Source organism: Helobdella robusta (assembly GCF_000326865.2).
Source record: "Helobdella robusta unplaced genomic scaffold HELROscaffold_79, whole genome shotgun sequence".
Lineage (NCBI taxonomy): Eukaryota > Metazoa > Annelida > Clitellata > Rhynchobdellida > Glossiphoniidae > Helobdella > Helobdella robusta.
In genome coordinates this window covers 69245-122831 of record NW_008705453.1, presented here as the reverse complement: position 1 = coordinate 122831, position 53587 = coordinate 69245, and the positions used below count along the sequence as shown (strand labels likewise).

The 53587-nt window shown below is 34.0% G+C and overlaps 4 protein-coding genes across 4 annotated transcripts; 3 read left to right on the top strand and 1 right to left on the bottom strand.

Moving 5' to 3' along the window:
* Positions 1-4414: 4414 nt before the first annotated feature.
* HELRODRAFT_182010 (hypothetical protein) lies at positions 4415-11308 on the top strand (the record flags this gene model as incomplete). Its single annotated transcript, XM_009031775.1, has 8 exons — positions 4415-4451; positions 5303-5367; positions 7018-7099; positions 7240-7554; positions 7647-7870; positions 8421-8501; positions 8599-10665; positions 11249-11308. The coding sequence occupies 8 exons, from the start codon at positions 4415-4417 to the stop codon at positions 11306-11308; spliced, it is 2931 nt and encodes a 976-aa protein (XP_009030023.1).
* Positions 11309-13534: 2226 nt separating this feature from the next.
* Positions 13535-17081, bottom strand: HELRODRAFT_90241 (hypothetical protein; the record flags this gene model as incomplete). Its single annotated transcript, XM_009031767.1, has 8 exons — positions 13535-13749; positions 13950-14102; positions 14270-14404; positions 14773-14855; positions 15492-15637; positions 15692-15766; positions 16770-16837; positions 17015-17081. Coding segments are annotated over 8 exons (942 nt in total), but the record flags the coding sequence as incomplete, so codon positions are not given.
* Positions 17082-24272: 7191 nt separating this feature from the next.
* On the top strand, positions 24273-26783 carry HELRODRAFT_182008 (hypothetical protein; the record flags this gene model as incomplete). Its single annotated transcript, XM_009031774.1, has 4 exons — positions 24273-24968; positions 25246-25387; positions 25486-25589; positions 25758-26783. 4 exons carry the CDS (start codon positions 24273-24275, stop codon positions 26781-26783), a joined length of 1968 nt encoding a protein of 655 aa, XP_009030022.1.
* Positions 26784-29524: 2741 nt separating this feature from the next.
* Positions 29525-34544, top strand: HELRODRAFT_90253 (hypothetical protein; the record flags this gene model as incomplete). Its single annotated transcript, XM_009031771.1, has 12 exons — positions 29525-29788; positions 29986-30177; positions 30340-30493; positions 30724-30826; positions 31039-31135; positions 32140-32239; positions 32505-32620; positions 32882-33037; positions 33195-33296; positions 33519-33641; positions 34124-34210; positions 34392-34544. The coding sequence occupies 12 exons, from the start codon at positions 29525-29527 to the stop codon at positions 34542-34544; spliced, it is 1647 nt and encodes a 548-aa protein (XP_009030019.1).
* Between the last annotated feature and the right edge of the window lie 19043 nt (positions 34545-53587).

Sequence of the window (53587 nt, the reverse complement as noted above, 5' to 3'; positions counted from 1 at the left end):
GAATGAATGAATGAATGAATGAATGAATGAATGAATGAATGAATGAATGAATGAATGAATGAATGAATGAATGAATGAATGAATGAATGAATGAATGAATGAATGAATGAATGAATGAATGAATGAATGAATGAATGAATGAATGAATGAATGAATGAATGAATGAATGAATGAATGAATGAATGAATGAATGAATGAATGAATGAATGAATGAATGAATGAATGAATGAATGAATTAATGAATGAATGAATTAATGAATGAATGAATGAATGAATGAATGAATGAATGAATGAATGAATGAATGAATACACGATTGAGTAAATGAGTAATTGAATGAATGGAGGAACGATCGAGCCAGTCGTAAGACGTATCAGTTAAAGCCCCTCGTAACATGTAAATAATCAACTAAAAAGTATACAGCCCTACCTATTCGTGTCAACTGCTTGGTCCTTTCACGACGGCATAATTCGCTTCAGGATACAATTTTCACCAAGAACCTATTATTGTTGCTTAACATTACTATGAAATAATAAAATGAAATGATGTTTTATATAACAATGTAAACGATGGTGTAAATTAAAACTGCACACCGTATGGCCTCTAACTATTGCTAAAAAGAATTTCTACCACACACACACACACACACACACAAGCACACACACACACACACGGTAATTAATTATGCCTATAACAAAAGTGCGAAACCACAACCATCATCATAGCCATACAGACCTCACAAGAATCAAGTAGTCGAAACGAATGTACGTTAATTTTTGGCTTCTTGCACAGACATGATTTTAATTCAAGATAATTTATGTTAATTTTTTTAAACTTGCTGCCTTTGGTTCCAGCCTTTTCAGTTTATTGAAAAATACGGCTCTGTAAATGAATGACTGCTTAGTAGAATGAATGAATGAACGAGTGAATGAGTGATTAAACAAGTTATAAAGAGAGAAAGAGAGAGAAAAAGAAAGAGAGAGAGAGAGAAAGAAAGAGAGAGAGATTATTGCGACAATAAATAAGAAAAGTTTGTTTTAGTGCATAGTTTTTTTGGCTGTTACGTATGTTTGGAAGTGTTGAGATGGATATGTGGCCATTCTCTCTCTCTCTCTCTCTCTCTCTCTCTCTCTCTCTTTCTCTCTCTCTCTTTTTCTTTTCTTTCTCTCTCCTTTTCATCATCATCAACATCAACAGAGTCACCATCAGCCCAGCAATTATCACATCGTTATCACCATCAATCATAATAATTGTCATCATTGGTGACTTCATCTTCTGCCGACAAATTCGCTTGCATGTTTGTATGTATGTATGTTTGTTTGTATGTAGGTTTGTATGTTTGCATGTTTGTATATTTGTATGTATGTATGTATGCTTGTTTGAATGTTTTTATTAAAAATAGCATGCACTGTGTATGGAAGGGATTTTAAAAAATTATCTTTCTTGTATACTTTGTAACGCTTGAATGTTGTGGCTTGTATGTTGCTTTGCATGCATTTGTATATGTATGTGTGTGTGTGTGTGGGTGTGTGTGGGTGTGTGTGTGTGAGTGGGTGAGTGATTGTGTGTGTGTGTGGGTGGGTGTGTGTGTGTGGGGGCAAGTTGTGTGACACGCTTATGACATTGTTTCTCATTTAAACGTCACATCATTGTCATGTGCACTGCATAGCTGCTGCTGCTGCTGCTGCTGTTGTCGTTGCTGTTGTGGTTGTTGTTGTGGCTGTTATTGCTGTTGCTGTTGTTGTTGTTGTTGTTGTTGTTGCTGTTGTTGTTGATGATGGATGTTTTTGTTATCTTTCTTAGAATATAACACATACGTAAAAAAATTAAGCTTCTAACTTAACGATGCCGAAATAAATAACAAATAAAATATAATTTATCTCTTCGCAAATAGATTAGCATGCCATCATATGAACGTTTCACTCACTTCCAGCAATTAGAAGGATTGATACTACATGGAAGTTGAAAATCTTGACAGCTCCTCTCAACATTTGTCTTGTTGTTGTAGTTGTAGTAGTTGTTGTTGCTTTTGTTGTTGATGTTGTTGTTGATGTTGATGGTGTTGTAGTTTGACTTTCATGTCTTTCCAGTTGATAATGATGATTTCTTGATGTTACCTTATTTCCAAACCAAATTCGTTTGTCGTTGTTTTCATTGCCAACGAGTGATATTATTCGTGAAACAGCAAACGAACAAACGAACAAACATATAAACAAAAGAACAAACAAACGAACGAACGAACTTATTTATCTCGAGTTATCACCGTCCTTCTCATTACTTGACTCCATGATATTTATAAATTTGCATCAAACTATCCTTGCGTTAATTTACTTTTTAACAACCTTCACTGCTATTTGAAACTTCCAAAAAAAATTTCGCAAAATTTAAAAAATAATTAATTTCACACTTTACTTTCAGGAAATTTAAAATTTAAACTGTAATAAGCACGATTAGTTGGAATATAAATGAAAAATTAATTAACATAATAAATGTACGTTAAATTAATTTAACTAAATATTTAATAAATTTGTTAGTTAATTAAATATCTCATTGGGCTGAAGGACAATGCGATGGAAATAATTAAACGACCTAAGTCATACAATCACAATGTATGTATGTTTGTGCATATGTATGTACGTACGTACGTACGTATGTATGTATGTATGTTTGTATGTATGTATGTATGTATGTATGTACGTAGCATAACATAGTTTATTCATAAAGAGGACCCCAAAAAAATTTCCAAGAAAACCTCCGGCGATACCAACCAACCGCAAGTAAATTTTACAAGAACTGTACACAAGAAATAGATTGTAATAACAATATAAATACAGCATTGTATTTGACGAATTAAAATTGAAAAGTTCTCGTTAAATCGAAATTACCTCACTTAATTGAAATTCAATATGATCAAATTACAACCAGTTCCACAATTAACTCGAACTGAATTAAAAAAAATACACAATCAGATATACAATTAGATTCACAGTTAGATACACAGATACGCAGTTAGATACACAGTTAGATACACAATTAGATAGTTGTATCGGGAGGAAGTTATGATAGCCGAGATTTCAGCTTATTTTTGAATAGATGCAGTTCTGTCATATTATTAATGTTTCTTAGTTCAAAAGCACTGCCAAATTTTATCACTTGTTAAGATTTTAATATTAGTTCTTAGTTAGTTTTAGACGTGTTTTATAAAAGTTAATGAGAGATGTTTCTTCCGTTTGTATCTTGAAGGGATTCAATGTAAATATGATAGTTAGAGGAAGAAAGTGGGAGTAAATTCTTTAAAAATTTGTACGTGCATAAATCTTCTAGGTGCAGTCCTTCTTTGACAATTTGCAACCAAACAGAACAACTAAGTTGGAAGCTGCAATCATAAGTGATATGTCAACACTTTCTATTTTAACAGAGCTAAATCAATCTCCGACAACTGCTGCCATGTTCCAACTGTCGAGGCAACTGAGTTTTTCATTCGTTTAGCTTTAGCGAGGACCCACTTCTGATGAACACTTAATAAATATCTCAACCTCAAATTTGAAAGAACTCGGAGAACTAGTGGCCAGTATTCGAACATGCAAAGGCACGGCAGAGGATTATTTAAGAGTTAAGAGTTGATTATTTTGGTCATGTCCGAGGTATACTGCCAGAAGAGGGCGGGTCCTAAAGCTGAAACCTGAGGTAGCCCTGATGCATTAATTGAAATTTCAGATAGTGAAATGTATGTACGTACGTATGTATGCATGTATGTGTGTGTGTATGTATGTATGTATGTATGTACGTACGTATGTTCAGTTATATTCATGTATGTGTTAGTATTTGTTTTGTTGAAGTAAGTCTTTATAAATTGTTTCATCATTCTTTAGCATTATTATTATTTATATTACTATTATTATTATTCCTATTTTTATTCTTTTATTTATGTGGTCATTTTTGTTCGATCATTCATTCACGCTGCAGGTGTTGCATGTATATTTTGCACCAAGAGAATTACTACCACTGCTGCTACTACTACTACTGTTGTGGCGGCTGTGGCTGCTGTGGCTGCTGTGGCTGCTTCTACTGTTCGTGATATTACTTGCCGGTAATTGCTGTTTATAATGGCTGTGGTAGGATTGTTACGCCATCGTAAAAAATTTTTTCGTGTTAATATCTCTAATTAGCTGTCAAAATGATAATCATGATGATGATTACAATGATGATGATGATGGTTGTGGTGATGGCGGTGAAGACGACACGTTATGGCGCTCTTCTTAATTAAATAAAAATTTTGAAAACGTTGTCTTAAATTTAATAAAAAAATGTTTAAAAGCAAATTTTAATTTTTAAAAGCCCATCTTTTTTCTGCTTCCCGATTACAAAAGATGCATTTTTAAGAATGGTGCATTTTTTAACTTCATAAATAACCAGATGGTTAGTTGTCGTGTTTTAGCTGGAGTTGATGATGGTATATGTATGCATGCATTTATGCACGTGTGTATGTATTATGTATGTGTGTATGTATGTATGTATGTATGCTCATTTTGTTTTGTTCAGACCAAGCATGTTTAGATCACAATCTCATAAGAATTAAAAGATTCCAACGAAGAAAATAATTAAAAATTCGTTCGGTGGAATTGAACGGGAACAAGCCGTTTAGAACAAAAAATTTTCTTTCACGGCAGATGTCTATAAACAGCCTCCCATAAAAATCTTTTCTTTGGTTTTTTTTAAATTTCAAAATTTTTAAAAGATACGCAACATTTCGAAATGTTTTGAAACTTTCAAACTCTAACAGTTAATAAATAATATTCTAAAGAGTTTCTTAGCACGAGTTGTGCGAGTCTTGTAGGTTTATTTCATGAAGACGAACTTGAAAATTTGTCTCAATTATCTGAGGAAACTTTTTCAGAGTAGATGATGTCATGATGATGACGTCATGATGGAGAAGTTTGGTGAAAGAAGTAGAAAGATGATAGGCTGATAAAAGCAATTTTTAAAAAGAAGCTGTTTGCCAACGTGAATAATTTATTAGGACTTTCTGACGCAACAAAAAATATTAAAAAATACTAAACTAGTTTTTTCTCTTTTAATAAGCTCTGTTTTTTCGTCTTATGAAAATATTCTGCACCAGCACAACGAAGCGTTCGACTCATGTTTGCCTTCTTTGTGTTCATACGATGTGTAGAATTTTCTTCATTTGAGATAACAAATATATGCTGGAAGCAATGAAAATTTAACAACTTTAAGCAAATTTTTCCTTATTCAATTATTTGTAATTTTTAAAATTTTCTCATCTCCTCTAATTCACCACATCAGATAATTCAGCTCCCAAAAAATCAGTAAAAATGTTATCAACGGAGCGAGTTTCCAATGGTCTCAAGGTGAGTTCTGTGAAAAAGAAATATTAATTAAATTTTTAATGATCTGAAACTTATTTGGCTAAATGTTCCTTAAACTGTTTCTTACTGAATGATGTAACTCAACTGATGAAATGGTGAAACAAGATAAGATGAATGAAGCATAATCGATGACACGAGCTTCAGGGTCCAGATGTTCCCAGCAGAAAATGTACACACAAATTCTAAACGGCATAAAGAAGGGAGAAAAAAAGGTTTATTTATATTTGAAATTATCTCAGATAAAATATAAAATTCATTTTAAAACAAAATATAATAAAAATTACATTTAAATTGGTGTTCGATGAAAGTTGTCCTCTAGTAGCAACAATCATTCAATCGCCCGCCTCTCAAATCTTCAAATAATTTCACAACATAGCCCTCCAGTTAAGTTTTTTAAACTTTCAAATTTGTTCTCCATCGAATGATCGGTAGGTAGGATGCACGTGCCTGCCTGCGTTACCTTCAACTTGAACACCATCATTCGCAAGCCTAGCAAGATAAAATTTGGAACTCTGCTTGCGTTTGAACCTGGTCAATTGTGGACTTACTTTTGAGAAGCTGAATAACAAGCAGCAGGACACTCTTCACCAAGCCTTATCTCAGCGCCAACAAATCCAACAAATCGTGCAGTTAATAATTCGGTCAGTAATAATTTTTTTACCTTCAACTATAATTTATTAATATTTCCATTAATGAGAGTCCAGAACACAAATTACGCCAACAATTGCGAGCAACAAGAAGCGTTAAATTAATTTTTTTAATGTTTATTTCGTTGGCTTTCCATAAATATTATGTCCATGTTGACGCAACTTCCGATGTTTATGGCTGACCATGTCGGCTCTGTGACTGTGTGATAAAATGGCTTCAATAAAAGACGATTTCCGCTTTCCATTCATTCATTTATTCATTTCATTCCTTTTTTCACTCATCTCTTCTTTCCCTCCTTGTTTCATCTTTCTCTCTTTCCGTCTTATCTTTGTTCTTTCAAGGTTTTTTTTCATCTTTTGCCCTCTTTTTTCTTTTTTCGAACATCTTTTTATCTCTCCTCTCTCTCCTCTCTCTCTTCTCTCTCTATCTCTCTATCTTCCTCTCTCATTCTTGAAACAATGCATCTCCAAATTTAATTTTAACGTTCCACTACATTATGCTCCTCTGATCTTCTTAATCATATTTCCATTTTAATCATCATACTTCTGGGGCAGGCGGCGGAAATAAATTGCGTTAAAAGTAAAAAAACAAGGAGACAAAGAAATTCTTTGAGGAAACAATTTGTTTAATTTGTTTTAAATTTGTTTAATTAATTAATTAATTATTTTTTGAAATTAATTAATGTATTAAGGTCAATTAAGGCAAAAAACCAACGTTCATTTGTAAACATTGATCAGTAGATTTCTATATCTCAAATTTCTAAACTAAATTCACTTTTAATCATGATGTCGATATGAATAGATTGTAAACAAATAAGGAGTTTATTATTATGTAAATGTTAACAAGGACTATCGATATATATATATATATATATATATATATAGATATAGATATAGATTTATATATATTTATATATATATATTTTATTTATATATGTACCTATGTATATTAGTTTATATAATTATCGAAAGTAAAAAATACCAGGAATTAATTCTTAATAAAGAGATGTACACAAAGAAATTATTATTGCTGTGCTCAGATGTTGAAGCCGACGACGATGACGACGGTTTAAGTGTCCGTAAAACTATTTATTACTTCAAAAAGTAATTTAATAATTGTATGGAATCAAACAGAAATAATGAATTTATTATCATTCGTCGTCATGTCATCATCATCCTCATTTTCATCGTCGTCATCATCACTTAGGAACAATCTCCTACCAGAAACATTGCAGGGGATTGCCACAACTGCCGTTACATTGCAACAGCAACAACATGATCAACAACAACATCAGCAACAACAACAACATCAAGAACAACAACAACAGCATCAACAAGAACAACAGCAACATCAGCAACAGCAACAACATCAAGAACAACAACAACAACAGCATCAACAAGAACAACAGCAACATCAGCAACAGCAACAACATCAAGAACAACAACAACAACAGCATCAACAAGAACAGCAACATCAGCAACAGCAACAACAAAGGAATAACCGTTTTCTTGTCGTCCCCGTGTTTAATGATGTTTTTGTTCCATCTACATCTTCTCCACTACTAAAAATGTCTCCACCACCACCAGCAACAACAACAACAACAATCTCTTCAGCAACAATGACGACACCGACAACAACAAATACTCTCTTGTTGACATCATTGGCCTCAACAACTACAACCCCACTTCCGAACCCCCCACCAACCTACCCCCCTTTAGCCTACCCTCCACTAACCCCCATAAAATCCATCTTGAAGAAGACATTGAAGAACAAAAATTTGAACTGCCAGCATCCAATCAGCAGTTGCAGCACTGACTCCTACTTGCTGAGACCGAAAGTTAGTTGGTTACACTGCACCTCAGACAAGAGAGCAGCTTCACACTGCTCTCGCCAACTCTCATTTGATGAATGATTCTTAATAAATCTTAGTGATTTCAATCACACGCGCACACACGCACAATATCACACACACACACTCGAACTCGATCCCCCTGGCAGCATGCGTAGGACCAGCCAGGTAACTTCATCGCCATCAGCCTAACAATGAAACCGTTAGTTATATTAATGCGAGTCTGAATGCAGAGGACCCATAGATGTGATGGAGACTATGGAGACGAATCAGACCCCTGTGACGATGAACTTGCATATTAATTGCATCATCGTCTGTCAATCTTTGAGACCATTAAAATTGAGTAAACCGATAATGATGAGCATCTACGTCTCGTTATAAACGTTGATACGAGACGATGTTGAGATTTTTATCTGAATGAAACGAGACGTGCGCCGAAGATAACGAAATTAAACGAGGCGAGACGCAGATGCATAGTTAATAACATATAGTGATAAATTTTTTTAAATTGGAACAAATGACATGAACGACCCAACAGACATCGAGGGGGACTCGGTGTGAGAAGGGGCTTGGCAAGAAGGTTTCCTTCGATGAGAAGATCTGCTGGCTCAATGAACAGGTTGTACTTCCTTGTATTTTTAAGATGGTACTTTTTTTATTACAATCCTACCTTTTAAGATTGTACTTATGCATCACCAATAGAATGTTTTTCACAGAACTCAACAAGCCTGTATCTGAACAGTCTGTGGGAGAACGAGCGAGAAAGCATCCAGCAAACCGCCCGCAACTACGTCAACCCAGCAAACTGTCAAACGAACACACAAAATTTGTGGCGTCCAAACCTCACAAATTCAGATTCAATAAAAGAAACAGTGGCAACATCCAGTGAAAAGAAAGATTCAAACCTTCTGCCAAATGTTTGCGGAAAAGAAAATAGCATCTTCAGCAAAGTATCGAACGCAGTTGCCTGCTTGAACGGGCTCAACAACTCCGAACCTTCCAACAAAATTGCGAGCCAACTTTATAAGGATGATGAAGACGATTACGAGAAGAGTTATCTACAGCTAGAAACCTCTTTTTGGCGGAAACAACATCTGCAACACTCTCAACAACATCTTCAGCAACAAATTTTGAACCATAGCCAAACAGACTCAAACAGCATTCAAGAAGAAAATATTCATTGCACACTCGCATCCAACCTCAAACAGGACCAGGTGAAGGAAAAGTTTTTATATTTGCCAGACCTGGCACAAGAACAGCAACAACATTTTCATCAGAAAATAAAACACGATCCTCAACAGAGTCAGCGAGAGAAGAAGTCCATTCTCGAAATGAATGAAAATAGGAGGTACAGACAGGCTTTGAATGAAAAGCTGAAGATTCAACTGGATAGGATTGCCCAACGCAAGCAAGCAGAACAACATCGGCAACAACAACATCGACAACAATATCAGTATCGACAACAACAACAACAACAACAACAACATCATTTTCAACAACATTCATTTCTGCCCAACATACCACATTACAATCAACAGCAGAAAACAAAACCCATCGCGAGCAAATCCACCAGGCTGCCAAGGCTTTCTCGAGCAACCAACGAAACAAATTTTATCCAAACTTCAACAAATACGGCAGCAAGCAGGTTGATGCAAGTAAAAAATCAACATTCACTGACAACAACAACAACTAACAAAGCCAACTCTGCTATAACATTAGTGAGTTCATCAACATCGACAACGAACCTCTTCCATGATGAACAACTCCAGCATGTCCTGCAGCACAAAACCCACCAACCATCCCAGCAGACTTCATCATTCCAGCAACGACAACTGCAACTGCAACCTTTCCAAAGTTACGACAACCATCACCAACCAGCATCATCATCAACACGTCACACGTCGTCATCTTCATCTTCGTCATTTTCACCGTTGTCAAACTCATCTCCATCATTCGCTATCACAAACAACCAACGCCAGCAACAACAGCGAACGAGACAATTATTGCAAAGTGAACTTCAGAACCGACACCGACCTCCACAACAGCACCAGCGCCATCAACGTTCAAGACAAATTACTTTCTTTGCCGATTTCATCCAGCCGGTCATCAAAAACTCGAAACTAATCGACAAAATTAAAAGACAGCACATCGCTCTCGAATACTGCAATGTAATCGAATCTCACAGCAAACAAACCTGGATCCTCTTCGGTATAATACTCGTTCAAAACTTAATATGCGACCGAAAAGTATTCGTGAGATATTCGACCGACAGCTGGACCACATACCGAGATCTGACCGCCGTCCTCGCCGAGCAGCTGACGCCTCTCATAGACGCCTACACGTTTGGAGTGGGCGTTACGCTAGGAGAGTTGGTGGGCGGCAACAAAATATTGAGGAATGAATCCGTCGGTGCTGATGACGATGACGATGATGATGAAAAACATGTCGGTGGTAATGATGATGATGATGATGTGAGTTATGCAAGTGAGGACATCAAGGGAAATGTTGTTGAAGACATTAATAATCACAACAACAACAACGACAACAACAACGACAACGACGCATCTGGCAAATACGCTGGGAACGTTGGAATCGAAGGCGAAACCCCAAATGCGAGTAACATTGCTCACATAAGTTTCAAAAACAACAACAACAACAACAATGATGATGATGGTTTTAGTCATTTTGACAGTAAGAGTAGCGAACCGGGGAACGATGAAGACGCTTCAGACAATGGATCCAACGCTCGAATTGAGCTGGCTCTGTGCGTGCGGTCCAATGGTGTCAGTGAGTGCTGGGACAATAACGAAGGAGACAACTACCGCTTTGTTGGTATGATGAGTGATTGATTGGCTGGTTGGTTGGCTGGCTGGTTCGTTGATTGATCGATTGATTGGTGGTTGGTTGATGATTAGTTATTCAAAAATTACAAAACGCGCAATACTACTCAGAAATTATTTTTAAAATATTTCAATGTTTTTTTTTATTTCGTCTGTGCCATCAAAAATTTAATTTCAATTTTATTTGGTGAAAAAAAATTTCAATAGAAGTTTTGTTGAAATTTTTAACCTTATTTTCATTTTTTATTAATTAAATAATCAATTAATTTGAAAGATTAATTGAAAACACTGGATAAATAATTTACGACATAAAATCAAAAAGCAATCATTAAACCAACGAAACAACTATTGAACAATTCAGCCGAAACAACTCAATCAACCAACCAATCAATCATTCGTTCAACCAATCATCCAACTAATCAATCAACCAATCGATCGATCGATCAATCAATCATCATGGTTCTCGTTCTACTCTGTGAGGTGGATGAAATCTGAATATTTGTATGTCGGTCTGATGTTAATGTAGGCCAGCCAGTATGTGAGGCTGAGTGTGAGGAAGGCCAGAGGAAAGATGATCCGCGAGTAGCTGTCAATCGTGTCTGCATACATTGCGTTGTTGTTGTTGATGTTGTTGTTGTTTGGGTTCTTGTTGTTGTTGTTGATGTTGTTGTTGATGTTGTTGTTGTTTGGGTTCTTGTTGTTGTTGTTGTTGATGTTGTTGTTGTTGGTACTAACTATGTTGTTTATTCTTCTATATTTTTTACTGGAATCATTTAATGAATGTTTACAAACGCTGCAAAAGTAAATAGCAGTGTTATCATCATTTTGTTGTTGTTGTTGTTGTTGTTGTTTAATAGACTTTGTTCCCTTTCTGTTTGACCGTAGAATGTGCTGTTTATGACGGGAATGAGGTTGTTGTTGATGATGTTGTTGTTTATAGTGCGAACGTTCAAGATGAAAATGCTTAATATTCCCACCATCTTCTTCAACGTCGTCCTCAATTTGGTATACAAAATGTTTGCCTGTCGAGGCAGGCTGATTTGGGAGGGAGCCGAATTTATTTTTCAGCAGAGCGGAAACGTGCTGACAGCTGGTTGCAGGATGCTGGCAGCTGGTTGCAGGATGCTGGCAGCTGGTTGCAGGATGCTGGTAGCTGGTTGCAGGGTGTTCCGCAACTTTTTCAATTGTTGGAATAACGTTGGAACTGTTTCCAGAGATTTCATTCCAACCCTCCGAGGTAGCAGGTTTCAACGCTTTCGAAGCACTCTCACGTTCCGAATGTTCGACATACGTGCTGGCAACAGTAATAGCAGTGGTTGTAGTAACAACAGCATTCTTATTATTTGTAGTAGTAATCGTTGTTGCGCTTGTAGTTGTTGTGGCAGCAGCAGAAGTGAAGTTAGCGATGAAATCGTATTTGGATGGTTGCCGAAAGCGATGGTCCGCCAGTTTGGCTCCCTGTGTTGCATTTCAAAGTGTTCATCATTCAACTAATAAGCTTCATCATATTTAGCTGATGATATTAATAATGATTATTGCTATTCTTAATTTTCAAAAGTTAACTTCAAGAAAATGTTTGTAAGTCATATTTTCAGACATATGTTAATCTTCACGTTATTAGTGGCAATAAATGAATGAATGGATGAACAAACGAACGAATGAACGAACGAACGAATGAATGAACGAATGAAATCATAACAACCATGGCTTCCATGTCCCGATATATTTCGTTGTACTCTGGCTGGCAGAGCATTTTGACGCAGGTTAAAATTGGATGAGGTAATGATGATGATTGCGTTTGGTGGTGATGATAATGATCTTGGTGAGGAAGATAAAGATGATTCAGATTGCTTTGAGAGGACCATTGTTGTTGTTGATGATGATGTTGTGCAAATGCTGATGACGTTGTTGTTGCTGTCATGTCACTTAGAATGTTTTCTAATGGTAGTTGTTGTTGTTGATATGTTTGCTGTTGTTGATATGTTTGCTGTTGAATGAGCAGTTCATAGAGCTGATATGTGGATGCTTCAAGCTCGTAGACACTTAGATCGCCGAGACTCGGGTGGCCCTCGCAATCGTCGACGCTGCAAAAACAATTGAACGCTGCTGAGGCTACAGCTGCTAGTTTTGTTGGTAGTGTTGCTGCTACTGCTGCTGCTGCTGTTGTTGTTGTTGATAGTGTTGCAGTAACTGCCATTGACGACGATTTTGTAGTCGCTGTCGTCGTTGCTGTTATTTTGTTGACATCGTTCGATTGTTCCCCGCTGGAATGCAAGTTTCCAGACCTGGCGCCGGGGACACCACGGCGACAGTCGTCGCAATTGTTATAAACGCCAGCCCGGCCATCGTCGCCTTCATCCATCCCGTCGGTCCCACCATCACGGCATCCGTTGCAAGTTCTCGCGCAAAAGAGACACAATGACGCGTCGGTGCTGCTCTTGTTGTTGGTATTATTATTCCTGAACTGTCTGCCGAAATAATTGTCTACCCCACAAATGTTCGGCCATCCAACCCCCGCAGCCTCCCCCCCATCACCACCACCCCCATCCTCCTCTTCCTCCCCGTATCTCATCCTCATTTTTTTCTTCCTCCTCTTTTTTCTGTTTCTGATTTTCAAATTTGGAGCGGTTCGACCTGTTTTAATGTGAGTGAGTGACCGTGCAAACATCATCATCACCATCATCATCATCACTTTGAATTTTAATGATCATTATCATCACCATCAATATCGTCATCATCATCATCCCTTTGTATTTTAATGTTTACTTTGTTTGTATTATCATTATCATTATTTTTGCTGTCGTAGTTATTGTTATATAGCGAGAGAGAGAGAGAGAGAGAGAGAAAGAGAGAGACGAACGAACGAACCGAGATAACTGACGCAGGTATACTCGAGGATGGCGGCGAAGACCATGACGAAGCAGCTGATGAGGTAGACGTCCACGCTTTTCAGGTAGCTGATCTTCGGCAGGGAGGCGTTCGTACTCGAAATCAGTGTGGCCATCGTCAGGACTGTCGTTATGCCTGCTGGGCGTGTGGTGTGGTTGTTTGTCGCGCGGTGTGGTTGTTTGTCGCGTGGTTGCTTGTTTGTCTTGTGGTGTGCTCCAATCCTCATCATTCTTACCATCACAACAATTTACATTATTCGTCATGTTGTTATTATCGTTGTGTTTATTTAAAATCAAAACGATTATCATTATCGTCGTCATCGTCATGAAATACTGAACCCAAAGTGGTCCTGGCGGGGGCAGAGTCCCTGTGAATCCAGAAGGAGATCCATGAGAGGACGACGATGAGGCTGGCGGGGATGTAGATGTGGATGACGTAGTAGCCCAGGCTTCGCTCCAGCAGTATGTCGCACGCTAGTCTGGAATATTCCCCTGCAGACCATGTTGATGATGACGATGATGACGATGATGGTGATGATGATGATGGTGTCTACGGTGTTACAAGTACAAACATACAAACACAAACAGAAAACAATACAAATGAAACAAACATACAAACAAACAAACATATGAACGTACAAACAAACAAACCGACCAACCAGTGCTTGTGTTGACGATTTTATCTTTGGTTCGATAAGCGGAAAGTCTGTATTGCGGAAGTTGGATGTCGTTGGAGATGTTGATAGGAGAGGAGGGGTGCCATCTATATATGATGTGCCTCATCGAGTAGGCGTCTGATCGTGATGATGACGATGATGGTGGTGGCGGTGATTATGACGATAAATCGTTAAAACAACAAACTAAAGCTTATTTTGAGCAAACCAGCAAACTTAAAAATACATTTCATTGTACAAATGAATGAATGATTGAATGAATGATTATATATGTATAAATAAAGTTTTAGATAAAGTTGAATCTACCAATCTACGACCTGTTGAATTATTATTCAAAAAAGTAATAACAACAAATTGGGGAATTATTTTTAGTAAAACCTGCATATATAAATAAATAAATGAATGAATAAATGAAAGAAAGAATGAATGAAAGTGTGAATGAAAGAGTGAATGAAAGAATGAATGAAAGAATGAATGAAAGTACTCACAACTTTCCACTTCCAGAGAGCAGATTTGTGAGTCGAGTGGGAAGTAAGAGAGGTCCATCTTGCATATGGCTGTAACTGTTAATCTGCGGATGCATGGATGAATGCATGGATGAATGCACGGATGCATGGATGAATGCATGGATGAATGAATAGATAGAAAATAGATACTCGACCTAACACAAACCAATGCACCAACCCAGCAAACCTCTGAGCAAGCGGATCACAGACGACAAACCGACCTGCTCACATAAACATACATCAGCAACCAAACCGGAGAGATGCCCAAATGCATGATTCGATACGAAACGAAATTTTATTCCCCTCTAGTGAATTCATACATGTGCACATAACACACAGATTTCAATATGTTTTTCCATTTATAAAAATTTGAAAATTTATTTTTACACTGCATTCAAAAACGAGGGTAGGTACTTACATTCATTCACAAACACACACACATACACAAACAAACACACATACATACATACACAAACACACACACACAACAGCACGCAAACAAAGACACAAACACAGACACATCTGATCATATGTAAACATGCTTATGCACACTTGAACGAGCTCAGACCCATTTGCACCGTGGAGGCACGTCTTATTAGGAATGAATGATCTCACAATCAGTCAATCAATCATGCAACCAAACAATCAACCAGCCAACCAACTAACTAACCAACCAATCAATCGACCAGCCAGTAACCAACCTCAAACTCAAGGTGACCCATCCTGTATGCTTGATCCTCAGGAAGGCATTCTTCGTAGTTACGGCGTGGAAGTTGGCAGATTTTGCATTTGCGAAGAATGTGTCGGGCCACCAAATTGTTTCTAACATCTCGTTGCTGATGCACAACTCATCTTCAATTTTTCCATCGTCGTCATCATCTTCTTCCCCATCATCTTCCACCTCTTCCTTCAACTTCTCAAACTCCAGTCGCTTATCTTGCCACAACTGACGAAAGTAAAACTCCAACGTAAAGTCCTGGGGTTGGTTCAACATCGCACGTCTTAAAATCATTTGAGAACATTCCAAAATCGAATAAAATTTGAAAAATATAACCACATAGAAATGGCAACAACAGAAACATGGATGGGATTTGTTTGCAGATGTGGATGGATGGATGGAAGATTGTTTGGAGAGGTGAGTGCAGATTATAATGATGTAGTGAGGAGTGCGTGAGAAATAAAATAAACAAAGGAATGAAAGAATGGAAAAGAAACAAATAAATGACAAAATGGATGAATAATGAAATGAAGGGGCGGATGAATGAAATCCTAACTTATCATGGAAAGTCACATCTTTCAGATTAAAAGCAGGCAGTGATTTATGGAGAATTAATGCATTGTTGGTCCTCCCCTACACTCGTCTTTTTATCATTCGTTCATTCGTTCATTTATTAACTATATCATTCATTCATTCATTCATTCGTTCATTTCTTTATTTACCGGTTACTTAATTCAGTTATTCAGACAGTTATTAATTTGTATTTTATTATTTTAAATGTGTATTCACTTGTTAATTTTGCATTCAATTAGGATTTTTTGATTACTTGAGCATTCGCAGAGCGTCCTTTATAAAACCGACATTTTCTGAAAGGTGCATTTCAGAATGTACAAAATAATCGCCTGCTGCCAGTCTGGATTCACCGCCATGCCGCAGACCAATGAACATTTTTGTCTTTAAAAATTTGTCTTCATTAAACAAAATTTGTTTCTAACTTTTTTTCATGTGAATCTAACGATATTTTTCGTCTCTACATTTTTTGGTTTATTTTAACACGGAATCATTTTTTAATGACTTCATTTAATCAACCAACCAACCGACCAGCCAACCAACCAACCAACCAACCAGCCAACCAACCAACCAACCAACCAACCAGCCAACCAACCAACCAACCAACCAACTAACCAACCAACCAATCAACCAGCCAACCAACCAACCAACCAGCCAACCAACCAGCCAGCCAACCAACCAACCAACCAACCATATTAGCTTCGGAAACAGAACTGACACTCAAAATCGTCAAAGTTATGCTCACTTCAACTGGATCCCCTGCAGAAACAACAACATTAATAATAATGTAATGTAACGAATCATTTCCTGGGGACGATGATGATGATAATTTTAATAATAATGATAACAATTTTGTTGGCGTGAATGATGACATCAATCATTCCCAAGCAATCAGCAGAACAAGCAAGCAAAGAAGCAAGCAGCAGAACAACTGACCGTGGTAGTTTGGTCTCAGCCTCTTATCGTAGCCCCACGTCAGCCTCTCCAGCAATCTGTTTGCGTTGTTGTTGTTGTTTTTATTACTTTTATTCCTCGTTCGAATTTTTCATCATTTTTACGAATTAATATTAATTTTTATCACCAGCAAATTTACCGCAGCTGCTGATGAGCAAACGTTTGAAAACTTGTTCTAGTTCCGATATTTTGAAGTTTAAAAATTTACTATTCGAAGATTGCAACAAATGAATTGAAGATACGGCGTAGCTAATTGATTGATTGATTGGTTGATTGATCCATAAAAGAAAAAAACTTAATGGAGAAGATGTCAATTTCCCAGCCATAACAGCTGAGGCTTTCAGTTCGGATGTGAACGATGAACATGAAGATTTAACGAAGTTCTCGAAATCGTTGAACACTTATTTCAACAAAGAATTTGGATCAAATTTCAACAATGCATTAGCGAACCAGCCGGTGATGTTTCCATTATGAAGGGACAGTTGAAGACACGTCGTCTTGCAAAATATCCGATCGTCATCAAATGGCATTAAAACCGTCCAATGCAAAAATAATTTTAACAGACAGCCTTCCAAGCTAACATCTTCAACATATTTTCACGATACGCCTTCTCTTAAATCATCATCACTACCAACATCATCATTATCATCACCACCACCAACAACAACATCATCATCATCACCGCAGAATATTTAATTGAATTCAAACCTGGAGACGCCGGCACTTGCTCCTCGGAAATATTTATGGTGATGATTATGATGGTGATGATGATGTTGGTGATCACGTGGTGATGATGGTGATGATGGTGGTGGTGGTGGTAGCAATGATGATGATGATGATGATGATGGCAAAGAATGTTTGAAAGTTTTGATTTTAAATACATTAGTCCCTTTGGGAAACAAGAAGGGTGGGAAGAGAACATATGGAGGTGATGATGATGATGAAGATGATGATGATGAAGAAGAAGATGGTGGTGATGATGATGATGATGATGATGATGACGATGGTGATGGGGCATATAATAATGCAACGCTTGGTTTTACTGAGATAATCTCCTGGTTGTTGAGATTGTTGTTGATGATGTTGTTGATGTTGATGATGTTGTTGTGGTTGTTGTGGTTGTTTGGAATGTTCAATGAATTATTAACTAGATCTATTGCAGAGTAATTTATTAATTCATGTTGCTGTTGTTGTTGTTGTTGTTGGCGATGAACTAACTCAAGTGGGATAAGATAAAAGTAAAGTTGTTGCTGATGATGTTGTTGTTGATGATGTTGTTGTTGTTGATGTTGTTGTTGATGCTGATGTTGTTGATGTTGTTGTTGTGGTTGAAATTGATGTTGATGATGAATACTTTCCACAGGGTACCATGTTGTAGATGGTGGCACGATAACAATTGCTTCATCTAATATGGAAATATGATCTGCTGATGATGATGACGACGACGAAGATGATATTGGTGATGATGACGATGATGATGATGATAGTTGCAACAACGGATTGATTTGGGGTGGCTTCTTCATGACAATGAACTTGTTCGGCCCATCAGTGAATCCTGTGTGCCAGTTCTTTGATGTGTTGTTGTGGTTGTTGTTGTTGTTGTTGATGTTTGTATTCTTATGAAGATGATGTTGTTGCTGATGTTGTTGTTGTTGTTGTTGTTGATTAAACTTCGACATGCGCACATCTCTTTGGACTATCTGTCGGCATCGACCATGTTCAAGTTTGAGTTGTGAATCATCAAATAATTGATGGATGGGATGGTTTCTATCGAAGTTGCTGTTGTTGTTGTTGTTGCTGATTTTTTTAATCTTTTTGACGCTGCGTCTGTAGTGTATGGATTTGTATAATTTGTCGCTCACTCCCAAACGAAGTGTTGAAGTCAAACATCTTTGCGGTGATTGCTCGTGCTCTTTTTGATGTTGATGTTGTTGACGCGACTGTTGTTGTTGTTGTTGTGATCCATGTTGTTGTTGTTGCTGTAATTGATAATGTGATTGGTGTTGTTGTAGTCCATGTTGTTGTTGTTGTTGTTGAAGGGATTGATGATGTGATTGGTGCTGTTGTTGCTGTTGATGTTGTTGTTGTTGTTTAAGTTGTGATTGCTGATGTGATTGGTGTTGTTGTTGAAGTTGTTGTCGTCGTCGTTCGCTGCGATCCAAAGCTCTTGAATGCTCATCAGACCGCTCCCTGCAATGCATTAGCGATTTCGTCGACATTTTGTTTATTTTTTCAAATTCGTATTCATTCATTCATTTATTCATTCATTCATTCATTCATTCGTTTATTCATTCATTCATTCTCCACTCGTTCATTCATTTGTTTATTTCACTCACTCAAAAACTAAAATTAATACAGCGCTTAATTTTGTTATGGAACGAACGACTGAAAAGAAGGTCAAGCAATAAATCTAGGTCAAGTTTCTAGCTTTACTAACATTTGACAACATTGTTTTCGTAACTGAGTGTGTGTGTGCGTGCGTGTGTGTATGCGTGTGTGTATGCGTGTGTGTGTGTGTGTTTGTACACGTGCCTTTGAATACGTCAGGTATTCGAAATGCATCTCATCCGTCTTCAGACCACTGTACGTGATTATCTGAAGAGGCAAAAACATTCCTTCAATCAACCCACTTCAAATATCTTGTGTTGCGTGTGAAGCGAATGACCCGCACTTAAATGGGTCCTGTCACGTAATCGACTTTGACCTCGTGACCTCTGACCCGACTTGACATAGTTTAATTTAAATGAAGCCATTATATAGAGTCACCGTGTTTTTTCCTGAGAAAAGAGGGAAAGAAAAAATTTGTCTCACACACAAACACACACATACATATACATACTAACATACATACATACAAACAAACATACACACATGCATACATACACACACACACAAACTCACACACACATAAACACACATACATGTATGGACATTACTTGGAGAGATGTTTTCAGAAGAAAACATCTCCAACATATTTCTACGATTCGTTCCTCTTTCTTGCTATTCATAATATCAGCAACACAAATAATATTAATAATAATTTATAGCAATGATCATCGTTCTGTTGCAAACCATACACACGTTCACACACACACACACACATTCACACACATACAACACACAAACAAACAAATATTCAACACACACTTACACATACACACATGCATTCCACGCACATACACGGCACACGTCTGTACTTTCGATGCCATATTTTTCAATGGAAAACTTAATTCACTTTCTGAGCGCCATTCATCAACCTTGTCAGATGTCTTCACATCCATTGACCAACTGACAGACTGGCTGACTAGAGCGGAAGTTTCATGGAGGATTTTTTTGAAAGGAGATGTTGATCCTCTCATGTTTTGCATCAAGTCCCAACACAACACGGCTCTAATCCCCTCTCATTCACTCACTAACACTCATTCATTCACTCACTCACTCACTCAATCACACACTCATTCATTTATAACTATATGCGGTAGAAAAACGTTTGGAGCAAATTTATTTAGTTAATTTATCATGCGACTGTTCACGTTGGTGATTTGTTTTCTTTTTAAAATTTCTCACTTGGTTCATTCAAGATACATTACTTGTGTGAATGTGTATGTGTGTGTATGTGTGTGTGTGTGTGGTTCCAACACGACGCACGAACGCAGCAAACAAGTTGAGTTGCATACTACATACACCCACAAGGCCTCCTTTCAAACACACACGCACACACACCCACACACGCACACCCACGCACACACACGCACACACACCCACACGCTCACCCACACGCACACACACACGCAAAGCACCCATACTGAAGAAGAAAGAAAATCAGTGCAATTACGTCACTGCTGACGTCAGAAGTGCAAATTTTGATGGATGGCGTGCATGTACGTGTGACCAAAAGACTGACTGGCTAACATTGGATGGTGAAGATAATGATGATGGTGATGATGACGAAGATGATGATGATAAAGTAGATGGCGTAGAAATAATAATAATAACAATGTTGACGATGACGACAGCAATAATATCGCTAAGAAGCACAGAAATAAGAATGAAACTAGAATTAATTTATCAAGATGAATTTTTAAAGCATTCGTAACGCTGTCTGTCAACTTTTTCAATTGGAAGTTTCACGTGATGTGATTGCGATGTGACGATGTGTGGTGGTGTTATATGGTGATTTATGGTCCCACTCAACCGGCCGTAACGTACGTAGTTGGACATCTCAACAAAATTAAGCACCGTTCGAACATGTATGCCACTGTTACAAATTCTCTCATGTTTTCCTAATTCATGGAAGCCTGAATAGTGCTGCCCAGACTGCAAACATGCATTCATGTATTCGCGGGAAGTTGGATGAAAAATAGAATGCGCGCACATCTTTCTGAATTGTATTTCTATCCCCCAAGAGATGAAGGGCTCTTGAATTTTCAGCAAGCGTATAGTAGATCAAGTTTGTTGATTTTTTCACATTTATGCAGGCTCGACATGAAAATGAGATTGACTGCCAAAAAATTTTAAAATCCAATTGATTCTAAAAAATTTATGAAATTTCAATTAAACAAAAGTAAAACTCACATTTTTTTACAAACATTTTAAAAATTTCAAAATGGTTGTCTAGTAAAAAATATAAATATGAACAGAAAGACGCTCACGTTGTGAGGTTTGCCCTGGAGGTGGGCGGGAATTGAAATTTGTTCCCAATTCTCGCCCATTTTTTTTCTTATTCCCGAATCTCCCCGGATTCCCAGTTATGACAACGTTCACGAAAATTTTCATTTCCTCTTTTCCAACTCCCTCCCTCCCGTTTTCCATTTTCAAAATTTTTAAATGCCAAAAAAACAAAATTTTTGTAAAATGGAGATTTACTTCGGTATGGGCGTCCTCATTCTCACCTCTAGTCTGGAGATCCGCCTTGAATTTTGCATGTGATTGAGAAGTAGTCAGAGAAGGAGGTAAAAAGTTCCAGAGAAAAGGGCCAGAAAAAGCAAATGCAGATTTAGCAAAAGAGTTAACAAGAAGTGAGAACTAAAAGACGATCGTAAACCGGGACATTTAGGCTCAATTAATATATCTGATAAGTACTCAGAAAAGAAATTTAAAACCACGTCCACGTTCTACGCCCTACCCAATAATCTGCACGTGCAAAATTTCAAGTCACTTGGGTCGGTTGTTTTTGAGTCTATGTAGATCAAACAAACTCACAAACAAACAAACAGACACACTGACTGACTGACACACAAACAATCACACAAACGAAAGAAATCAAGCAAACATTTAATTTTTTATATGTAGATGAAATTACTAAAGAAAGGTACCTTTTTATAATTGAACTCTCTTTAACATCCTTTCCCATAAAAATGAATGTTGTTGTTGTCGCTGCTGCTGTTGTTGTTGATGATGTCACAAATGATAATGTTGTTGTTGTTGTTGTTGTTGTTGTTGCCACGAACAATAAATTCCAAAAAAATATTACCATGGAAAGTAAAATAGGTGATGACGATGATGTCATTCTTAATCCATATAAACTACAACACGTGTATGTAATCTCTAAAGTAACATTAAATTTTAAAGCTGATGTCTTGTGATGGATTGAATTCACGCCTTCACATGTTTGTGTATACCTGTATTTATGTATGTATGCATGTATTTGTGTGTTTGTTTGTTTGTTTGCACGGTTAAAGGGTTAGGGTTAGGGTTAGGGTTAGTAAGTGTACTCTCCTCTGTTATAAATTTGTCAGTAACAAATCAATGCGAACGTTTTCATGCTTAGACAGCTTGCATCATCATCTTCGTCTTCATCATCTTCTTCTTCTTCACGATCGGTTTGTGAAATATTAATTTAAATTATTACTTCACTGTCCTCAGAGCCATCATTGAAAATTTGAAACCATCAGATACATACGATTGCTGGTGGTCATCATACATTCGTACATTCTGCGGGCTTGACGAACTATTTATGTACTGTACACATGTATATGTGTATCATGTATACATTCTTTTCTTAAAATTTGTCTTTACATTTTTTATCATTATAGTTTAATAAATTCAATAAATATCCATAAATCATCATAATTGATTGGCATAATTCAATGCTTCCGCACGAACTTATGTCATTAAAAAATGATACGAGTATAAAAGTGTTGCTTGGTGTTGTATTTGCAATACAATTTCAAATTGGTCAGAAAGATTCTCTCTTCATCTTCATGTTGTGTTGTTTGTTGTTGAGTTATTTTGCTTATTCTCAAATGCAAGACTTTCAAGATCTGAAGCGAAGCACACATACATTTTTTTTCTTCCAACTTATTTTGGCAACAAACTCAGGAGCTGAAGATCCAAGGCAGTATAAGATCAAATGCAACAAAATCAAATGCAACATAGGTATATAACCAAACCACACACATAAATACACGCACACACACACACGCGCGCGCGCGCATACATATACACGTATACATACACACATATACTAGTGTGGACGAAATGGTATGCTTATATTGCGTAAACATGAACATTGAGCGAGCATACAACCAACTCTTACAATCGCGTGCATACAATGACGGCTACATATTATATTGTTAAAATTTTTGATATTTGTATTTATTAGGAGAAGAAAGAAAGGATAAAGAATGAGGTTATAAAATGAGAAAAGAAAAGAGAGAGAGAGAGAAAGCGAGAGAGAGGGAGAGAGAAAGCTAGTTGTATTTTCTTTACCAGTCCCGCATAAATCATTAATTTCATTAAATGCGTGGAGGAGAAAAATATTCAGCATGTTTGACAAGCAGGTAAAGAGAGAATGTTACTCACGTACGCGAGATTATTTCAAAACAAACAATAATTTTTTAAATGATCTAAAGTACTATTAATATTTCGACCCGGTCCATACCGTATAGGACTGTAAAATTTTCTTACCGATCGTTGTATGGCAAACTGTAGAATTTACGATCGAAAAATCTGCAAACCATGTTACGGTAATGACATTTCAGAAATTAAAGAATTTAAAATTTTTATAACCAGATGGCTCTTTGGACGTCGGCAAGGGAAACGTTGCGAGTAAATAAAAATTCGAATCAGCATTTGTTTTCTTTCCGACGTTTGTAGCGAACGGAGCAATCGGTGATTTGAAGTTTTCAGGAAAGTCAATATTTAATCGTGAAAGGAATAGAAATAAATTTAATTTTAAATAAATAGTAGATAATATTTCTTTTATTATTATTTAAATTATTTCTGGAATTTCCATTAAATGACTTTGAGCAAAAAAGAGAGAGAAGAGAAGGAAGCGAGAGAGAGGAGAGAGAGAGATGAAAGGATCGGCCAGATGAAGGCCAACCTGGCCAGGAAAAAACTGATGAAAGTTCGAAGGCTCATCAAAGTTCCGAAAGAAGTGACCAAGAAAAAACTATTAAAAATTAAAGGTAGCAAAGATTTTGCTCTGCGGACCACAAAAATAAAAGCCGACACTCTTAAAAAAATCCTGGCGAAAGAGAAGCAAAGATTTTCTGCAAAAGTCGTAAAAGTACAACACCCGGCCATGACTTTCAGTCGCCGTTGGAAGCTCCTGGAAAGCAACAATCAACTTTTCAATTACGCGCGTTGGCTAGCACTCATCATCGCTTACTGTTTTGTCAACCTGTCTACCTTGTTTTTAGCCGCATACTCTTACTTCATGACCATGTCCGAACCTTACATCTATATGGAAAATTTTGTCAGTTTTGGCAGGGAGCATGGTCAGAATTTGGTTTTTTTTTGCATCCAGTCGGCCATCGTTAGCTTCCACGGTTTCTGTTTGTCGTGCGCGGCTGTTGATGTCGTTCGAAGAAATAATTTGAGATTCTTCGCTATCATGTACCTCATACACTCGGCGATTCATCTGATCTTCCTCTTGATCGTCGCCATTTTCTACATTGTAGCCTGGCTCCACGTCAGACGTTTCATGCAGGTTAGCCGCGTTCAAGTGTTTCATTTTTATTAAATAGAATCCTTAAAGTTCATGTCATGATTAATATCTGCCGAAGCATTTCATCTTAAACATTCAACCAATGAAATTATGAAATTAAAATTGAAAATGATGACATCCTCCTAACTCTCCTTGTAATTTACATTATTGTACAAAGTGGTAAGTGAGAAATATCAAAAATAATATTTATATTCATCACTGTTTAAAAATATTTCAACGAATGGTCATCTTGACAGCTGTTAACTTTCCCAAACGTTAGAACGGCGATTATTTGTACGACCCGCTGAGGTTGTACACCGAGGAGCAAGATATCTTCATAAGCATCAACGAGTTTCAAATGAAGTACGGTTGCTGTGGGGTCAAAAGCTACCTGGATTGGGCCAGGGTCAGGTGGTGGACAGGTGGTGGTCTTTACTAATTATTATTTTTATTTAAATGCAAGTACTTTTGATTATTCACTAATCAAATAATTTTATATTTTATTCCATTTATAATCCAGGAGAGTACAGCCAAGTGAAAAAAATTAAATATATGTTCAAAGTGCCATTCAGCTGTTGCGATCAGGATCTGGTGCGAGCTGGCACGTGCATCTGGTTCGCTCAGGTCCGTTACAATTTGTTATTAGATCAATGTAATATGCATGGACAACAATACATTTCAAATAATTTAATTTAAAAATAATTCTCAATCGAACCTTATAAATAATATTATACAATACAAAAGTTTATCAGATTAATAATATCAACTGAAGTAAATAAAAATATTTTTAAGTCGACGATTGACCTGACGATAAATAGACACGGATGCAGAGGTCAAGTCAAAGAGTTTCTAAAGAGCGAGTTATTTGTGAAGATGGTGCTGCTCGTTGTGATGACAGTCTGCCACATCATATGTTTCGTCTTTCTCCTACCATCGGTTTTGAACCTACCCCACATGGAACTTCTGATTTTTAGACCACCCCCTCCGAAACCAAGAGACAAGGACAAAGAGAGACTTTGGATAACAAACACTTTGGCCCAGTTATTCTCAAAATCTCCAACTGCCGTCCGAACCACTGAAGCCCAAAAACTGGCGGCAGCCCAACAAACGCAGCAAACAAATGCAGTGGCTAATTTGACGGGTGCAAAGGCGTTGGTGATGAATTTGATCCAAGATAGAGAGAAGCTGGATGATTTGAGGCATGACTTCAAGGAACGCCAAAAAGCGAAAGAAAGAGATTTGTTTGTTAAAGATATGAGGGAGGCCAAGTTTGTTGACAATAAGAGCAACTCAGGCAACTACAACTTTCGTAACTTTACTTCCAATAATTTGGAAGTTAATACTAGCAAGCATAAGTACGATGTAAATAATGACGCTTGTTTGATACATTTTGATGATAGCACAATAAATTTCAACTTTGGCCCAATTACTTGCAAAAATAATCTTTCGCCACAGAACCGAAACGAAATGAACGAAAAATATGACTACAGACGACACTTTAAAACCACCAAGAGCAAACGAACGACATCGCAAATTCCAAATTCGAGCGAGTTAGTTGAAGTTTATAAGAACAACTTAAATACGAACATCTGCTGTAAATTTGCCAAGAATCAAAATGCCAGTTTCAATAGTGCACAAATTTACGTTAGCGGTGAAGCGGTTAACAGTCAAAAAGTAGAAAACTACGAGAAAACATTCGAAAATATTCTCAACTGTTATGAAACTACCAAACCAACTCTTTTGGAAACACCATCCCTAACAACAGCTGCATTAAAAACCCCACCAATATTAAAACATAAAAATTTTCGGATGTTTTAACTATGATCATGGTGTCTGAGACCGTTATTAAAAACTAATTAACTTCGAAAAACTTTCCAATCAAGAAGAAAAATATAACGGGAAAATGTCAAAGACAGCTCAACCTACCGGGGTCATATCAACCACACATTTTCATGGTCAACAACAATACATATTTTTCTTATTGAAATGATGATTCATTATTGATTATTACTATTCACTCTAATTAGTATTCTCTCCAGAAAATAATAAATAATGTGTAACGTAAAATATTTCATTTTAATGTAGTAAATTTATAAAATTTGTAAATTTTTACGAGTAAAAAACTTGTTATCAGGCACGTTGCAATCGCTTTAATATGTATAAAATAATTTTGTAAAATGAAATATGGCTGCTATTTAAACTTAAAGCAAATGAATAAATTAATATGCGAAAGTTTGAAGAATTATAAAAAGAGGTAATAAAAATCCAGACGTTTTTCATATATCGAAACTTGAATTGACCAAATAGTTATCGTTATGTTTTAGTGAGAAGACGCACAGGAGTTCAATTTACTTTAAGGGCAGAGTGCCAGATAAGGAAGACCATACATAGTAGAGCGAGTTACATGTTCCTAGATAAAACTTATCTAATAACAAGAAGGACATGGGTTAAGAAAAGATCTTCTTTATTCTACGCAAAGGTTAAAAGGTTGAAGGTCAATTACACTCTTCTAAAGTTCAGAGGATTCAACAGATCGCACAAACATCGTAAATGAATACGTGCTAAACGACGTATCGCACACGAAACGTGATAGGCGGGGATCTTTTTGTCCCATTCGAACCCGGTTTCTGCGAAACAGCAGCAGGCGACCTTAACCATTAGACCATCAAACCATCGCGTGGATGAAAGTAGGAACATAACGGTAATTCTCTTTAATCTGAGGGTTTGCAAGCGATGTTTTTATTGTAATAATTAACAATAAGTAAAATAAAAATATTTGCAGCAAACCGAACAATAGACGACCGATTTCAGCAATGATTCTAGCTAAACACTAATGATTACAAAAGCTTTCCATACGATATATAACAAAGATTGAATGCTCAACATCAATTTAAATACAAAAAAAACATTTGGGTGTTTAGGTTCTCTAAGTTTTACAATCTCCGGGATGATTTTAGCAAGTTAAATGGCGATTCAACCGGAGAAATATTCTCATTAAATATTTTGTTGCCGCGTTTACGATCTGCACTCATTAAATTTCGGTTGTTCATTCATTGATCATGTGCTGTTTCCATTTTTCATTTTATTGATTTATTTTATTTTTTCTCAATTATAATTTAATTGTTATAATTAATTATAATAATTATTAATTATTATTGTTTATTTAATTTTATTTAATTAATAAATAATATTTATTATTTATATTTAAATCTGTACAACTTTGTACTACTTGCCTACTTTACAAGTTATGAATAAATTTTAAATTATTTATACTTTTTTATTTAATTATATTATGTTGGTAAGCTAGGAAAAAACTGCTAAAATAAAAGGTAGTGGTGAGAACAACTAAAATAAAATAACAATCTTACTTAAGGCATTAATGATAAGGATAACCGATAACTCAACAACATAATCATAATTTAATAGACTACACTCTACTATAATAGTTTATTTTATTCAGTTAAATTTCTATGAGATGAAGTTAGTTTGTTAGAATTAGTAAGACTTTGGTATTTGAGGTTCTTGCAATAAATGCTGATTACGATGGGAAATATAAATAAATAAAATAGAGACATAACATATGATGGGCTTTTGGTTTAACTTTAGAGGCTCAATGATATGTATGTTGCATGTTATGTTAAGTTAAAAAATATAGATAAGATCAACTGCCTTAAGACTTCAGGGGGTAATTGTCCAGCTGAGAAGAGGATTAGCCATCTTTTTTAGAGCAGTTGTCCAACTAATTAAGGAATAACCATCTTTAAGGGCAATTATTAAAACAAATGGAGACTGAACATCTGTAGGCCCATAACATTTAATATAAATAATTATTATATAAAGTTAGTTGATAAATATTAAATTAATTGTTTATTAAATTATGTCTTCAGCACTCTACAAAGATATCAGCTGGTCGTCAACGAACACACGGTGTATGCAAATATTCAAAGTTCAAGTAGAGGCAGATAGTTAGAGTATGATCAATTGATTAGCCTGTAAATTTTTTTACTAATAGTTTATAGTTTATTGTAAATTGTTTATTCTCTCTTATTTTGATTTTTCAATAAATTTGTTTCAATAATCAAAATAGGGATTTTCGAGAAATAAAATATAAATAAATAAATAAGTTAGTAAATAAATTGATGAAATTTTAAATAAAATGGCTGTCATTGTGAGTATCAGAAATACTTTTCCAAATATTCTTGATTTGACAAGACCAGGTTTAATTAGGAGAGAGATAGAAAGAAAGGGAGAGAGAGAGAGAGAGAGAGAGAGAGAAAGCACATTAGTGACTAATATGAAATAAAAGATGATCTTATCAAATGCAATTTATATATTTTTTAATAATTAAATATTTAACTTGTTGGCTCTAAATTTGAAGATGTATAATAATTTTGTTGAAGTTTTTAACATCAAACACTTATATTGAATAGTAATAAATACATTTATTTTCAAATTTATAAAAATACTTGAATACATTTCTAATTATTTCCGACTAATAATAATTTCATCTAACCATTTTATTCTCTTTCCAGGAAATGAGGCAGAAACACTGTGCTGCAATGCCTGCCAATCCAAATTGTTATGGAAGTTTTGGCCAACCGAGTGTCAATCAAAATTTTGTTTATGTTGGGAATGTTGAAAAAGATGAAGATGGCAGCGTGGAGTTATCGACCATCTACGGGCCGTGGACGCTGGAAGAGGACATCTTTCGGAGGCGTTTGAAATATTTCTTCATGAATCCCTATGAAAAGTTCCAGGCGAGATCTCGAATTCCCTGGAAGATGTTCATCCAGATCCTCAAAATTGTTATCTTCACCTACCAAGTTGGAACATCTTTCTATTGCTATTGTTGTTATTATTATTATTGTTACTTATTTTTTTATTCTGGTTCATAAATTTTCAAAAAGCCTGTTATAATTGAAATTTAAAACTGGTTGATCGCTTAATGAATGTTCGGAATGAGGACTCTTGCATATGAACGTAGTAAGGGGTGTGGAATGAAATTGTACAGTGAAAACAGTTAATAGATTTTGGGTCGTTACGTTCCTTGCACATTGAATTCATGGAGACGACCAACCTGGCCCTGAAGCACCTCTATCTGAAAGATTGGACGACCTCTTACGAGACCATGCCCTACCCCCCGTCCATGGGCAAGATGGCTTGCTACACCGACCAGGAGTTCTTCCAATCCGTTGATTTCATTCTCAACAGGGTCTCTATAACTTTTCCTTCCTTTTACTTGTTTCACTCTCTTGTTTGTTCAACATTTTGGATGTTTAAAATTTGTTGGAACTTTTTTTGTAACGAGCTCGGTATTAAAATTGATTTCAAGTTGGTTTCAACTCACTAGTTTCACATCCCATCCACCTGACAGTACAATGAAACAGAGTCGATTGCGATCGGAAACTTCAGTCCAGCACAAGAAAATGGCACGACGCCCCCCGTGGAGATGTGCGTCCACAAGTACAAGGAGGGTGTCATCTGGGCCTTCAATCAGACCTTCATCTTCGACTCGAGGGTCATCAAAGGTTCATCTCATTTGCTCACAAATTTATTCAGCCAATGAGATATCTATGAATCAGATATTTGCCTGTTTTTAAGCTTCAGTTCACTTTTCATTCATCTATGCCAAATCGTTTGTCATTTTGTAATTCATTCGTTACGTGCGAATCATTAAACGTAGAAATTGATAGAGTAAATAAATAGATGATTATTGTGAATGAATGAATGAATAAATGAATGAATGATATGTGCTCAGATTGCTTCAAAGTGATGCCCGTGTTTGATCCGCCGAGCAATCTTTCAGTTTACAACATTGAGAAGTTCCTTGAGTCAGTCAATAGGACCATTAATTTTGACAGGTTGGTTGATGGGCCAGTTGGTCGGTATACTCGTTGGTTGTGGGACTATTAAGATTAATTTTATCAAGAAGTTATACATCTTTATGTAAATCGTTGATGTGAATATATGAAAAAATATTGTTTGGTTGTTTTAATCATTTGATCAATTTATCAACCAATCAGTCAGTCAATCGACCAGCCAATTAATCATTGAATCATCCAACCAACCGCAGCTTGATCCGCATTACCTTACATTTCAACTTGAACACAGTTCATTTGAAATCGTTACATCGCTCGTCAGACCCTGACTGCTTCCTGTTGAATGTTCGAGTTAGTTAGTTAGCCAGGTGTCGTTTCGTTTGTGCTGGTGTGTGCGTGTGTGTTCTCTCATATGTTTTGTAGCGTGTCTGTCAGCTGCATATGCTTCTGCTGTTAAAATTTTCATCTCCTCTCATTTATTAGGTTAGTGCGAAAACAACGTCAGCTTTGCGATATTTATTTTTTCGACACAAAATTTTTAAATTGATTTTATTCGATATAATAATTTTTTTATTTATTTCTCTATCCAGTTTATATTAAATGTTTGTTGAACATTCCACTGTGTTTGTTTCTGAGCGTAGTTTAAAATGAAGTCACAGTGCGATTGTTGTTTCGTGAGTTGTTTCAAGGCATAATACGGGCATAATGCATCAGCCACAACTCGTCATATTGTTGAAGCACAACGAGATGTGAGTGTTTTTGGGCGTATCACGTAAAGTTGGTTTGAAAATTTCGCACTTGTAAGGATGCGGTACTTCTCGTACTCGCAGCGTGGAAGATGCAGACTGCTCTGTGAGGTTGGCGGCGGGAACTGAAGGCAACTATTGAAGCAAACCCAGCCCAAATTACTCGAAGTTGCAGAAGAACTCAAGTCACCCACACAGCAGGAGTTCGTCTTTTAAAGCCACTTGTCCAAGTCAACTAACTTGATGAGCAGATGGCGCACATAGATGTTGAACGAAAGTCAGAAAAACTTGGTCAAACCTCTCACGAACATTACTCCAAAACTGAAGACGCCACAAAAAGCTTTCTTACGGCATCTCGCCTCCAGAACCACTAATTGTCGTATTGTCGCTGACATCAACGAACTTGTTGCTTGTTGGCAGATGAGCGTAGGTTGCAATGGTTTTTATTTTGATTGAACGCCTATTGTAGAAGTTATCCTATTTCGGAGGGGGCGGTATGAAACGGGCCTTATTCTTGCACTGACCTACGTAATGTATCTATAGTTCATTTTCAGCCAACATTATTGAATCATAGCATTCACCACTACCATCATCATCATCTTCACACAGATCCTCTTTGATAATTCGGAGCACAGCGGTCAGATGCTATTGTTGCTTGAAACTTATGTGAATGATGTTACCTGCAAGGGGGATGTTCTCTTTGATCAAGGTGATCTTTCTTTTTTGTTTGTTGGTTCATAAGTTTGTCCATATATTTGTTCATATTTTAGTTAAGTTTTTTTCGTTTAATTTCGTTTGTTCATTTGTCTTTGTTGCTAAAACGTTTTGTGTGTCTTGTTTTCAGCATAGCTAAATTTCGTGATTCAAGTTATTTATTAACGGATGGAACATCACTGTTAACCATGAAAATTCAATTCAAGATCATCACCATCACCGCCCTCTTCATCATCATCATCATCACCACCACCGTCCAGGAGTCGACATCTCGGAGGTCTTCTCATGGATCTTCAACGGCATCGTCCTCATCATCTGCTTCGTCAGCTCCATCCTTTGCCTCAGGTCTTTCCATAGAGCTATTGTCCTTAAGAAGGTCTTTCCATTCATTCACTTCATTCATTCTTTCTTCCTACATTCGTTCGTTCATTCATTCATTTGATTGAAGTATCTTAATCAGTTATTATGTTAAAACATCCAATCCAATTATGTATTTATCGTTACTCGCGTTCACTTGATTGCACTTACTCACCCCTGTAAGCATAAACATACGCACGCATTCATGTACGCACGCACACGCATTCACACACACATACACGCATACTTACACGTAGAGCCCAACATCTCGCACACGCAGGACACAGTTAAATTTTTTGAGACGAACTACCCCTCAGTCATTGAGGTAACGTGGTCGGACAAGATGGACTTCGTGGACATGTGGTACATCCTCATCATCATCAATGATCTTCTGACTGGAGCTGGATGCATCTGTAAAATTTTCATACAGATGAAGGTCTTCTCCTCTGCAATTTTTCTTTTCTCTTTTTTTTATCTCCCTCTCTTTCTCTTCTTTTCTTCGACGAAGCTTTGACAGTTATGAAAGTGGTTTTAATAATAATAATGATAATCTGAACACACGCACACGCACGCACACTTGAAAACATTGGCAGATGAACACGAACTACGAGATATGTGGCATCCTGCTGGGCACTGGCAGTTTGTTCGCCTGGTTCGGCGTCCTAAGATACCTGGCCATGTTCAAATCATTCAATGTTGGAGTTTTCATTCATCTGTTGCTTGCTTCTCTCAAATATTCACTATTTATATTTATTAATGTTTGTTAATATAACAATTTATTTTATTTAATAATATTTGTTAAAATAGATATTCATTTTGTTAAAATAAATATTTATTTTGTTAAAATAAATATTTATTTATTGTTGAGCATTTGTTTGATTCATGGCGTCAACTTTAAAATGTTATTCACCACCAAGGTATTGATAGTTACATTGAAGCGAGCAGCTCTAAGTGTCTTCCAGTTCTTCATCTGTGCCTTCTTCATCTTCATCGCATTCTCAATATGTGGCTGGATTGTACTCGGTCCCTACCACATCAAGGTTCGCTTCTTCTCCAACCACTATCACCCATCAACCTTCTCTCTCTCTCTCTCTCTCTCTCTCTCTCTCTCTCTCTCTCTCTCTCCTTCTTTCGTTTTCTTTCTATCCCTTTCTTTAAGTTACAAAAAACTGTTTCTGCAAGTTATTCTTATTAAATAAAATTTGTTTCCTTCTCCGTTTAAATTAATTTATTAATGATTTGAAATAATTAGACAACAATTATTATCGCGCTAACCCAAAATAACCACACACACATGTGATGATGCAAGATGCATGATACTTTGTATGCAATACATACATACATACATACATACATACATACATACATACATACATACATACATACATACATACATACATACGTACATACATACACACACATACATACAAATAAACAAACAAACATACACTCACATACATACAAATAAACAAACATACATACACACACACACACACACACATACATACACACACACACACAGTTCCGAGAACTGACGACCTCTTTGGAGTGTCTGTACAGTTTGATCAACGGAGACGACATCTACACCACATTCGCCACCATGAACCAGGTTCATTCCCTCTCTACGTAACTTTCTACGCAAATCTCTTATGGCAGATATTAAATTACAAAATACTTCATTGATATTTCGATTATTTGAATCATGAATAGTAATGAGCACGAATGAATATGTATCTAGGTTGTGTTATTTAAATAAGTGAATGACATGATGAATAAATAATAATGAGCAGGTGAGCACCGGAGTCTGGTTATTCAGCAGGTTGTACCTCTACATGTTCATCTCCCTCTTCATCTACGTCGTTCTCAGCATGTTCATCACCATCATCGCTGACACCTACGATTCAATCAAAGTATATTCTTATAGCGAATCATTTCATTTCTAATTATCATAGTGGTGGCATTCCGTTTTCATAATGTTATTCTCATTCGCAGTTCATTCGGCACTGTTTGGCGAGTTCATATTTAGATATTGCATCGGCCACACTTTTCATTATTCGTTTTGACACCGGCGATACTTTTAATCAAACTTGAAGTCGCCGATACATTCTAGGCTGAAAAAATCGATACCACTCAATACCGATACTCTTGAACGACAAATAAGTGGAAATTTTTTTAAACGAGTTGGCAACATTCATATTTACCCCAAACATTTTCTGTCGTAATTTTACCTACAATGAATATATGTACGATCATTTTCTGCTGAAATAATTTCGTTTGTTGCAATGAATTTTTAAAAGACTGGACAAAAAAACTGTCCTTTTTATTTTGAACAAATCTGGACTCTGCTTTTTTTTGGACTCCAAAATCCGGTTCAGAACAGATACATTCATTTTAACTTCAAATTAAATGGTTCAGATAATTTATCGCTATGCACTCATTTCATCCTATACCTATATTAACTACCGAATTAAAATAATGATGATGAAACAACAGCTGCGTATCTCGTGGCAGCGTTTGAGAAATACAAAAGTATTGCTGTTACAATATAATAGCGCTGTCGCAATCCTGCCAGTTGAACGAATAATTTGTGCATCAGTTAAAAAGAAGCGAGTGAACGATGTGTATGACGTTCATTGACGAATGTTCCTAAATGAACTTAAGCATTTGGTTGTTGATGCTGATGGTTATGTATTTAATTAAATGGCGATTGACAACCCGGTAGCACCCAGACAGCCACGAATATTTAAAGAGTCGACTGCAGAGGTTCGCAGACGAATGTTGCACGAGAGCGTCTCAGCTGTACAGCAGGCCAGAATTTCAACATCTGCACAGCAGAAGGAACTTCATCTTCGCCAAATTATTGAAATTGTTCGGTCATAAGGGAAGGAGCGCGAGGTAGGTTGATTATTTCTTTCTATGAACTATTTCCATGACTTCAATACAATCATTCAACTCTTTTATTTAATGAGCTTATAAGTAATAAATTAAATAAATAAAAATAATTTGAACCTTGCTGGCAGGAGCAGTCTAGTGGTAAATGAATCTCGAGATGAAGAGCAGTCCCTCCTCACCAGTTCTTGAAAGCTGACATCATCTTGTTTCTTCGTGCCGATAACTAGGACGTTAATTTTTATTTTTTCGATTTTGTATTTATGTTATTTAATGTCGGGTTTTATCAAAAATTACGATTTTAAATTCCGAAGAGTAAATGTGATGAGCCGTTCATTTTATCTTCTACTGGTCTGTTAAAGATTGAATTATTTTTTAATTTTATAAATTTTTTATATTCTTATTTATATGCACAACAAACAACTTCTATGAACATAATCTAATTACTTTGAAATGTTGAACACTAGACGAATTTAATTTAACGCAATTGTTAAAATCACACAAGATCACCGTTTCATAATTTAATTTTCTGGATTTGCTTTAGTAAACAGAATAGCCAGCATTCATCACCCCTCTCCTATCGCATTTTTTTCATTGTCCAAGTGACTAGTGGCAAGCCAAGACAGGCTCATCCATTTTATTTTATTCTAAGTGACCATTTGACGACACAAACAGGTTCAAGTGTTATAGTTCAATTCCTTCGTAATTTAAATCAGTAGCACAGGTGTCATCTGGTAAACTCTCCTAACAACCGTATATAACACTATATACAATCAATAACTTTACATAACTATATATAAATCTATATAACCGTATATAACACTATATTATAATAATATATAATCCTATATAACTCTATATAACTAATAATAAAACAAACGAATTCGAATGGTAAAAGTGATGACAGCTGAAGGATAGAAAACATGGATTGCCGCATTCAATGATGACTCTTCTATTTGTTTCACTCCGTCGTTCACTCTGGCAAATAAAAAAATATTCTTTTAATTATAAATTAATAATAAAAAAAAGAATATCAATCTTCTTTTAAACTGAGCTAAACTTCACCACAATTAACTTGCAATCATCATTCCAATTGTTTTCAGGATAAAATTTATCTAAATATAATACAGACATGCAATTTATGATACATGAAATGAGTAAACCATAATTTAAAAATTAAGTAATAAGCTATTTGGAGGTACCTTATTATCAAATTAGTCAATTGATGTGCAAGTTCAATTTTGCAAGAATAAGATGGAGTGATGAAGAGGAGGATGAAGGAAGAGATCAAATAAAATTTAATAAATAGGATGGGTAATTCGTTGCAAATGCTAACGTAACCCATGTTTTAGAGTATTTGCGCTAAAAAATGCAACCAAGAAAGACAGAATCGCATTTTTAAGAAAACAAGTAAAGAAGAAGCACAAACTTGAACGGCACTTAGTAAGAAGCCCCCTCGCCACGTCAAGGCAACCGTTCATGAGGGGGTTAATAATAAAACGACAGTCTAGAAATAATAAGTAACGAAGGTCTAGAAATAATATACAACTTAACTAAAATATAACGAAAATAATATTGTGTTGATTGTTGTGTTTGATTGCTGTTGTTGATTGCTGTTGTTGATGTTGTGTTGAACAAAATACAATACAAATAAACTAGAACGTAAGAAAGAAAGAAGGAATAGAGTCCCTAACTTACCTATGTTTACTAAATTAACTCACCTACCTATGTTCAATTAGCTCAACTTACGAATTAATCCTACCTATTTGTACAATTACGAAGAAAAAAGTAAGGAAAAGAGAAAACATCAAGCAAACAAATAACGAATATATGTATGTATGTGTGTGTGTGTGTGTGTGTGTGTGTTTGTGTGTGTGTATGACCGCGCAATAATAATAATAAAATAAACGAACAAATCTAGAAATAATAAGTAACGAATAAAATAAACGAATAAATCTAGAAATAATAAGTAACGAATAAAATAAACGAACAAATCTAGTAATAATAAGTAACGAATGGCCTAGAAATAATAAACAACTTAACTAAACTTAACTAAAATATAACGAAAATAATATTGTGTTGATTGTTGTGTTTGATTGCTGTTGTTGGTGTTGTGTTGAACAAAAAACAATACAAAACAATACAATACAAATAAACTAGAACGTAAGAAAGAAAGAATAGTCCCTAACTTACCTAAATTCACTAAATTAACCCACCTACCTACGTTCAATTAGCTCAACTTACGAATTAATCCTACCTATTTGTACAATTACGAAGAAAAAAATAAAGAAAAGAGAATAAAACATCAAGCAAACAAAACAACGAATATATATATGTATGTATGTCTATGTGTTTGTGTGTGTGTGTATGACCGCGCAATAATAATAAAATAAACGAACAAATCTAGAAATAATAAGTAACGAATAAAATAAACGAACAAATCTAGTAATAATAAGTAACGAATGGTCTAGAAATAATAAACATCTTATCTAAAATATAACGAAAATAATATTGTGTTGATTGTTGTGTTTGATTGCTGCTGTTGGTGTTGTGTTGAACAAAACAATACAATACAATACAAATAAACTAGAACGTAAGAAAGAAAGAATAGAGTCCCTAACTTACCTATGTTCACTAAATTAACTCACCTACCTATGTTCAATTAGCTCAACTTACGAATTAATCTTACCTATTTGTACAATTACGAAGATAAAAGTAAAGAAAAGAGGATAAAACATCAAGCAAACAAACAACGAATATATGTATGTATGTGTGTGTGTGTGTGTGTGTTTGTGTTTGTGTGTGTGTGTGTATGACCGCGCAATAATAATAATAAAATAAACGAACAAATCTAGAAATAATAAGTAACGAATAAAATAAACGAATAAATCTAGAAATAATATGTAACGAATAAAACATACGAATAAATCTAGAAATAATATGTAACGAATAAAATAAACGAATAAATCTAGTAATAATAAGTAACGAACACGTCTAGAAATAATAAATAACTTAACTAAAAAATAAAATAAAGAAATAAAAAAATGGACCAGGCGCTAAGGGAATGCCCTAAAGCGCCCGGTCGGATTTCAACGCATTTTCGGCTCCTTATTATACCAGTTCCATTCATATATTCTTATCATTTCAATCATTGACATCATTAAAAAACTTTATTTAATGTATATGAAACATTATTATAGGTGCTTAACAACAATATGTTAACTATACTAGAATGAATTCAACGACCGCCTACGGACTTCCTGATGGGAAGTTTCGAGTATGTGTATACGTTTAGCTAGTTGAATTCAAATTTAATCGAGATCACTCCTTTTTCACATAACTATGGAAAAATAAAAAAATGTATTTCTTTTGGTTCATTTCTTTTATATATTATACTTACAATCAATTCAATCATTAACATTTGTAAAAATTTTATTGTTTGAATGTCATTGGTTTTTGATTTTATATAATTCACTAATATACATTCTTGACAACAGAGCTACTCAAACTTCGAAACATTCTGATTGATTGACTGGTTGGAACTGCTGTATTTCTTTTTATGCAGACATATAATCTTAGTAATTATTTGTATACGTGAATTCTAAATTCTTTATATATATTTATTACATAACTTCTTTATAAAACCAACAGAAATCAATGTTACATGTGTATGTACGCGCGCGGTTCAAATCAAATTATTCCGAGAGAATTCAAAATAATTTTACTCCACACACCTTACTTCACTTTAATTGTAAAATTTAAATGTATAAATATATATATATATATATTTAGCTAGTATATATATATATATATATATATATATATATATATATATTTAATAACTACACATATCTATCTATTTATAGGAATCGAATACAATGTTTATTCTGGCTAATTCACTAACGTACTGTGAAACTACTTTTAAAATGACGTCATTTCCCCAAACGGTTTCGTTCCGAATTACCAATCCCGTTTCAATGATACTTATCTTTCAATAAATCTTAAAAACAAAGTGATTTAATAAAATTAAAAAAACTTCCTTCCATATGTTGGTTGATCGTACGATCATCATGTACGTGCTTATGTAGCTTATGTATGTGTGTATGTGCGCGTGCGTGTGCGTGCAAGTATAAGTAATGTAAGTAGGTGTAATTATACGAACTCGTTGAATAAGTATTATTACTGCATGGCTACTGACCTTTTTACTATTGCTATTATTAATTTCGTTACTATATCAGCGTCACATTAAAAAATCGTGCTATACTGTGTATTTGGTGATACACAGGTAATGATAACAATTTAGTCGAATCATGATACTATATATCGAAAACATCAAGATTTCGAGCGGTCCGGCCAATATTAGTGCCGACCGTTTTCAGTAGACCTTCTCGTAGAGGGTTCGATCGCGAGCCGAGCCGAGCAAGTGCAATTATAGCTTGAAAGTCACTCGAATTCAAGTTGAAATTTGTCGAAATTAATTGAAACGAGTCAAAATGTGAATTATTTTGGAAGGTTCATTATTAGACTGTTGGTTGAACGACAGCATTGACGATGTGAGAATAATTTTAACTGCGTGAAAGACATTGAAAACGTTCTATTGTTAGGTAATCAGCATATTCGATAAACATCAAATTTTTTTCCAAATATTATGTCCAAATTTAAATAACTGTTAAAACAAATGAATGAATAAATCAACAAACAAACGAACGAACTGAGAAACAAACAAATAATGTCACCAAAAAATTAACAAATACACACAAACACACACACAATTACAAACAAAATTTTTTCTTAAATGGTATAGTAAGAAAGGAGCGGTTTCAAGTACACCAGCTTGGACACGCACACACACACACACACACACACACACACACACACACACGCACACACACACACACGCACGTACACACACAGAGCATACCGACCAAACAGTCAACCAAACTAACAACGAAACAACCGAACAACCAACGAAACAACCGATCTATCAGCCAAACAGCCAAAGTATCAACCTTTCAACCAACCTACCACCAGCCAACCAAAAAACCAAACATACATACAAACAGACGTACAAAAAAAAAAAAAATGCGCATATGCACGTGTTTTTGAGTGAGTAAGTGTATAGCCTGCCTGATATACATATGAAATGAAACAAATGAATAAAGTTTTAATTTAATTTAAATCAGATAAAAATGTAATTAAATAATAAACAAACAGGCAAACAAACAAACAATGAAACAAACAAACTAACAAATCGACAAACAATACAAAAAAACCAGCAGACAGACAAAAACAGACTAACAAGAAAAAAATTAGTGTTTGTGTGTGTTTGCGTTTGTGTGTGATATAGACACAGGAAATGATGAAATGAAAGGAATAAAATAAACCAAAATTTTTTTTAAAACCATCCGCTTAAAAATATATTTAAATAATTAACTCCAACACTAAGCTTATCTATGGAAACTGTGTGAATGACTGGATGGATGAACGAACGAACGAACGAATGAATGAATGAATGGTTGAATGAACGAACGAATGAATGAACGAACAAACGACCAAATGAATGAATGAATGAATGAACGGATATATGAATGAGCGAACGAATGAATGAATAAATGAATGAGTATATAAATATATATAGACATACACCAACATTTACATGTACATATATAAATTTTAAAATTGTTCAAGTAAGGAGCGGTGGCAAGTAAATTTGGAATTCATAACGACAAATATGTACATACGCAGGCATACAAATATCTAAAATAATTTTTTAAATAATAAATCTATTTAATAATTAAATAAAAATATTATTAATTGCATGTGTACGTTATCCGGTTTTCAAACCAAACGAGCCAATCAGGAAGTTAGGGTGGCGTTCCTTAATTTCCTACTAGTATAGAATTCATTCTAGCATAGTTAATATATTGTTGTTAAGCACCTATAATAATGTTTCATATACATTAAATAAAGTTTTTTAATGATGTCAATGATTGAAATGATAAGAATATATGAATGGAACTGGTATAAATAGGAGCCGAAAATGCGTTGAAATACGACCGGGCGCTTTAGGGCATTCCCTTAGCGCCTGGTCCATTTTTTTATTTCTTTATTTTATTTTTTAGTTAAGTTATTTATTATTTCTAGACGTGTTCGTTACTTATTATTACTAGATTTATTCGTTTATTTTATTCGTTACATATTATTTCTAGATTTAATCGTATGTTTTATTCGTTACATATTATTTCTAGATTTATTCGTTTATTTTATTCGTTACTTATTATTTCTAGATTTGTTCGTTTATTTTATTATTATTATTGCGCGGTCATACATAAACCCACACAAACACATACATAAATACATTCGTTGTTTTGTTTGCTTGATGTTTTAATCTCTTTTCCTTACTTTTTTCTTCGTAATTGTACGGATAGGTAGGATTAATTCGTAAGTTGAGCTAATTGAACATAGGTAGGTGAGTTAATTTAGTGAACATAGGTAAGTTAGGGACTCTATTCTTTCTTTCTTTCTTACGTTCTAGTTTATTTGTATTGTATTGTTTTGTTCAACACAACACCAACAGCAGCAATCAAACACAACAATCAACACAATATTATTTTCGTTATATTTTAGATAAGTTGTTTATTATTTCTAGACCATTCGTTACTTATTATTACTAGATTTGTTCGTTTATTTTATTCGTTACTTATTATTTCTAGATTTGTTCATTTATTTTATTGTTATTATTATTATTGCGCGGTCATACATACACCCACACATACACACACACACACGTACATATATACATACATACATACATACATATATTCGTTGTTTTGTTTGCTTGATGTTTTATTCTCATTTCCTTACTTTTTTCTTCGTAATTGTACAAATAGGTAGGTTTAATTCGTAAGTTGAGCTAATTGAACATAGGTAGGTGAGTTAATTTAGTAAACATAGGTAAGTTAGGGACTCTATTCTTTCTTTCTTACGTTATAGTTTATTTGTATTGTATTTTGTTCAACACAACATCAACAACAGCAATCAAACACAACAATCAACACAATATTATTTTCGTTATATTTTAGTTAAGTTGTATATTATTTCTAGACCTTCGTTACTTATTATTTCTAGACTGTCGTTTTATTATTAACCCCCTCATGAACGGCTGCCTTGACGTGGCGAGGGGGCTTCTCACTAAATGCCGTTCAAGTTTGTGCTTTTCCTTCTTCACTTGTTTGTTTTCATAAAAATGCGATTCTCTATCATTTTTTCAAATACTTTCAAACATGGGTTATAATTAGCATACAAACATACAACAGTACCTAGCAAACATGATACATACATGGTACTAACATTATACAAACATTAAACAAACATTATACAAACATTCTCAGAAAATTGAGTACTACAAGAATCTCTTTACAAACTACCAGCTTAATTTTCTATATCAGCGCCACACTCCTAAAAATCAAACTATAGTGTGAGCTCGGTATTTCATGATATCTCGAAAATTACTGAACAGAATCGGAACGACTTTTTAAGACAGTGGTCCGTTGGAGGTCGGCAATAGTCCGTAAGAGGTCGGCAGTGGTCAGTCGAAGATCTCCTGTTGTCCAAGGTTTTAATGAAAATGCAAACATACATTCAAACAAACAAACGTACGTACGAACGCACGTACAGAAATAAAGCGTTAATACTTTAATGTTTATTATTATGTGTATGTTTGTGTCTTACATTTTCATGTTGTCTGTGTGGTGTTCAGAGCGAAGAACGCAATCAACATTTATTAATATTATATAAGTGTGTAGCGTTTTATAAAATACATGCAAGTACTAATTAATTACCCCTATTACCTCTTAGACATAGCCGTAGCTTTGCGTTATTCTATGTTATTTGTAACCTTTGGTTCCAAACGAACTGCTTGGGTGCGTCCGCCATTTTAAAGAACTTCGTCAAAGAAGGTGGAAGAGATATTTTGACGGCAAAGGAAGAGTTTTTTTGTTACCAAAATGGTTATTCATCTAAGAAGATACAAAAGGTCTATTTTTTGTAACTTTTTTTATTTATTTTATAGCAATTTAACGTAACATAATGATAAAGTGGGATCAGAGGGTTAGTCATCATAAAATAAATAAAATAAACAGTCACTGAGGTTTGTCCGGTCGTCATAAAAAGAAGTTTAGAAACAAAGAAACAGGAAAGATCTAAGAATAGATATTTATTATTTTTATCTCTGATAAATTCATGTATATGTGTAAAAATGAATGTTTGATAGTTTGATCTTTAATTGTAATTCTTTTTTACACACTCAAAAAATACTGAACTAATTACTAGTACTGTATGGGCAAAACTTTACATTAGTGCCTCAATGCAAACAAAAATCGAGACAGTGTTGTAAATGTAGGGTATTGAATACTAGGTGTAAAAGTAAATTTATGTTAATAATGCTAAATGGCTAAATAAATGAATTAGAGTGAATTTATATTAATAACGCTAAATAAACAAATTGTTCTTTATGTTTAACTTTTTTTTATTAATTATTGTTTTAGATAAATATATAAACTAAATTAGAATTTTTTATTTCAAAAATGTAATGTTAGGACATAACTTTTCAAAATTGATTGGCTTATTTAAAATTGAATATATGATAAAATTGTATAACTCTTCTGAACGAAGTCTACTTGCTAAGCATGGCTTGAAAAAATATAATTTTAAACATCGTGGAAGCATATAATAAAATAAGATCTTACTACCTAAACGCTTTTATTCAAATATTGTCAGTTAATTTTAGTGCCCACGTGTCACGATGCATGGAAGTATACATTAATGCCTACGTGGTGAATTGTGTTTTTAAATGCTTGCAAAAAATGGATGGAACTTTATTTCAATACCTACTAATTAATTTACATGCTAAAACACTTTCAAATAACTGCATGGAAGTTTATTTTAATGCCTACCATATGAAAGCATGCAACAATATGCATTTACTTTAATGCCTACAATGTATATAAACTTCTTCCTAAAAAAGCATACCGAAATTGCGGTTCTAAACCTACAAAGTTATTAAATAATTGAGACAGTTAAAAATGTGTTTTAATTATATATTTTTAAAACTTATTTTCAGTATTTCATTTCAAATCATCAATATTTTTATAAATCTAATAATAATTAACAGTACTAATATACATGTTAAAATATGTGCAAATAAAGGCATGGAAGTTTATTTTAATGCTTCATGTTAAGTTTTATAAGTTAAAATTCATGCAAATAAATGCATGGAAGTTTATTTTAATGTCAACTGCACATAACCATGCAAGCATGTGAGTGTGAGTTCACTTTAATGCCTACAATGTAAAAACTTTCTCTTTAAAAGCATACGAAAGTTACGATTTTAACGCTACAAAGTTATTAAATAATTGGTGACTGTTAAAAAGATGTTTTATTTTACTATATTTACAAATTATTTTCAGTTTTTCACTTTAAATCATAAATAATTTTATAACTCTAATAATTAATAGTCTTAACATCAATTCACTTTTAGACCTATTTACGCTTTAACCTACTCTCACTTCCACTTATTATCTCCAATTTCGTTTGCACTGGGGCGCTAATGTAAAGTTTTGCCCATGTATGTATACACACAGGTTTTTTTTTATAAGGGTATGGTTTTAATTTATAATACTTCAACCTTAAAAAGGGTTAGCTTGTTGAGGAAACAAATTTTTTGTAGGTTTTAGAGCTGGAATTTGTCTGAGATTTTTGGGTATGGCAAAGTACAAGGAAATGACTACCATTAGAAACTAATAATACTTGGATAAATCAATCAATCAATTAGTCAATTAGTTTCTAAAGTGCCATTCCACAATGTTCAACAGTGCTCCTCGATGAATTTCACAAACAGCCAATTTATTAGCTGCAAATTTGATAGAATTATTGTTTTCTTGTATTGTAGATAACATTTACTTACATGTTTAAAATTTGCTTCACCCTCAAAAATGTTACCTAAATGTGTGAGGAGGTGCAATTTTCACATAAAAAAATGAACATCTCGCAATTTTTTAAAGATATACAATTACATTACATTGTTTTGAAAATGTCTTTATATGGATTTTTTTATTTTTACTTAATAACCATGATGATATTTTCAGAATCAAATATACCAATGCAACAGGTTTTTTACTCATTAAACTATTAAAACATTTTTAAATGCATAATATATTTCAATTTCAAGCTTGTTCAAATGTGGAAACTTCAACTAAATTGATCATTTATAATAAAAGTTTAAGCCAGTGTGAATGTTCTTCTTTAGAATTTTGAATATGTATACTTATTACGGGGACTAAATCATTTATATTTAAAACCAATGTCGTGATTTAGCTTATATACTTTTTTCTTATGCAATTTACTTTTATTATTCAGAAAAAAATTTATTGCTGAAAAATAAAGTAATGTAAATGCTAATAACAAAAAGTGTTAAAGTGAAATATTTATTGTTTTACTATCCATTTGTTTGCCCAGAAGCTGAAAGAATTGCAGCACAGCAAAGGATTGTTTAAAAATGAAATCTTATTTAGCGACAGTGTATTAGTTTTATAAAAGATCATTTTTTATAACAAAATGAAAAGGAAAATGTTAATTTAAGTAATGCATGATGAAAAAAATGATTCGTCAATTGGCAGAATATTTTTGGTGACAATCACGTGATCTATATCTCTCTTGGATTTGCAACAAAATTTCCAGTTCGCTCTGCACGAAAGTTTACACTACTTGCTCAAATGAGATTTAAATTTAATATAAGAACACACAGACTTTAATGACTTGAAAAATGTAAAGCCACAAAAATTGTTATTCTTAGAAAAAGAGTTGACCTTTGTTGTTAGATTCATGAGCGAGTGGACTAGCATCATTTTTAATTTTCTCAATCCAGAATGTTTCCCTGCTTTGCATAACGAAAAGAAATGCAGGTTGATTAGTCAGAAATAGTTTTAAATAAAAATTAGAAACTAGAAAAACAAAGAAAGGCTAATGATGAATATTTTAATCTCTGTGTAAAAATTTTTTCCAAAAATTCTGGAGGAATTGAGTTTAAGCAAGGAACGTCAGTGATAGGTAGAAAATGACAATAAAAATTTGCTTCACTTGATTTAGATTTCACAATTATAAGTACAATTATTTTATTGATAATGTTATAATAATTATTTCAGTTTCAGGTAATATATAACTCATGTGAAGGACAGAAAATTGTTCCAGAAATGCTAAATGAAATTTTTTATTTATTCAATTCAATAATTATACATTAATTGAGAATTTCTGCTATTTATTCTTTAGCACTTTCGTGGTTAGGAGTCTGCAATACTTTTCTACTATTTTATAGCTGCAGTCAGTTGTTTACACGCTAGTATAATTTCTTCTCTTATAATTCGGGCATTTGATCAGCATTCCTGGTTTGATTCCCCATTCATTTTGTTTTTCAGCTTTTTTGAAATAACTTGCAATTATCCAATGCTTTAAACTAATTCTAGTTAGGAACTCTTACATGTTCAGTATTTTTTCAATTCTTCAAATGACTGGTGAAAAATTATTTACTCCAATTAGTAACTAAATATATTGATTTCTTATTACTATTTATATCCTACATTTTAAGTTAATCTCAATTATTAATTTTTTCGAAATGCCAGTTCAATCAGGGTTATTCAATTTATTAGTTTTACAATAACTATATTTTAATTTTTACAACTTTAACCCTAACCCAAAAAGATGTCTAGTGACGATCGACGGGGGTGGCTTGCTCAGTGAGATGTTGAAAAAGATAAGACTTGATATTATTTTCATATTATTTTTGTGTTGCATATTGCACGTATCAGAATTTGAATTTTGTAGTATACAAAGTATAACATTTTTTTAAACCCCACCAAGCAAAAACCTGACTTCGCCTATGACCTGATTAAAATAATTCAAGTGTTTTTTTATTTCAGATTTAAATTTAAAAGGATCAAAGTAAAATGAATCCTATCAAATTTTTTGAAATTTGTTGCACTGGTCATATTTTTCAATCCCAAGTGAAGATACAAAGGTTTTAAGAATTGTATCCGATTTATTAGGAGGTTTTTATACTTTATTATAATTTTTCAGTAAGAAGCTCCTAAACATTAGAATCACTTAGACTAGTCTCTTCTTCAGCCTTATAAATATGTTTTTGCCAAATCACTTTCCTTTTTTCGTTTTTATATTTTCTGAGTATCAGTTGGTTTATCGATTGATAAAGTTTTGATAATGATACTTGATGTTTTTAGCCTGTTTGTTATTTATAGACACTATTTTACCTGTAAAAGTGTAAATTCATTATGCTATCTTTTATTTCAGAATTATTTTTGTCCTGATATGAATATCAAATTCTTAAACTTAATCCTTCTAAATTTGAATTAATTTGTTTTAATAGTTTTGCTACAAGTTCTTACTTTCATCTACATAGAATAAAAAAACTTTTGTTTTCTCTTGATGATCCTGCTCTTCTTCTTGTTGTTACTTCTTTAGTTTTATCTAGGATTAATTATTGTAACTCGCTCTACCATGGCCTTCCTGATTCTACTCTATCCTTTAAGTAAAGCTGTTGACTCTGCTGCTCTTCTAGTTGCTCGTGCCAATTTCTTTTCTTATATATCTCCATATCTTGTTTTCTTGCACTGGCTACCTATAAAATATAGAATAATTTTTAAAATTTGCACATTTATGTGTAAGTTTCAATCCAAATTATTTCCTAAGTACTTATCAGACTTAATAATTGAACCTAACTAAACGGCCCGGTTTTCGACCGCCTTCTTGTTCTCACTTTTTCTTAATTCGTGTTAAACACTCTTTCTAAATCTGTTTTTGCTTTTTTTCTGGCCCTTTTTTCTGGATCTCAACTCTCTGTCTCCTTCTCTGACTTTTCCTCCATCACTTACGAAATTCAGAGCCGATCTCAAGACCCATCTGTTTGCAAAATTCATTGAGAGCGTTCTTGAACATCGCGGAAACAGTGCTTTATAAACTAATTAATTGATTGATTGAAAAAATTTCAAAGCTTTTCAAATTTTGGCTCCCTCGTCAACGTTGTTTAGGTTCGCCACGGCATCTTCATTATTTGTTTAAAACTCTGATTAGTATATTATAAAACTTAAATTTTTTTCTCTGCTAATAACGAAACCATCAAAATTTAAAAATTCACTGGTATGAGACATGAGTTGACAGTTTTTTATTTTGTAAGGACCTTGGCTTGTTAAAACGTAATTCTTGATGGGTTTGTACAATTTAGCTCGCATATTTAGATATGGAAATTTAAATACAGGTTTATATTTATTTTTCAATTCTTTCAGTTTAAAAGTTAGTTCATTCATGGTTTTTATTGTCGTTAATTGATGCCCATGGCAGTCTAGTCTGAGCTTAAATTAATTCTAAAATGTTATATTAGCATTAAGGTAGGGAGTTTAAATTACTAATTTTACAAAGGCAACGTTCATTGCTCGAGGCTCTCCATAAAAGATGTCAGGGCTTGAGGGTTAAAGTTGACGGTGACAAGAAAAGGGGTAATAAAAGCTTGTGCGACATCCAGTTTAGAACTTTTTCAATTACTGTTATGCATTAATAAAAGTTTTGTTAACATGTTTTGTCAAAAAGTTTATAAAAATTTTTTTATTACCCATCAAAGAAATTTGCTTTTGTGGTGCATTACTTTTTGCTCCTCATTTTATTCACGAAAATATATAATTGTTTCATATTGTTATTTGTAATATTGATAAAAATTAGTTTCAACATTTTAAGTTGTCAACAACTTAGTTTTTATTAACTTTTTCGAAATGATACCAATGTTTTAATATTTTTAAATATTATTAAAATTGGAATTTTTTGATTTTTCAAATCTTTAATTATCATTTGCACCATAAAATTAAGAATAACGTTTTGAAAATTATCTTCATTTGTAATCTCGAAAAGTAAATTAATTTGCGTAACCAAATTTTTTATCCTGAACCAGGCTTAGAGGCAGTTTTGAATAAAGACCAGTCGCAAAATATCGCTTGATTGAAGACGACAGTAAAGTTCAACTAATCGGGAAAAATATTCACCCAAATGATACGAGATTGTAAGTCTTAGAGGAAAATTCCTTCTAGTCATCGTGCTAAGTGGGTTTGGTAAGGTTAGGGTGGCTTAGCTCAATACTGTTCCAACTCAAATCTCTGGCAAAACTCGACTTTTATCATAGCTTTATCTAAGCCTATTAATATTTCTGCTAATTCTGTTTATTTTTTCATCACTTTCTTCTTAAATTTTTTCGTTACTCTTTTGATTACTGAAATAAATTTTTTAATTCTATGTTCAATTTTGGCATTTCTTTTTGGACCAAATTTGGGTTTTGAGCCGGATTTTTGTCACCTAAGTTAAAATTCAATCTTCGTTTAGCATCCAGAGACCCAGTTCCCTGAGGTAGAACGTTAGGTGTATATATATATTTATGTATATATTTATTATTTATGTTTGCATCTGTATTTTCTCCACCAACTGACTCGTCTCTTTCTGTCTAAAAGATGTTGATCTTCGATCTCTTACTGAAAATACTAAATAACATCATCATTTGGAAATATGTGTTCTGTTCTATTTGAACTTTTTCATAAAAAACTTCATCTTTTTCTGCATTTAGACAGTGTAAAATATGTAGAAGACTATCACTTTCATTTTATTTCTCTAAACTTGTTTCTGAATTTTTTTCTCTGTATACTCTTATTACATTATTTGAAGCTACTATGATTATTATTTTTGTTTCATCAACAACTTATTCCCTAGGTCTACCTTCTTCTAATTAACTTAACGGATTTTCTTCAATATTTTATCCTAATGTTCTCAAACTTTTTAATTTATCTCTTTCTTTCTCTAAATTTGCTACTTTTATAAGAAATCTATCGTTATACCTATCCTGAAAAACTAATTTTTAAATCCTGCTTTCCTCTTATCTATCTATAGAATAGTTTTATCAGCTGCTCAATGTTTTAATTGATGATTACTTGTGTATGTGTATTCTCTCTCTCTCTCTCTCTCTCTCTCTATATATATATATATATATATATATATACTAATAGGAAACTTATGTAGCACCAATTAAATGTTCTCAAAGGCGCTATCGTAAACAGAAGTCTACAATACTATTAATAAGAAGAAAACTTAAGTAAAATTATCAAAGTTTAACGGTGAATAAATATGTTTTTAGTTCTTTTTTAAATGTTCTAAGAGACAGTCCGGACGATCGCAATGACTGTGGCAAGCTGTTCCACACAGTCGGACCTGCAACAGAGATACTCCGTGCACCAATCTGCAAGTGTGAAGCCGATATTGTCAACAAATTCATATCGTCTGACCGTAGTGAGACGACGCAGACATTTTTTTTTTGAAAATTTATTTTCGATATACTCCGGTGACATCCCATTCAGTGATTTAAACACAACTACAGCGATTTTGAAGGTTACTCTTTTGTGTATAATTAAATATTATTCTCTCTATATTTATATATATTTATATAAATGCAATGAATAGTAATAATATATACAGTAGTTTAGCATTTATAGCGTTGCTTAATTTTCTATTTAATTTTTCAATCTTTCTTATGATGATCGTGGGTATATATATATAGTTGTCCTAACTTAATTGCTTACATCTTTTCAAATTTCAATTAAATCAATCATTTCAACCAAGTCAATCATCGTTTCAATCTAATCAATTTTTGTTACGATCGTAAATTTCACAAACTCCAAAATTAATTGTATCTCGAACCGTTTTTTTGTACGCTCTATAATATAGGGTCTATATATTTAGCGTTTCTAACAAACTTCAAATTGCATTACTTAATTTTTATGTTATTGAAATGTGAACACACTTGTCAATCCAACAATTCAATCATTTCCTCATTCACAATCGTTATATCATTCATTTTACTTGTATATTATTAAATCCAAGAACTTCTAACTAAACAAATTCTAAAGAATGTTTATGTCTCCGGTGGTGCACCCGTTTAACCATTGAAAAACCTATTAATTTAATTTAAAAATTTCAACGGAAGGATTGTATCTGATTGAGAGTGCTCAAGTTTAAAATTTGCACTACAATTGTTAACATGGTCAACAATGTTTCACGATTTAATTGTACGTCGTTAACGAAAATGTTAGCTATCTTCAGAAACCATTCCGAACGTTTACGTAGCATTTACTTTGTGTCTTCATGTTTGTTTTTGTCCGTGTTCAAATGGCGACGATGACAATTGTTATAACGAAATAGATTTATAATTTTGACATGAAAACTACATGACTTAAAGGCTGTTTTTTACCATGCAATTTATTTGAAATATGCAAGTATAGATGCGTAAGGTGAGGCCTCTGTTCAACGTTAAACAATTCGTGTCAAGCTATAAATGAAAACTTAACAAAACGTACCGGAGCAACCCAGCGACATTCTTAAAAAGCCATCTCAACTACAATCTAAAAGTCTAGCGTATAAATTAAAAAAATGAGACTGACGAGCGCATCACTGTTTTATGGTCTCATTCTAGAATGTTCGTTCGTCAAAATGGCAGCTGATGCTAACTAAAATTATTCTATCGAATGTAAAAAAAATGCGTAAAAGAAAGTGATAGAGTTTAAGAAACCAAATTTAAAAGTTTGCCGAACGTTTTAAAAACAGAAACTTGATCGTCATTTCTTGACTGTCCATTTGATTAATCTATGGCTATGCATATACATGAAAGTTAAGTTAGTTTAATAATTAATTTTAATATTAATTTTGTTTAACTTTTTTAACCAATTTAAATTTTTTAAACTTCATGATTAATTGCTAAATTATAATTTTTTTAAGTTTATGACTTCATGTTTACTTTGCTGCTACTGATTCATTTACAAACGTAGATACCATCTGTTATGGTTATAAAAAATATATAATTACAATTAACAAGATAAAATAAAAATGAGATCGTTGATAGCTCTCTTCGAGCTTAGTCATCACAAGTGGATGAAAAGCATTGCAGTATTGTATCACTGACAAAAATTAAATAATATTTTTACCTTGCTTTGCTAGAATTGTCCCAAAAATATTGATACTTGAGATTCTAGTACCTATTGAGAGCATTTTCTTTTTGTCAGATTAGCTGGAATGCTCTCAAAATATTTGCACTTAACAAATTGAATCAAAATTAGGTTGTAAAATATAAATTAGTGAAAAAATGCAGTATTGATGATTTTAATTAGATAAAGCTTTTTCTATTTTTGTTGTAAGCCATAAAAGATAAAACTAAAAATTTGTTCTAATTGGTACTTGGTAAAAGTCAGACATTAAAACAAATATTGATTTTTTGTTTTTCAAGTTAGCCTTTACAAGACTTTTATGTCTTATCTGGTTTTCGCAGATCTACATTAACATTTCTTTTTTATGTAATTTGCAATTTGTGGATTTTGAATAAATAAAATCAATCAGTCTCTTAATTGTCTCATTTAATTACATCCCCCATGTCTTTCCAGCCTTCTGTTTTCATGTTTTTAGTTAATTGATAATCAAACAATATAATTTTTTAACTTTCAATATTTCTTGAAATCCTATTTTTTATAATTTCATCTTTCTTAAATTTTTTTGATAAAACTAACTTTCGTAGCCCGGAAAGGAGTGGCAACCTTGGCGTGTTTTCTATATTTGATTTTATATCTTCTGACCCAGACATTTGTTCATTCAAAAATCTACTAGATACAAAATAAGATGAGACATTACAAAGATCGTTATGCACTGTATTAACGTATTTGCTTTCAGCTTGTATTACATTAAACTTGAATAGTCAAACTAATTTTTTTTTCAAACTTATATAAAAATTTCCAAGAGTATACCATCTTTTTTATATTCACATTGTTTTAAATCAATGTAAATTAAAAAATAATTAAATCAATTAGAAGATTGTTATTTTAATGGTTATATGGACACACATCTTATAACGTTTAATCCTAATGGAATTTTATTTTTTTAACAGATTGCCAAAATTATCAAGGTGTAGCAAAATGTTGTTGAAAATTTGATGTAAAGATTTCACTTAGTAGGTTTT